Raw genomic sequence first — 72,089 nt, 5'->3', positions numbered from 1 at the left:
GCCACCAACGACGCCTTCATCAACCTTAAATATGCACTGACAACAGCGCTAGTGCTGGCACTACGGAATTTCTCGAAACCCTTTGTGTTGGAAACTAATACTTCGGGGACCGGAATTGGTGCTATCCTCAGCCAAGCCAACTACCCTATTGCATATTTCTCCCGAAAACTCCCTACTTCCAACCAAAACTGGTCAGCTTACGGTCGGGAGATGCATGCCATCATTTTGGCTGTGGCCAAGTTCCACCACTACCTTCTCGGCAATAGGTTTATTATTCGAACAGATCATAAAAGCTTGCGGGAGCTGCAACAACAGACCATTCAAACTCCAGAGCAACAACGGTGGATGTCAAAGCTATTGGGCTATAATTTTTCAATAGAATATAAGAAAGGGTCCAAGAATCAGGGTGCAGATGGTTTATCTCATGCCTTTATGTCTTTGACTACTATGGAGAGTGAGTTGATGGCTCAAATCCGACAGGGCCTAAGGGATTTTGACCCCAAATCAGAATTATCTGAGTCAGCGGTATCCTCAGACCGGCTGTGCAACAGGCAATGGCTCTGGTATTGGGACAACCGCATTATCATCCCAGCCAATTCTCCATTGGTGAAATACATTATGCGGCACTTCCACGATTCACCGTTAGGTGGACATGCGGGTATTCAGAAAACCTTGGCTAGAATTGCAAGTCAATTCTTTTGGAAACACATGGCAACTTCTATCAAGGAATACATCTCATCTTGTTCCATTTGCCAACAGGCAAAGTACTCCACCCGCCTAACCCCAGGCCTCTTAGTGCCTCTCCCCATTCCTTCCCATGTGTGGCAAGATATCTCCATGGACTTTATTACCGGTCTTCCCCCTTCTCATGGCTTTGCGACAATCATGGTGGTGGTCGATCGTCTCTCTAAATTTGCTTATTTTATTCTCCTTCCATCAGACTTCTTAGCTTCTAAGGTCGATGATGCTTTCATCAAGCACATCATTAGCATCCATGGGGTTCCTCAGTCCATCGTCTCCGACCGAGACAAGGTATTTACTTGCAAATTCTGGGAACACTTGTGCAATGCACATGGCATCAAGTTGGCTCAAAGCTCTGCTTGGCATCCGCAAACTGATGGTCAGACCGAGGTCCTCAATAAATGCCTCGAGATGTATCTACGCTGCTATACTCAGCAGAACCCAAAGGCTTGGTGCAATTTACTGCCTTGGGCGGCATTTAGTTATAATACCGCAGTCCACTCAGCTACAGGTATATCTCCATACAAGGCCCTATTCGGGAGAGATCTCCCTCCTCTTATTCATTACAATGTTGAGGCCACGGACCCACCAGCGGTAGAAGAACTCCTCCAGCAGCGTGACCATGTGCTGACAGCCCTTCGGAGCCATTTACAACGAGTACAAGCTCGCATGAAACTGAACGCTGATAAGAAGCGCAGCGAATTGGAGTTTCAAGTCGGTGATTTGGTTTATGTAAATCTCCAACCGTATCGACAACAATCGGTGGTGTTGCGCAGGAATAAAAAACTTAGCATGCGCTATTTTGGCCCATTTCCAATAACCACAAAAATCGGAAAAGTTGCATACAAGTTGCAGCTCCCGGCAACTGCTAAAATCCACCCAGTCTTCCATGTGTCATTGCTTAAGAAGTGTACCGGCAGACCCCCAGAATCCAGCATCCCTTCACCGTTGTTGCTGGATGGCCAGGGCCTCGAATTGCAGCCTCAACTAGTCTTAGGATACCGTATGGTCAAGAAGGATAACTGCTGGCATGAAAAGGTACTGATCAAGTGGCAAGCTTTGCCTGTGGAGGATGCCACTTGGAAATTTTATGAAGATATGAAGCAGATGCATCCCAACTTCGACCTTGAGGGCAAGGTCAATTTGAATGGGGAGACTGTTGATAGAAGGAAAGAGAAATGGGGCAGCTGGCATAACAACTCAACTAGCAAAATGGAAGCAATGAACGCCCCTGGAATGACAACAAATATATAGGAAGAAAGGCACCAAGGGAATGGCATGAAAGTTGTAAGCTCTGACCCTCTCTCCTTCTGAAATTACCCTTCTCTTGCTAATTCTTACTCTTGGCTATTCTGACCAATTCTCCCTTTTTCTCTGCTGCAGGAAGCTCTCCCTTTCTCAACTCTACCTCTCAATTCTGTTATCTGCCATGTGAATTGGTTCATTTCTCTAGTTGTTGAACCTTTATACTACCCTCATACTTTTTTCATTCAAATTAATTGTTGAATTGCCTGCATAGTTATATCATGCTTTTACAGGCATATGTGCAATTAGTTAGTTACTATCCACTTCTGAGAATAGTTCTTATTTCATTATATTATTTTATTCCTTTTCAATTTTCATGTATATAATTGTTATTTACTTTTTCATAGAATAATTATCATTAATTATATAAACAAGTAGTCAAATACAATTTACTTCAAATTAAAGAGTGTTATTGAATTAAAATAAGGAAAAGTCTCGGGGCCATCAATTTTTTAAAAAGTTGGCCAGCATTTAACCATAAAAAAAAATTGAATGATTCCACACCATTGGATTTAATCTCACATCATTAAAAACACTATTGATGGCCAATTGATGGTTACAAAACACAAAAGTTGCTGGCCTCCTAGCACTCCTCTTCCAATTTTCTGGACTTTAAAAAATATTTATGGTCATAGGTTTTGTAATCGTAAAAGGGCATAGATTCAGATCTTATTTTCATACCCTTTTTTATTTAGTATATTTTGATTTGCTAGTATTTATGATGTAGAATAAGTGTTTTATTTTCAACTCAAATCTTTCTTCGTTTTTTAAATTATTAAGACAGATTTTTTCTTCTTTTGGATTATGGAGGATATGTGATTTTTGATGCACTCTAATTTTAAAATGATTTACCAAAAAATATACCTTTTCTTAGTTGCTATAAAAGCCTAAGAGGTGTGCTAGAATTTACGTTTGCTCTTATTTTTTTACTAGAGAAAAAATGGTTAGGCAATATGATTTGTTGGAGATGATTGCACTGCCAAAAGAATGTTGGAAGATTCATGTCAGAGTAATCAGACTTCGGTCTTTACCGAGGTTTAAAGAGCCCAAATCCATTAGCTCCATTGAAATGATGTTGATGGATGAGCAGGTACTTCTAATTTTATTCATACACACAATTATTTCTCTGTTTTCATACACTTAGTCCCACGTTTGTATGATCTCACCCTCATAATTATCATAATTTCAACCTTAGCAGTTTCTGCTTTTCTTGGGATTATTCATTTAAAAATCGAACAAGAACAATTCCAGTTCTGTGTTTTCCTGCAAGAAAACATAAACTTTTCATCATAAAAAAAGATTTTGCAATAAAAAATAGATTTAATATATAGCTCATGTTGTATTCGGCCAATAAAGAGAGAGATTGGGGGGCTTTTAGCAAGATTTTTATAGACAGTTATATAAAATTATAAATTTTAGCTTGCAAAGACATGCACTAATGCCAAGATACATAATCACTAAATAATGCAGATTGGATATAAGAGTTTATGCCGACAAAAAATAACAAAGTTTGAGTCACTCTTGCTTTAACATTCTACAAAAAGCATAATGTATATCTTTGATAAGAAATAATAAGCACATCACAATAAAATTCAGAATCAGATTATTCCTTACTTCTTTGTTTATTATTCTCATCTTGAAGACTTAAATTTTCTCCTCCTGTATGGGTGACAACTAACAAGAGAAGTTTGTATTAGAAAAGTTTGTGCCAAGCATCCCCAGGTAGTATTGACTGTTGGGAACCAAGCAGTATAGCCTCCACTATTTTAACATTCAAAATTCTAGACTAAATCAATCACATTAAACAAAGATGCATATGGAAGGAAAAAAAGAAAAAAATAATAAGGGCATGACTAATGCATATGCATGATTCTCATTAATCTTAACCCTCTTCTACATCACACGTAATGTTCATGCATGATTGTCATCACATTTGTTCTTTTATAATTTTTATTGATTGTAGTTTTGAATGGTTATGATGATTCAATGTTGGATGTGGATATGGAAGATAATTTTATATCATCTTCAGAAATTTTAGACGGTATGTAAAAATTTTATCTGTATATATATTTGCATCTTTGTGTATATCATTGACTAAGTTGCATCGGTATGACAACTGAATATCTAAAGAGAGTTCATTCGGAAGATGTGTGGGATATAGGAAATCTTATTTATCAATGTCAACACTGTAAAGCATAGATGTGGTCTAAAGAAAGGCTTGCTAAATCCAAACAGTCGCCCCAACCAAAGTTTACATTATGTTTATGGAAGGAAAGATCAAGCTTCCTCTACTTTCTATGCCTCCTGATGAGCTCATTCAGCTTCATACTGGAAGAGATCAAAGAAGTATTCATTTTCTAAAAAATACAAGTACATTTAATTCAATATTTTGTTTTACATCAATGGTCAAAAAAATTGACCGTGGAGTGAACAATGGGACTGCTCCTCCAATTTTTAAGCTTGAAGGTCAAAACTACCATAGCATTGGTAGCTTACTTCCTCCAAATAGTCTGCGACCAATATTTGCCCAGCTATATATCTATGACACAGAAAATTAGATTGATAATCGGATAGGGGACACTTCAGTAATTTTTATGCAACCAGTCAAACATTTTAGTTATTTTTTATTTGTGAGAGAAAATAATATAAATTTTATTTTTTTTGTGCAGTTCCAATGAAGCTATAAATGAGCGGGATAGGAAAATTGTGGTAATATTAAGAAATATGCTAGACAAATATAATAGTTTGGCAAAGAGTTTTCGCTATGCAAGAGATAGGTACCAACAGGAAAATTGCACAAACATAAAGTTTAAGTTGATTAGTAAAAGGACTACAGATGGCAGGACCTACAACTTACCATCTGCATCTGAAGTGGCTGCATTAATGGTTGGCGATGTCGAACAACTAAGCAAAGATAGAGATATTATTATAGAGATTCAAACTAGAAAGCTCCAACAGATTGATGTTTTTCACCCATCTTATTTAGCCTTGCAATATCCATTGTTGTTTCTGTATGGGGAGGATGGATTTCGTTTGGGTATTGCAACATCAGATTCTATCTCTGCTAGGCCTGCAAAGAAAAACAAAACAATCACGTTGCGATAATTCTTTGCTTTTTGACTACAGAAAAAGACGGGTGAATCTCTGTTAATTCTGAGATCAAAGAGATTATTCCAACAGTTTCTGGTAGATGCCTACACAATAGTGAAATCAGAGAGGTTAAAATTCTTTAGGTGTAAACAACCATAGTTTAGGGTTGATAAATATAAATGTTTGGATGAAAGTCTTATAAACGGGGATGTAGATGCTGCAAGGCTTGGCAAAAAAAATCATTTTTCCCAGTACTTTTACCGGTGGACCTAGGTACATGATGAATAATTGTAAAGATGCATTTGTAATTTGTAATTTACAGATATGTAGGATATTCTAACTATTTTATCACTATGACCTGTAACCCTGAATGTGATGAGATAAAAAGAGAAGTGACTCCCATTGGATTGAAGGCAGAAGACCGTCCTGATATATTGTGTCGAATTTTCAAGATCAAGCTTGAAGGTTTGATTGATGATCTAAAAGAGGAAAAAATCATTGGCAAAATTTTGGGATGTAAGTCTGTGTTTATGCAACACCTTATTAAAATCTTGTGTTGTAATGTTTTGCTCATTTGTCTTTTTCAATTTTCAGATATTTGCACTATAGAGTTTCAAAAAAGAGGGCTTCCGGCCTTCCACATGAACATATTCTTTTATTCATGAGTAATGAGTTCAAGCCACAAACACCAGATGACATAGACAAACATATAATAGCTGAGATTCCTGATGAAAATGAAAGGCCAAATCTACATGGAGCTGTTCAAAATTACATGGTATATGGTCCATGTGGTCTGTACAACAAGAATTCACCTTGCATGAAGAATGGATCCTGTTCAAAGTTTTATCCCAAAGATTTTAGACAACGAACACTCATTGATGAAGCTGGATTTCCCAAATATAGGCGTACTGATAACGGTCGAACAGTGAAGAAAAAGGAATGTGTACTAGAAAGTAAGTTCATTGTTCCGTATAATCCAGAATTGTTGCTTAAGTTTGGATGCCACATAAATGTGGAATACACATGCCAAACAGGTTCTATTAAGCATCTATTTAAGTATATACACAAGGGTAATGACCGCGTAACAGCTACCCTATACAACGCTGGTGATCCGTCAGAAGCCACATAAGTTGTTGACGAAATTAGGAATTACTACGATTGTAGGTACATTTCGGCATGTGAGTCAGTCTGGCGTTTATTTGGATATGAAATTCAAGAGAAAAAATCATTTGTGATTAGACTTTCATTCCATTTGGAGGATGAGCAACCTGTGGTTTATAGTAAAACTTCTAATGTGAATGATATCGTCGAAAGAATAATATCTCATAAGTCCATGTTTTTGGGATGGATGGCGGCGAACATGTCATATCCCTATGGTCAAAGTCTGACTTATGCTGAGTTTCCAACCAAGTTTGTTTAGAAGGACGATACTTCAAAGTAGTTTCCTCAAAAGCAAGGCTTCACAATTGGAAGGTTGACTCATATACCTAAAGGTAATGACGAGTTTATATTCAATTTTGATCTTATATATTTGATGATTTAAATTTAAAATCTTAACAGCATGTACCCCACGTCCATTTTATTCGATTTATCTACACTAAAAAATAAATGTTCAAATAACTTTCAGCAGTTATAATCTGTAGATTATACAATTTTAGAATTGTTCTATATTTTTTAGAGAAATTAATCTTATGCGGATGTAGCTACATAATAATTGAAATCGCGTAGCCTAATCCATTTAGCAACTTAAAAGTGGGATTTTAACCAAGTTTTTTTGCAGTAAATACCGGAGAATATTACCAACGACTTCTCTTAAATACTCAAAGAGGATGAATGAATTTTCGAGATATAAGAGCAGTAGGAGGAACAATTTATGCTACGTATAGAGATGCATGCTTCGCCCTTGGACTCTTGCAAGATGACAGAGAATTCATGGATGCAATTAAGGAAGCAAGCTTGTGGGCCTCATGATCATATGTTAGGAGGTTATTTGTCATTCTATTAACATCTAACAATATCTCAAGACCAGAACATGTTTGGGATAGATGTTGGCATGAACTCTCAGATGATATTTTGTATCGATAGAGAGCCGTGATGAACATGAGGGGTGAGTTTTTATTAATTACAATTATAAAAGTTCATTATTGATCATTTTTAGTTTGATTAAATTTTTACAGTATCATATAATATGTAGAGTTAATCATATCAGATGATGAGATTAAGCAGTTGTGCTTAATGGATATAGACAAGATCTTACATTTCTTTGGGAAAACCTTGAAAGACTATCCTCCTATGCCTTTAGCAACTGAAGTTGATAGTTCTTTGTAACCGAAAGGGTTATCAGGGAAGAGCTAAACTTTAACAGGGATGATTTAAAGAAAAATGCCTCAAACATGTTAGCCATCGCAATACCTGAGCAAAAATATGCATTCGATAAAATTGTTACATCTATGTATTGTGATGAAGGAGGTTTTTTCTTTGTGTATGGTCATGGGAGTACTGAAAAAATATTTCTCTGAAACCTTATGTCTGCTAAGATTCGCTCAAGGGGTGATATTGTGTTAAACGTTGCTTCAAGTGGTATTGCATCTTTACTTCTTCCCAATGGAAGAACGGCACACTCAAGGTTCAAAATATCGCTCAATATAACTGAGGATTCTGTATGTAACATCAAACCTGGTTCCCTTCAAGCAATGCTGCTATTGAAAGCCAAACTTATAATTTGGGATGAGGCTCCAATGGGTAGTAGGTATTGCTATGAAGCGCTTGATAAATGCTTGGGTGAGATATCATGAGATTTTCTCCAACATATAACAAAGATTTTTTCTTTGGAGGAAAAGTGGTTGTACTAGGTGGAGACTTTAGACAAATTCTTCCTGTCATTCCACGAGGATCAAGACAAGATATCGTTCATTCAATCATGAATTCGTCTTACCTTTGAAAATTTTGTCAGGTGCTCTAACAAAAGACATGAAACTCTCTGTAGAGACGACTGCTTCAGATCAAGATGAGACAGAGCAATTTAATGAGTGATTATTGAAAGTTGGTGATGGTCTAATAGGTGACAATATGGATGGTGAATCTGATACATATCTTCCAAGAAATATTGTTATTCCTTCTTCGGACCAGGCATTTGATGAGTTGGTTCATTTTTCTTATCCAAATATTTTGGATAACATGTCCTCAAAGAACTTTTTCAAAGTAAGAACTATATTGGCTCCCACGCTGGACATCGTTAAAGAGGTCAACAAGACTATCATTCCTGGAGGAAAAAATTATATCTTAGTTCGGATTTGATTTGTATGGATGAAGGGAATATGGAGAGTCAACTAGACCTCTATGGTCCTGAATTACTGAATAGCATAAATTGCTCTGGTTTGCCTCCACATAAATTAATACTCAAGGTTGGTGTTCCGGTGATGTTACTGAGGAATATTGACCAATCCAGTGGTATTTGTAATAGTACAATGCTACAAGTTAGGAAACTTGGAAATCATGTCATAGAATGTGAAGTCTTAACGGGTAACAATATTGGTCATATTGCTTTGATTCCAAGAATGAATATGGTACCAACAAATGAAACCATCACAGTTAGATTCCAACGAAGACAATTTTCCAAAATAGTATCGTTTGCCATGACAATTAATAAGTCTCAAGAACAAACTTTATCTCATGTTGGATTGTATTTGTCCAAATCAGTTTTTACACATGGCCAACTATATGTGGCACTTTCAAGAGTTAAGAGTAAGAGAGGTTTAAAAATTTTACTTATGAATCACGTAAAAATGTCTGCAAATTTAATCATCAATGTTGTTTATAGAGAAATCTTTAAAAAAATAGGATTCTAATGTAAATATTTTAATTTTATTTTAAATTTTGTATCAATGTATAATTATTTTACTTAAAAAAAAGTATAAAATGATTATGACTCATTTTTTTTAAGTTAAACTTTAATTTTGATAATAATTTTATAAATTTTTTAAAATAATAATTATTTTATATTTTTTTTAAATATTTAAATATATAAATTTTTTTTTTTACTTTTATAAATTTTTTTGTATTGAGCACGGGTTCATATACTAATTAATGTAATTACCTACGTGTTTTTGTTTTACTTCATTTAAAGGAGGACTCTTATACAACATATATAGAAATAATAATATTAGAGATACGATAGTTTAAAATGATCTTATTTTAATTTAATAAAAATATTTAAAAAATAATAAAAAATAATTTAAATTAATTTAAAGTTATTTTATTTATTAATTATTATTATAATAATTATATAATATAAATATATAATTATAAATATTATATATATATATAATTGTAAATATTAAATTAAATATAATAACTGAGTTATTATCTCTCTTGCATTATTATAGTAATTTAGTTTCTATAATTTTATGTATATAACATCAAATTTATATGTTTATTATATTATTTATATATAATATTACTTAATTATTGAAGAAATACAAAATAAGATAAACTATAATTAAAGAATGAAAAATAAAGCAATTTGGACTTTCTGTTATTTTCCAAACATTTTTTTTTTATAGAAATGGTTTCATTAAAAAGTTGCTTCATAAACTGTTATACGTTGTTTTCATTGTTTCTCTTTCAATAATTTGCCGCCCAATTGCAACTAGTCTTGGCCCTCCAGCCTCCACACTCCACCCATTTGGTGGCTGCTCGAATTGCTACAAGAGATGACATCTAGCATGATGGCAGCCCCCCGTGATGGTGACGCCGGAAGGAGTTGGTGGTGGTGGAGGAGCCCGGCTAGCTAGGCAGCTATATTATCCATAAGAAGAAATAAATAAATAAGCAAATTAAGATAAATAGAGGATGGAAACTCAGGTGCAGTCGACTTTCACGTAAAGTCGACTGCACCTGAGTTTCTACCTAAATAGAGATGATGGCTCAATTCTTAGACGGTATTGACGAATTTTCAAAATGTTGAAAAGCTCCACGTGCCAAAAAAAGATTTTCATAATTCATAACAAAGCTCCTTTATTTATTTTTTTTTACACTTATTAGATTAGATAGATTTTAACTTCGGTTGTGTTGCAACCTGGATGTCCATCAATTAAACATTTATGACTTATCAAAATCATTTAGGTGATTCAAATTTTTAATGGTAGACGGTACAAAATTTTTAAAGTTGGACTCAACATTAGTAAAATTAAGAAAAGAAAACATTTCTACGTGTCTAAATAAAATAACATAACATGAGGCAAAGTACAAGAAAAATACAATAAAAGTCACGTACACTTTTACTTACATAATATATGAAAGAGTGAATGTAATATTAACTTGTGTATTATCTCAGTTATATAGAGATATTTATATTAAAAAATATTAATATTAGAATTTTTTACTTATAGTTCTCTCTTTTATATTTATTTTTTTTATTTATTTATTTTGTAATAGGTTATCACTTCTTCGACTTTCAATTCATTTGCATTAATAATTGGTGACATCACTTACTTTAAGAGAGATTGAAATTTTCAGTCCCAAAATTAAAATTTTACTTCTAGTCTTAGCTTAACAAACATAATATTGAATCCAAATCTAGTTCAAAACAAATACTACCTTATATTCAATGAAAAATTATAGGGTGTGGATTGGAATTCAAAAAAGAAATATCTACAGCTATGAATCATGTCTGAGCTATTTTTCTTAATGACATTTATTATTGTCATTTTTCTGCCTTTCTCAGAGCTGACTAACGCGGACAACAAACTTAAAATTAGAGTGTGAATTAAGTGTTAATGAAGAGTTTTTTTTTGTTCAGACCCGTTGAAATTGATCCAAGCAATAATTAACATTATAAATTGTTTCTTTTTTGTTTTTGTTTTTTTTCGTATTTTCTACATGCACGATCTTTTTTTTCTTTCTTTCTTTTATTGTTGTCATTGGGTTTCTTCATCAATGAGAATTTTTGTTTTACAAAATATCAATGGCAATCGTAGAATTAAAACATAATAACATCTTAAAAAGAAAAGCCCAGAACGTATAAGGGCCATTTCTGCTTAGACCAACTTCATTTGGCCCAACCTAAAAAGATAATACTCTTAGAAGTAACTTTTTTTTACTTTTGACTTATGAAAAGTAGTAGTATTAATGTCTGGTGCAATTTTCAATACCAAATTGTAATTTTTTAAGAAGCTATTTAGGAACTTATAGAGAAGTTAAAAAAAATAACTTCTCTCATAATACTTCTACTTTTCATCACATTTCTATAAAATAAGCACTTTTAGAGTTAAAAATTCAAACACAAAATGACTTATTTATAAGTTACTTTTAACAGAGTCATTTATTGTTTAAGTTATTTTATCAAAAGAAGCTTAATTAAGTTGGTTACCCAAACTGAGCCTTAATACACTTAAATCAAATTGGATTGTTCTAATAATTTGCTTACTAGTCAATGTAAGTAAATATCGAAAATTCAAATCCCATCTTATGCATGTAGTAATTCATTGACCAGCAACAAATTTTTAAATGAAACTCCGATCCACAACATCGCATCTAACTGTAGATGTTTATCTGATCCACACTTTATAATATTGTAAATTAACAACTTTATGTCTATTGATCCGTATATTTTTAATCAGTAAATTACAGATTTAATTACAGATTTGCGACGAATTAGTTTTTAGCCTTTCGTGGAAAACCAAAAAAAGAAAACAATGTTATCCATTTAATCATATATATGTGGTAAGTTACATGCATATTTATTTTCTATGTACATCAAATTAACCTACATTTCCATCCCCGTTAGATTAGTATTATTAAACTTTAAATAAGTGTTTGACAGTGGAATAATGGAAGGGCCACATTCTCTCACGGAGAATAGAATCAAGGGCCAAAGTGTCTTTTTGGAAGGAATCACGTTGTGTTTCCTAAAAATAATGAGCCGGGTTCAGTCTTCATTCAGATATAAAAATATGAATTATTGATCCAATGTCTAATTGCGAGTGAAGCAATTTTCATGCAATACACTCATTTTGCCCATGCCACACCAAAAGCCGAAAAACAAAGCCATTAAAGAAACTAGGGAATGAAAATTTCATGTAAAATTTTCAAGCCATTAAAATTTTCAAACTGATCTCATGGCTCCTCTAAACTGATGAGATTTATAAGGTGAGAAAGTGAAGAATTAATCATCTTTAGATTACTTTTTTTTTTGTGTTTCGGATTTAAATTCCTTTAATTTTCTCACTTTCTAAATCTCTTTACTTTAGAAGATCCAAATATACAACAGTACAACAGGATAAACTTTTTAAAAACAAAAAATATATGAAATGGCAAATAAATAATGTAATCCAAAATAAGCTCCAAAGGAAAGCAGAAATTTTCGATTTCGCAAACCTTAATTTGTTTGTGCCCTAATGTGAATAAGCAAAGACCATTTCAGCAAACACATGAAGCAAGCAGGTCAGAACAACCACAGATAATAATCAAAATATCAAATAATGAAAACAAAACTTTCAGCAAATAAATATCAATAATTGCTTATCTATACAAAATCACAAAAACATCACATCCATTTCGCTAAAAATATCAGCATTGTTAGAATATAATTATGATCAATTAAAATTATTTAGTATATCTGAATATTTATTATAAAATATTACGTTTTTATTATTATGATTCTCTTAGTACCTATAAATACCTTTTTATATTGTATCATTCTAGACAATTCGAATACACTCAATAATATACAATCCTTTCTCCAGTTTAGTCTCTTGTTTCTAACATGGTATCCTCCTTGAAGAGGATATGTTGTTTTTCTTGTTGTGAAATCACCGTAGTTTTTGCACCTTTTTTTTCTATGTCATTTTTCCTTACCTTTTGTCACTTTTTTTATACTTTTTCACCTCACCGACTAGTCTGTTATCTCTGTCTTGTGTTTTTTCGAGTTGAATGATCAAACACCATTGTCATTCGCTGCTTACCTATTCTCATGAAAAAATCATATAGCTTTCGCTCTCTTTCGGCAATTCTGTCTGCGTTCTCTCGTGGTAGTTCCATCCGCGTTCTCTCGTGGCAGTTCCGTCTGCGTTCTTTCGTGGCAGTTTTGTCTGCATTCTCTCGTGGCAGTTTCGTCTGCGTTTCGTCTGTGTTTTCTTGAGGCAGTTCCGTCCGCACCTGTTCTATTCGTTGTTTTCAATAAGTTTCAAACTCAAGTTGTCACTTGAGTTTGAAGGGGGATGTTAGAATATAATTAGGATCAATTAGGATCAATTAGAATTATTTAGTATATCTGAATATTTATTATAGAATATTACGTCTTTATTATTACGATTCTCTTAGCACCTATAAATATCCTTCTATATTATATCATTCTAAACAACTCGAATACACTCAATAATATACAAATCCTTTCTCTAGTTTAGTCTCTTGTTTCTAACAAGCATAAACTATATCAAATAAGTTGCTCAATTCATTGCTAAATTGAATACAATAAGACATATCAATTTGTTCTTTGTTCATAACATTAAGTATCTAAATAGAGTTAAAATCTTTATAGTACTACTACTTAAAAATACAAAATATACAAATTAATCATACAACTAAAATCACAATTATCAATCCAATGAACATAAAGGCCATTTGCATTCTTGCAAATCTGGCTTCTGCTTCCAAACTTTCCATTCTCCATGTAATGTTTACTTTCCATTCATCATGATTGCTCTCTATCATATTCATCTTCATCAACTCACTTGAAGAAGTTGCAATGACTTCCTTTATGCAGAAATTTAAGGAATATTATGATTAAAAATCTCCACAACTAGTAAGAATATTGAAGATAAAAGAATTCATGAGAACAACTCACTCAATATCTTAGATATGTGTGGAACAATTTAGCTGAATTTTCTGAAGTTTCAGATTTTTTAATCAATATCTTCAACCCACAATGACATATAAGGTCTTCATTCTTCCTCTTTCTTCGCATAAACGAACTAGACCCATAGCTATCAAGTGAGTGACAAAAGACCCATCTACGACGATTTCCGTTTTCACCACCCATCATGCCAGCGACCTCCAATATTGGTCTCTCAACCTCTGCAACTTAACTCCAACATAAAGGGATATATATACACTATCATGGGATTAGGATTTATTAGTTAGGAATTAATTTGATGAAATTTTGTAAAATAGTTGTGTTGGCAGACAACTGGGATGGATGGGGTGTGCTGATATGGATCCTAACATGCCACGTCAGCTTTTGTTAACGGCGTTAGCGAGAAAAGTAACGAAAGGACCAACGTAACTAACTGAAAATTTTTTAAAGATAAATTTGATTAAAAAAAAAATTCAGAGACCTAACTGAAAATTGCGTAATCTTTTAGAGACCTTTTTATCATTTACTTGATATAGGACAAAATATTTAGATATCCATAAATAAAAAGACAAAAGCTAAGACAATATGTAAATATTTAGGACATATATAAAGTTATAAATATTTAGAATTTTGCTGTGTTATGTTTTAAAGACATAAATTAAATATATTATAAAAAATTATTTTATAAAAATTAATTTTTTTTCTATTTTTAATATATTAAAAATATTAAAAAATTTATTATTATATTTTTAAAATGCATCTTTAAATTTAAGGCACAAATTAATTAAATCTAAATATTTAAATATCCTATCTCAACTTATTGCTACCTCAAGTAATAAATTTTAGTGGTAATAAATTTTGTGCTGTTAACTTTCTTGCTGGCAATACAAATCTAAGAAACTTAATTAAGAGGTACCACGTACACCACTTGGCAAGAATCATTGTATCAAAAATTTAAGAGTGCATTTAGTCTATATTTTTATTTTTTATATTTAATTTTTAATATTTTTATTTTTTAAATTTTATAAAAAAATAAAAATAATAAAAAATATTAAAAATAAAAATAAAAAATAAAAACACAAACCAAACCAAATATATCCTAATTATAAGATCGCATGTGATAAATCTAGAGATGGTGAAGTACCAAAATTTGTTGTATTTGGATAAAAGCCGACAAGTCTCTATAGTTATGATAGAGAGGTTTAGGTAGAAGGCATTTTATTATATATATAAAATTAGTTTTTAAGTAATATTTTTTTTATAAAATTATTTCTCTTAACTCTCATTTTTTTTTTAAAAATGAATTTAAAAATAAAAAATAAAAAATAATTTCAAAAGATTAGTTGATATAATTTTAAAAAATAAAATAAATTCTATGACATTAAAAATGTATCATAAAACAAAAATTGGATCATCCATGTGTAATTCAGACTATTGCGGGAGCAATGCTAACTTCTAGAAGAAATTATTAATGAAAAAGTTTAGGGTCAATATTTTTATTAAAATTTGACTAATATTTAACTAATAAAAAAAATGAGTAATCTCACATCATTAGATATAATTTTATACTATTAAAAATACGGTTTCGCTACGTTACCAACAGCATATCTGCCAACTTCTGCCAACTCTTATTTATAATTGTGTTTCATGGAAATGTGTTCGTAGATGTGTCTAATAAAAATGTCTTTTTTATAGCTGTGTTTAATAGAAGTGTCTTTATAGATATATTTTCTGGATGTGTCTCTTTATATATGTATTTAAAATATATTAATTATTAGACATATCCACGAACACACTTTCATGAAACACAATTATAAATAAGAGTTGGTAGAAGTTGGCAGATAATATATTGGTACCCTATACTTTTCCTTAAAAATATTAATAATATATAACTACAAATTACAAAATTTACTGGCTCCTCATAGTTAATAACATACAACTTTTGACAAGGCATATGATCCACATGCTTAAAAGTTAATAACATTCAACTTTTGACAAGGCATATGATCCACATGCTTAAAAGAAGATAAGACTTAAGAGTAGAAGTAAGTTTTAAATTGGTCTTTAAGACTGCCTGTGTGCATTAAAGCAGTTTTATAAGTCTTAATTACATCAATTATTTATTTGAAATTAACAAAATACATCACATTATAGTCTTTAGCAACATGATAAATCATTTGACTAAAAATTTGAGTCGCTTGATAAAAAGGAATGAAGGAACTAAAATAATACACTTTTTTTACTTAAAGATATAATTGGGATTTCACAAATTATTTTAACGTATATATATTGTGGTTCTAAATAATTATTTTGGAGCTTCACTCGATGAGAGTATTTGGAGCGATTTGTTTATTCCAATTTGACATTGAGCTTTTCTTGATTTCTTGTTTCTAATGTAGATTCATTTTATTAGTCTTGTGCTAATTTTCAGTGATTCATAGTAGATTATGATGGTGTCGCTCATGCTTGATTGCTTCAAAGCTCACAAGTCACAATAATACAATTAAAAAGAAGAAGAAAAGTAGTAGTTACTTACTACTCTTGTGTGAGTGGAGCCTTATCTTTTGTATAAAAACGACAAACAATCAATCATTGGGACGGGATTTGATGCTCCAAAGTTGTTTGGAGTTGTAGTGTCCTTTAATTAAAAGTAAGAGAGAAAATTTATATAGAATTTTAGTGCTTTTTAATTAAAATGAGAAAGAAGAATCATCATTTAATTACTAAGAAGAGAGAAAAGAATCAGCACTAAATTTTATTTGGGCTAAATTTTTTGTTTTAATTTAAATTTATTTTATTTTTAGATTGGTATTAAATTATTATAAAATTATGACAAAAATAAAAATTTAAAAGAATTAAAAAGACATAATACTCTTATTATTTTAAAATTAATACGAATAAATTTATTTAAAATTTATAAATTTTAAATAAATATATTCATCTTATTTTAAATAAATATTTTTTATTATTTTTTTAAAGCGGTTAGACATGGTCTTTAAATATCTCAACAAAAGAGATAGATATGTATAATCATTTAAATTAATAATATTAGAGTGTATATATAAATACATAATATCTGAAAAGATTAATAAATCTTATCTAAAAAAATATATTTAGAGATATTTTTTGCTTAAGATAATAAAAATAATACGGATACGTTTATTTTTATTAAATTAAATTATTAATTTAAATTATATCTATCTAAATTTAAATAAAAAATTTAAAAAAAAATTTAAGATTTAAATATGTGAATAAAATTAGATTAATAAAAAAATAAAAATATACGAATACGATTCAAATTGTATAGAAATAGGAATAAGTTTGTTTGTGGATGAACTCATTATTTTTAATAAACAAAAGAAGATAGTATATTAAATCAATTTTATGAAATAAATTATAATTTTAAATAAATAATTAAAATAAATGAAATATAAAATTATTAATTAATTAGGTTTTATTAACTAATTTAATAACTTATATACTAATAAAGCATATTAGATTTCTTATAGTAATTATAATTATCATTTATTTAAAATATATTTTATAAATTGTAATTAATATGTTTGCAGTTTTTCAAAAAAATGTATTCATTGTTTATTGATTTTATTAATATGCATTTAATGTTAACCTAAATTAACTGTAAGGTGAATTGAGTTTTAAATTTTAATAGTGGTTTTTTTTTTGTTAAAATTATATGGAGTTTTAAAATTCAAAATATCAAAGGATTGTAACATCCACCATGTATCTCACATTATTAAATGTAATTACTAAGTTTTTTTTTATTTTTTTTATGCGTAATTACTAGTTAGTAACTTAGTATCATTTTTCAACAAGTGTACTGTCGTACAATAATTATTAATTAATAATGGATCCCTTATTTTAAGTAACATGCATGCATTTACATATGAAAAAATATAAGGTACCAATATATTATCTGTCAACTTCTGCCAACTCTTATTTATAATTGTATTTTATGGAAGTGTGTTCGTGGATGTGTTTAATAATTAATATATTTTAAATACATATATAAAAAAACACATCAAAAAAATATATCTATAAAGACACTTTTATTAAACACAGCTATAAAAAAGACATTTTTATTAGACACATTCACGAAGACACTTCCATGAAACACAATTATAAATAAGAGTTGCAAAAGTTGACAAATATGCTGTTGGTAACGTAGTGGAACCGTTTACATATATACTAACTACTATTCAGAGGAAACCAACTAAAAGCAGTACATTTTGTAAAAACATCATGCCCATATAGAGTAGTAGTAAATCACTTCCGTAATTGATCTATCAACATTTTAACCAACGACAAAAAGAGTAAAAGAATGCAATGAGAGCCAACGTAAGGGTCACAGAAAGAAAGGGAATTTGGCTGATATCAGCAAGCTTGCGACATCGGAAAAAAACGACAACATGGGACCTATTGGCCCGCATTACATTATTATCTAATATTAAAAAAAAAGTGTTTGTTATGATGTCTAAAAAATATTGCTTAATTATTAAAATAGGTAAAATAATTAATTTTAAATTTAAAAGTATAAAAATTAAAAAATTTTAAATATTTTAAAGTTATTATAAAAAGTAATTTAGATAGAAGTTAGACACCAAACAAAAAGAACCATAAAATTAACTTTAAAAAAATACGGCCAAATTTCAAGAAAGAATAAATACTATCCTAAAAATTTTATAATTATTTTTATGTAAAAATATATTTTTTTATTATTAAATAATAAATTATAAAATTTAATTTTAATATATTATAAAAATATTATTATTTTTAAAATAACAAATAAAACATATTTTTAATTTAAGACTCTTTATAAAAAAATATTTTTAATATTTTTATTTAAATAGATGTCTTAGAAAATACCATATATGTGAGATATTTCATTATTTTTTCGCTTATGTGACAAGACAAACGGCTCAAAACATGCAATTAGAATTTCAGGAGTGACATTTATTTACAAAATTAAAATCACTACTGCAATTTAGGTATATGTTTTTGAGAAATTTTAATCTTATAATTTCGACAAAGAATTTAGGAGTGATAACCCTATTTAAATTTGTAGGTATTTAATTCACTTCTATTTAGTTGGAACACATAATTATTCGATTTGGTATAGGACGAGATTTTGAGTAGAGTCCGGTTACAGAATATCTGTTTTTATCCATTTTTATATTATATATAATAAATTAAAATGATTAATAAAATGTTTGATATCGTATCATTTTTATATTTTTAGTTTAATTTAAGTTATATACATAATTATAGTTATATAAATTTTAAAATTTAATTTAATTTGTTAAATTTTAATAATATAAAAATAGATAGAGGTGAAATGACTATTTGTGAAAACTAATTAAGATTTAATTTTTTTACTCTTGATAGATAAAAATAAGACAAATTAAATTTTATACACTACAAAAAAAACATTAAATACTGTCGGAATTAGTGTAACGCCCCATTACCCTAAACTTTACCTCTAGTCGTAAAGTAAAGGATAAAAAGTGCCACGACAGTTCTAAAGCTTATAATATACAATATATGTCTAAAAATATATATAACTAGAAGCCCGATGAAGGAATAGAGCTCAAAGTCGCGTAAAGCGGAAATACAAAACGCGACGCGTTCACGTATATATATATATACCAAAAAGAGAACTAGTCACAGCATGGAGTTTAGGCCGACTAGTCAAACTCAAATACAAAGAGTTTTTGAAGTTTAAATCAGCTTATACAACTTATCTCTCAAATCAAGCATCTAAGGCCATAAAGTCTAAAACAGAAAGGTGAGAGAAAGTACTACAGCAAAATAATCAAAAATACCGAAAAGATAACAAAAGGTCCTCCGCTTTATCACCATCCCGCAACTCATCGAGGTAAGTTACGACCTGTATTTGAAAAACAACAACAACATATGATATGAGAACCGGAGGTTCTCAATATGGTAACAGTGCACAATATGTAAGATGTAATAAGGTTCCTGGATGCCAAAGGCAATCCTAGAACTTCACATCGATAGAGATATTCAAGCTTAAAATAAAAGAAATAACTTAAACCATAAACCATAAAAAAGTTATCTAAACTTAGGAAATTTTTAACTAAAACTAGTTACCGCTGTTCCACAGCCTTCACCAACCTACCCTTCGTGCGATCCCATCGTCACCGCCTACCTAACCCCCTCAGCACCAGACAATCACATATAATGCAATCAAGTAAAACACAGGTAGTATTTATATATCACAAGTAATTCAAGAAGCAAGTAGACATATTATACAATTAGGCAAACTCAAGTAATCAAAGCAAACAAGCATATAAGAGATGCATATGATGAATGCCTGTCCTATTGGCTCGTGATATCACTTGTCAGTCTGTAAATGCCAACCCGACACATCATTTCGGATGTAGCCTTTTTGCCATGCCCAGAGATATAAGCTCTGCACACTCATGCAGCAGAAAACATCCTGCCACGTCCGGAGATATAGGCTCTGCACATTCATGCAGCAGGAAGTCTGCTACGCCAGAGATATAGGCTCTGCACACTCATGCAGCAAGGAAGGAAACAACAACAACTATCTCATCATAACTCATTCCAAATATATAGTGTTGGGCACACTCTTGCAGCAGAAAATTTGCCACGCCGGAGATATAGATTCCGCACACTCATGCAACAGAAAACATTCTGCCACGCTGGAGAAATAGGCTCCGCACATCCCATATAACTCAATAATTTCATCATTCCTTTCCAAGTCCTCAACTTGTCACAACCATGATCAACTTTTCATTTTCATCAAAATCATTCTCCTTTCCCAAATTTTCTCTAAGACATACTTTACAACTCAACATACACTAATTTGGTTCACAACAATCCAGAACCTAAGTCTTCGTCTTCTAAACTCATACAGAAAATTATCTATTTAAGTTTCTAACTCATCTTTAATATTATTAAGGCCTAATTACTAGTTAGCAATCTTAAACCATAGATAAGGAAGTTTAGAAAGTTAGAGAACCCTTGAAAAGTGAAGAAAAACTATTTTTCAGCAAAACAGGGTGTATGCGTACACATGCATTATATATGTGTACGCATGCATACAATTTGGCCCATTTCGCGTACACATACATGTGTATGCATACGCATAGGTGCCAAACAGAATGGCATGTATGCGTATGGGGGGTATGCGTGCGCATGCACTCCCAGACTTAGAAAATTTTGTAAAGTTGCAGAAATCAGTTTTAAACACCAAACTTTAAACGTTCATAACTTCTTCTACAAAACTCCATTTTCATTAAACTTTATATCAATTTAAAGATCTTTGACTGAAATTTAATTTAAAATAAATTTCAACAAATTTTAAAACTTGAGGCTCAAGTTATGATCTGTCAAAGTTCACCAAAAACTGATTTTTACAAAAAATTAACTAGGTTATCAAACTTCCAAAATTCACAATCAAACCAAACCAAAACATACCCGATCCATCATAAAACACTACCACCCACTATACTTTACCATTCCATCGTACTTCCATCACTTTCACACATAATTTACTCAGCCATTCCTCCATAAACCAACACAAATCTATAATTTCAAAATCAATATTTTATACCAACAATTTACACAATCTAATTCCTCGTATACACCCTTCCTCAATTACAACATCATCACATCACTCCCATAGTGTCACAATCATTATATCATAATTATCATTATTAAAACTCAATTTCAACAATCAACGCCATTCACCAACAACAATATTCGAAATTCAATATCATCATCATTGTTTATCACCACTTATCATAATCATGTTCAACATCAATATTCATCATATATTCATCATATTTCATATATCACACACTCTAACACTCTATATCATCCCCTTCAACATCAAACATAAGCACCGGTTTTTAATTATAAATTATTTTTATCTTTTCAAAACAATAAATTCAATTTTCAAAATCTTATTTTTCAAAATACGCGGTATCGGACAGACTAGAGCCAGTACTGCCAACTTAAGCACTGGTACGCATTTTTTTTGCAAAAGATACACTTTTCAACTCAGAAAAATTCATTGAACTAAAATTTCAACTTTAAATTTTCAAATTAAAACTTCTAAATTTTGAATCTACTTCGGGTACTTAAAAATTATTATTTTATTAAAACGATTTTGCCGGTTCTTACAATTAGTGTCTAACATTAGCAGTAGGTTGATCGGCGGATTTATCGACAAATATGGCAATAAATTCGTCGGGTAAAAAAGTTGCCATCAGATTAGATTTTTTTTTTACTGTAAATCCGCTGGTAATATTTGAAGGAAAAAAAAAGAAAAATTGACACAAAAATTACCGTCAAAATTACCGGCGGATCTAAAGCTCAATTAATGGAACGCTGCATTTTGATCATACGCAATGCATTGCCGTCGGATTTATTTGGCAAAAAAATCGACGGTAAACCTGATCTAAATTCAAAATGCGCGATTATCATCTCCCCTCACTTTTAAGAACACTCTTCTCTCTCCCCCATTATCCTCTCCCCTCATTCTCTGGTCTCTCTGGCTCATTTCTGCTCCTCTCTTCCCCTTCGCTACCAGTTCAAGTAAGGACCTCCTCTTTATCCTCTTCATTTTAATGTTTAATATCTTGTATTTGTACTATATTATTTTTTTGTTTTGTTCTGAATATGTTTGTGATGTATTATCCATGATTTTGCTAAGATTGATTTATAAATTCAATCTGTGATACTTATTTTGTATTAAATTTTTGTATGATTGAATATTTTTTGCTATATTAAACTGAATTTATTTATTAAATTTTTTAGTTGAATTTTGTTTATTTTGTATCTTATTTTGAATTGATTAAAATGAATGATAAAATTTTTATTGTTGTTGACATTTTTTGTTGTTGTTGAATATTCATTCGATTAAAAAGAAAAACAAGGAACTAAAAGAAAAAAAAAGGTTAGTGTATTTGCTGTTGGCCTGTTGCTGCTGTGCATGAGACGATAATTTTATTGTTTACATGAATATTGCTTTGACGAATGGTGATTATTGAAATTAATCCTTATATATTTTATTAATCATGAACTACAGTGATGAATTTTTATTATTGCATTGAGTTCAATTGTTGAATTTTTGTTCTTATACTTTGACAATTTCTTATCTTGATGATGATGATTTTGAAGAATTTTTTCAAGGACTTCCTCCTCCTGCTCTTCATAATGAAGATGGTAATACGAAATTTTGCAAAACTTGTGAAGATTTTATGATTGATAAAGAATAGAATGATTATTAAATAACTTGTTTAGACTTTAGTTAACTAGTTGTTCATTATAATAGTTTAGTTAGTTTATTTGCTACTTGAATTTATTTTAGTATCGTATAAATTTGTGACTTGTGAATTTGTATTTTAATTTGAGTTGAGTTGTGAATTTGTGTTATGAGTGGTGACTTTTGACTTGTTATGATATATATTATTTATAATCCTATAGATAATTTGGTTTACTTGAGATTCATTTCATTATTTGTGAAATTAATTTTTGCTATCTAAATTTTCATAATTTTTATATTTTACGAGTTACGTCTACATTCCGTCTTACGATTCAATGAATTATGCTTATGAACTAGTTTAGCGAGTCAAGGTAAAAATTACGAGTTTACTACTTTAAATATATCAATTAATTAAAAATAAAATAATTTAACAAATTATGTGTGTAATTTATATTAAAAAAATTGTTACAAAATAAATGTTGTTCTTTTGTAATTAAAGGAATGAAAAATATTACAAAATCAAGTTATATTTTGTAACAAAATTTTGTGATAGAAAAAATTATATTATTAAAAAAATATTTTAAAAATAAAAAATTATTACTACTTTTGTAATAAATTTTAGTTTTTTATAAAAAAATTTATTATAAAATTTTACTTTATATTGTAACAATTTTATTTTTTATTATAATTTTTTTTGTAATAAAACATACAGCAACATTTCTTTTTTATTATTATTACAAATTCCTTTCATTTTAAAATTTAGATTTTTTGTAATAATTTTTTTTATTATAAATACTGCTTTTTCATACCGTGGTAGTGCAAGTTCTATTTTAAGATGGTTTGTGGTGTGTGTGTGTTTTTTTTTTTTTGTGTTTCTTTTTTATTTATTTTATAGTGGATGAATTTTTTGAGTCCTCATACCTTGTGTAGAGTATGTGTGAATTATAAAGAAAAAATTCTCTCACAATAATTTATTTAGATGCTTCTATCTCTCACTGATGATGGATATGAAAAATTTAACAAAATTCTCGTGTTATTTATAGGCGGGATTTATTTTATTTTTCAAATATTGCACAATAACATTCACTGTATATTATTTAAAAAATCTTTATTCTTAATGTGTTTTCAACTTTTATACCGTAACTCAGTTACACTATGCACCAGCAAAAACACGTTTTGTATCTAATTTTCTAAAAAAAAAAAATCACTTTTCCGTTTTTCCACATAATAACGTTTCAACTTTTTTTTCCTTCGGTCAAACTTTCAATAATTGTAGAAATAAAGAAATATTCTCTCCAATTTTTTTAACACTTGAAAAAATAAAGTATGATTTTTTACCATTAATTTAAAAAATGAGACCAAAATTAAATATGAGAAAAAGAATAATAAAAGATGAAAAGTCACAATTAACACTATCCAATTTTTTTTTTATTAGAGAGGATCCACTCCTGAAGAAATAGTGATGCCTAGGCATATCAACTTTAATTAATCGTAGCAGATTATACCACGCAGAGGCGGAGCTATATACATAGAAAGGGGGGCGATGACCCCCCTAATTTTAATTTTTTACATGTAAATTATATGTAAATTTCAGTTTAGCCCCTCCCTTAAAATTTTATTTTAGTCTTATTTTATTGTGTAAATATTTTTGGCCTCTCTAATATTTTATCTGGCTCCGCCCCTGATACCACGCGGCTATAAAAGCCATTTACATGTTTCAAACCTTAGATACAATATTTCATAAACTTCCACCTTTCTTGTTAATCAAATAATTAACGAATCAAATGGGGAGTGTAGCAAGGAGTAGTGTGGCTGCGATCCTAGCCATTGGTACTGCAAATCCACCCAATATCATCCTCCAATCTGAATATCCCGATTTTTATTTCAGGATAACCAAAAGTGATCACATGCTAGACTTGAAACAAAAATTCGATCGCATATGTAAGTATACGTACCATTTGAGTTTGAGTCATTTTTCCTGTTTTCGTTAACGGAAATTTTGTAAATAAGTAGCTTTATATAAAATTACGTTTATTTGGTTGAAGGAAAAATGAAAAAGGAAGAAATTAAAGTGTAATGTAAGAAAATTATGTTATTTGATTGAAAACATACTTTTTTTTTTTTTTTATATATAATTATGTTATGAACTTCATTTTGATTAACTGATAGTCTTAAAGAGTTTTATAGCACACGGTCATCTAAGTTAGATAATTTGTAATAAGTTAATTTTTTTAAATATAATGGTCCAATTATATATCTGTGAAATGTAAGTATCTATTTGTAAATCAATCCCGCTACGTTACTAACAGCATTTCTGTCAATTTCTGACAACTCTTATTTATAATTGTGTTTAATGGAAGTGTCTTTACAGATATGTCTAATAAAAATATCTTTTTTATGGCTGTGCTTAATAGAAGTGTCTTTATAGATATATTTTTTGGATGTGTCTCTTTATATATTGTTTAAAATATAATGATTAATTATTATTGACAATAAGTTGACAGATAATATGTTGGTACCCTATACTTTTCCTTTGTAAATTTAAAAAAATTATGGGGCCTCTGAATTAAATAAACCTAAGAAATTTAATATTGTTAGTTTGTTAGTTTAATTAAACACTTATTGATATCAATTTAATAATGGCAAACCTTATGTTCTGTCTACATACATATTCTTGGATGACTTCATTTGAAGTTGTTGAATTTATATACGTTGGGTGATTTTAATTTGAATTTTAGTTAGATACAATAATTTTCTACTTATCGGCTTAAAATGTTTAAAATAAGTGTTCATATGAAATAAAAATTAACTACCAATTCAAACTAGAAAGATTTAGTCATTGACAAAAAATCCTTAAAAAATATTATCGATAAAACAGTCTCTTAATAATTTGAAAATACAAAAAAAACAATAAATATTTTATCCTTTATAAATAACAAAAAAAATTTGTATTTAATAAACAACTTATTTATTTGATCTAAATTTTTGTGAATAAATATTTAAAAAGTATAAAAAAATTCAAAACAAAATATAATTTTTAAATTATTTTTATTTAAAAAAATTTGATCATTTACAATAAATTTTTTTTCAGATATAATTTTGTTTTTATGCTCTTAATGATAGTTGTTGGTAAAATAAAAGAAAAAGAAGAGTATAAAATGATAAAAAAAAAAAGAATGACATAATCACACCATATTATTGCACCAATGCAAATTAAAATTGTCAACTTCTTTTCTCTTGTATACAATTATGAATGTTATTTTTAATCTTAGGTAGAAATGAATCTAGCAGATTTGGACATTAATCCAGTTCATTAATAACATCTTGATAAGCTGAATTTTAATGTATATATTATATAAGACGAATTTAAATTTGAAATTGGATAAATTCAAAAAGGAGTGGTAGGACAGCAAGTTTTGTAATATGTAGTTATTAATTAGTCATTATCAGTATTTTTAATGGTATAAGATTTTATCTAATAGTATGAAATTACTCATTTTTTTTTGTCGGTTAAGTGCTACGTTTTGTTTACTTATACTTTTTTATTAATTATTTGTGTTAAATTTAATGATAAAAAACATTGAATCTGTTTAAAATTTTTAAGATAAAAATAGAACGTTTAAAAGATTAGGGACCAAATTAGAATTCCATTGGCTCAAACATTCAAGATCAAAATAATACTTTATCCTAATATATATTTAAACAACTATATTATTTAATTTGTATATTAAAAATCAACTACTAAATTAATTATTAAAATAAAATACACATTAAAATATAAAATATATATTAAAAATAAATTAAATATGTTAAAATACAAAATAAACAAACACATATTGATTGATTTTTTATATACATATATTATTTTTATATTTTTTTATATATACTCATTTTATTTAGGCCAATTCTATAATGTATATAGTATCTATTATTTAGTGTCCAATTTTTATCTAACATAACTCTTATAATAAATTTTAAATATTAATTTTTATTTTTTTTAACAAATTAAACACCACTTTCTAAATTCCATAATAATCCTTTATATTTTATAGCTTTAATTTGTTTGTATGTATATATAGGTAAAAACTCAATGATTGAGAAAAGACACTTTGTCTATACTGAGAATTTTGTCAAGGAAAACCCTAACATCACTAATTATGGGGCTCCTTTTTTTGATAATAAATATCATTTGAAATGGAATAACCATCCACACACTTATTGAAATAAACATTCGATATATCTATTGTTTACATTGTTCAGTATTTTTATTATTTATCTATACTTGTCCATGTACAAATAGTGATGCACAGGCATGCCAACTTTAATTAATCTTACCAGAATATATCACACCGCTATAAAAGCCATTTACATGTTTCAAACTTTAGATACAATATGTCATAAACTTCCATCTTTCTTGTTAATCAAATAACTATCATCAACCATCATACTATAATGAATCAAATGGGGAGTGTAGCAAGGGGTGTGGCCACAATCCTAGCCATTGGTACTGCAAATCCACCCAATATCATCCTCCAAACTAAATACCAAAAGTGATCACATGCTAGACTTGTAACAAAAGTTCAATCGCATATGTAAGTGCCATTTGAGTTTGAGTCATTTTTTCTGTTTTTGTTCACGGAAATTTTGTAAATAAGTAGCTTTATATAAAAGTACGTTTATTTGGTTGAAGGAAAAATGAAAAAGGAATAAAAGTGCAAGATAAAAATAACTTATGAATTGGTTGACAAATTCTAGAATAATTTTGTTTTTATATTCTTAATAAAATGATAAAAATAAAAAAGAATGACACAACCACACCATATTATTGCACCAATGCAAATTAAAATTGTAAACTTTTTTTTTTTATAAAATTATGAATGTTATTTTTAATCTTAGATAGAAGTGAATCTAGCAGACTTGGACTCTAAACCAGTTCATTAATAACAACTTGATAAGCTGAATTTTAATTCATATATTATATAAGATGAATGTAAATTTGAAATGGGATAAATTCAGCTCAGGATCATAAACTAGTTTGTTTATAATTATATATATGAAAAAGTATTAGTTTAACTCCCAATATTTGGATTAAGTCCTAATTTAGTATTTAACGTTTCAAAAGTCTTATTTTAGTTTTAAAATTTTTTAAATTTTTTATTTTAGTCTCAAAAATTTTAAACGTGTTTAATGTTGTCCTATAATTAAATTTGACATGAATAATTAGTATATTGAAAAGTCAATAACGTTTGATTTCGGTATATAAGTAAAATTGTTTTACCAACGATCACCAACGTAAAATTGTTTATTTTTCTTTTAGAGAGTTGATGATTGATTGATAAGATTTGAGATTTCTTTATTACAAGAAGGAGACCAACAAAAAGAAGAGTTATAAGAAGTTTTTTTTTATTTTTTTTTTAACATAGGAAAGAAGATATAACTTAATAATAATATCCAAGTCAGATATTCTATTAATTATTTGTGTAAAATTTAATGATAAAAAAACATTAAATTCGTAGAAACTTTTAAGACAAAAATAGAATATTTGAAACGTTGGAAATTAAATTAGTATTTAACTTAAATATTAAGGATCAAAACGATACTTTATTCTGACATATATTTTAAATAATTATTAGTATAAAATATAAAATATATATTAAAAAAATTAAACATATTAAAATACAAAATACATAAATACATATTTACTGATTTTGTCTGTGTATATATTACTTTCATATCTTTTATTATATATACTCATTTAATTTTTGCCAATTTTATAGTGTATAATATCTATTATTTGGTGTCTAATTTTTATCTAACATAATTTTTATAGTAAATTTTAGATATTTAAAAATTAATTATTTTATATTTTTAAAATAAAATATTAATAGTTTAATTTTGTTTGTATGTATATATAGGTAAAAAATCAATGATTGAGAAAAGACACTTTCTCTATACTGAGAATTTTCTCATGGAAAACCCTAACATCACTACTTATGGAGCTCCTTCTTTGGATACACGACAAGACATGCTTATGGAGGAGATACCAAAACTTGGGAAAGAAGCAACACTGAATGCCATAAGAGAATGGGGGCAACCCTTATCAAGAATCACACACCTCATCTTCTACACAACTTCATGCTTATGCAACACTCCCGGTCCGGATTACCATCTTGCCAAACTTGTTGGCCTCAGCCCAACCGTCAACAGGTTCATGATTTTCAACACCGGTTGCCATGGCGGCGGGACCATCTTACGCGTTGCCAAGGACATCGCAGAGAACAACGCCGGATCGCGAGTGCTCGTCGTGTGGTCAGAGATTACACTGGCTTCTTTTCACGGTCCTAATTCTAATGACATGGATGTACTTGTAGGGCAGGGCTTATTTGGAGATGGTGCAGCTGCTATCATCATTGGTGCAGATCCTAATAATAATAATAACCCTAACTGCACTGAAGTTCCTCTTTTTGAACTTACCTTTGCTTCACAAACAACCATACCAAACACCGAGAGCGTACTCCGTGCACGTCCAGAAGAAATGGGTTTGGTTTATTATATAGGAAAAGAGGTTCCTTCGCTTGTGTCTGAAAACATAGGGAAGTGTATAATTGAAGCGTTTGATTCCATTGGCATGATGAGCAATGATGTAATGGATTGGAATAACTTGTTCTATGTTATTCATCCAGGTGGGCCGGCTATTTTAGATAGGATCGAAAATAAGCTTGGATTGAAGGAAGAGAAACTAAGGGCGTCAAGGAAGGTGTTGAGCCAATATGGAAACATGTTGAGTCTTAGCGTGATTTTCATATTGGATGAGATGAGGAAGAGGTCTAAGATTGAAGGGAAGAGCACAAGCGGTGAAGGGTTAGAGTGGGGTGTCTTGGCAGGTTTTGGTCCAGGGGTATCTTTGGAGGTAGTAGTGCTTCGTAGTATATCTGTCCAAAGCCCTAGTTAATTATTCAACTAGAATAATAATAGATTGGTGGAAACTCAGGTGCAGTTGACTTCACGTGAAGTTAATACCTGAGAGCCGTTAGATGATTTGACTGATTTGACTAAATTTTCATCTAACAGCTCTCAAATATCAACTTCACATAAAGTCGACTCCACCTGAGTTTTCACCTAATAGATTTGCTTGTAATTGCATGTGTCCATCCCTTGCATTTTATCTTTACGTCACTTTATTCTATGCATAAGTAATGTTTATGTATGTCTTCAGTTTGTAATAAGTATTTTAAGTGAATGAGCGTGTGCAAGCTAGAATAAATTATTTCTTAAAAATGATTATGCAACTGTTACGACTTACGACTTCTTCTGTTATTCTAAAGGTGTGTAAAGCCAATTGAAAAAAATCTAAAGAACTAATTATAACATAAACTAACTCAAGCTAATTTTTTATATTTTTTATTTTAAAATTTAAAAAATTAGAATAGTAGAAGGTTATTTTTTTTTATAATAGATCTTTTATTTTTCAACTAGTTAACTCTAGTTGACTACTTTTTTAGTTGGTTCTCTAGTGAAACTAAAGTCAATTATATGCGTTTTAAACTTAAAATTAGACTTTTTTTTTTATAGTAGTCGAACATGAATTTGTAGAATCAAAACATGAGATTTTGGTAAATTTTCTTGTTGATATCTCTACAAAGATAAAAGTATATCTGAAAAATATTCCAACACTCAAATTAGTATAGTCTAAAAGATATAGCAATAATTAGAAATAGATAATATATTTTAGATGTTTGTTAAGCCTTTTATGTATAGTGTTTAGAAAGAATATCTAAAAAGATTCGGATAGAGATCTGTGCGAAATATATAGGAATTTTGTGTGGATATATATAATCCAAATTATGTTCTCTATGAATCAATATACTTCTAGGAGAGACATTCTTAGATTAACTATAACGTTGGATCCAGTTTAAGAATTCGCCCGTAATAATATAATTCCAACATGTTAGAAACTTAGGTGCATTCGACTTCACGTGAAATTGATAGTTGAGAGCCGTTAGATGAAAATTTAATCAAATCAGTCAAATCATCTAACGACTCTCAGTTATCAACTTCACGTGAAGTCGACTGCACCTGAGTTTTCACCTTCCAACATTCAACATGTCCTTTTAACGTCTCTTATAAATTGCACATTTCTTATTTTCAATTAGGTTTATCAAACATTTTCTCCAATTATATATAATACTTAAATAATATTATTTGTTTAATCTATTTTTATTTTTGTCTTAAAATTCCCCAACAACCCTACCTAAAATCCAATTGTCCCACCCACTTCCAAACCCCACCATATCAACAAAGAACGAATGAGATTTTGGCAAATAGTCCAAAAATATTATAAATCACTACAAGGAACGGATGATGGCAGCAGTTTTTTTGAAAATTGCTGCAAAATAGAACGTCAGCGGATCAAGAACCGCTTTCTTCAAGGGCGCGGGGATGGTATTTTGCGGCGGTTTCCAGCAACCGCTTGCATAACCGCCGTAATTCATAAATTTTGTGTCGGTTGAAATAACGGCGATTTCAAACTGTCGCTATGTGACAAGCGTGATTTTCAGCATTTTGTGAAATTTATTTGCGGCGATTTTTTATCCGCCACAATTTGATAAAAACAACTTTAAAATATACATTCCTGGCGGTTTAGAACCGCCGCAATTTAGTACAGGGGTTAAAAAAATAAGCGATTTAAACCGTCGCAATCTACTGTAAAATTAAAAAATTAGTAAAATTACATGCTTTTGACCCATTTTCTTGTCATACTCCTATTTCCTTTTACATAATGATTGATCAAATTTAAGATATTTACATTAGAAAATACACTTAATATTATTAATATACATGCGATAAACTTAACTAATATAAGAAGATAAACATAATAATCAATAACTGATCATAAAATCTAGTTACAATGTTTGAGTACAAAATGATTCCATTTGAGGTCATAGTAATATTCACCTTTAAATTAACAATAAAATAATCTTGTATTGATGTATTAATCACTTCGACAAATCAATAAATAAGCTCCTTCTTCATATGCTCCAAACCAACACACTGCAATGAAAAGTACTTCATATTAGTCAATATATACAATGAGAAGATACATTACATAATGCACAAAGATAGCTCAACGCAACACAATAACAAGATTGCCATTACGATAAGCCTTGATCCAACTCCTATCCTCTATTTTATGTTATCATTTTTCTCATCTTAATGAAATTCTTCTTTTATTAAATAATAATATAATAATTCAAATTGTTTAGGTTCATGATAAATATGAGAGTATAAGACTAATGCTAGAAGTTAAACTATGTAACAAGGAGATGGAGGTATGTCATCCTTAAAAGAAAAAAAATAAACAAATAAATATTTCTAAATTTGCTCTAACAACCACCTAGTAATACTTATACCATGTCAAGGACAAAGTATTTCCTTTTTTATATTTTTGGTCCTGAGAATAAAATTTTCTAATTAAACTCATAATCTTATATGCATAATTATTTAGACTTCAGCCAGCATATGTGGATTGCTGAATCGACAAGAGTGAAATTAGGATAAGAAGGATAAAGATAGAACAAGAAGATTATCTGATGATGTGTCCTAAGCAACACTTTGCAGTTAGCGTGAATTCTTAGATATGAGAAAGGGCCTTGAAAAAAGTTCTCATTCAGCTCTTCATCTCTAATTATATTTATCTATAGATAATAATAAGTATTGATAAGCAATATCATTGTATGATTATCTTGAAATTCATTCATGAAGCCACAGTCCAACAATAAAAAAGACATCAAGTCAGTAACTTAAAACCTTTTTAGGGGCGAGCTAATAATAAAGAAAGGCATTAGTGTTAAAATTTTGGAACTTATTGATGTAATCAATTAAGTTTCAGATTTTCCATCCAAAACCCTTCAGGAAATAAAAATTAACAACATATTGCACATAAAAGTCATAATCTTAAAGTTAACCATTCCCCATCTGTTATATGATTATGAAAGTGATGTAACGTCACCACAGATGGTTAACCAACTACATGGACAAATTGATACTTTTAACAAGTACAATGCAAATTCAAAAAGTTACATTAAAGCATGCCAGCAGCTAGCTTGAATAATTATCTAATAGAAAACAATCATATTTGAGACTGGTTGGCAGGTGACATTAGACCAGGACCTGGACTTGTTTCTGCTAGTATAAGGGAAGACTATTCAAACCATGAAGATCAACAGAGCTGTCTGGATTCTTAAGTTAAGAGCAATATCTTAAGCCACCACCTTTCATAATCATAGTATTCTAAATTCAAAACCTAGTATTCACATGTTACTTTCATTACATGGTACATAATTTCATATTACATCATGTTATTAGTGCTTGGTTGGTTAAACAATTTTCTTATGATTTCACATAACTTCATGAATACACACCTGTACCATAGAAAGAGAATTGCTGCATTTGCAGGAGTAATAGAAAGGCCTATCATTCCTCCATACAATTCATTAGGCACATACCTACAGACAAGATTATTAGAACCGTTAGATCCACGATTAAGCAGATTTATAGTACAAGCCTTGTTGATGAGTTTACATGGTAAATACTGTCACCAGAAATCCAATTTCCTGCACATGATTAAACCCGACACAAGCATAAAACATGATAAATATTGTCACCAGAAATCCAATTTCCTGCATATGATAAAGTATGAGAGTCAGAATCCAGACTTCCAGTCCAAAAATTTTAACAAAATCATGTCATATAATAAAGATAAAAGTATTGTACCTGATAGTCATAAGCCACAATAGATAAGAGAAAAGCCAATACAACATATGCATATACTAGGCAGTCATCAGTACTAAGTGACAATGGACCACTTGTAAGACAAGGAAATATGGTGCTTCTTAGCATCCTTGAAGCTAAAAAAGAAGGATATATCAATCCTAATTTCACCTCTCTACCATCAGTAGAAGTGGCTAGTTGCAAGCTCGACAACACAAAAGCATGTCTAATTTCACAAATAAACTTTAGTTATACATTGCCAATTACCACCAGTTATTTGGTAACTTTCGCGTTTCACCATATAATAATTGTGTAGTAGGAAGACTTAGTGTAACTGCATTGGTTATAAGAAATTTCAAATAAATTATCAATTAGCAGGTTGATGATCAAAGAAACACCAAAAATCAAAGTAACAATTAGACATTAGCTCCAATAAAACAAATTCTTGGTACACTACATATATACTTCACACGAAAAATCCAGAGCTTTAAAAAATTTGTTCCACTCTAATAAAATATCAACTAATGCATACCGGTGAATCACAAACTAAGTCAGTTTAATTACTTTCATAGATGAAATAGGATGGTTAAAATACCCATCCACTCTAGCACACTGTGTTTCTATGTTTAAAAATAGCATGGTTTTTCAGCAAGCAGTTCTGATAGTATGATCTTTCATTTTAATTTTCAATACACAACTCATATCATTATAAAAACAAAACAAAATTCCACATAAAATAATAATAACAACAAAACCAAATTCCTAAAATCCTAGAATGAAACGAGAGATTTTTTAGGGTCCTAGAATATATTAAGGATCCAAAGCTCATGTGTTTCCTAGCTACATTAGGCAGTGGATGAGAATAATCAGAAATCAAAAACAAGGTTTCAAATAAATTTATTTGCTTTTATTTAACATTTTTTTTAGGTTTTTTCTTAACCCAATTAAACATGAGGCATACTCTAAATCAATATTAATCAAATATATAGGCAAAATATGAATCAAAATTCTTAACTCTAAACAGCCACGATTAAACTGAATTAATCAAATATATAGACAAAATCTGAATGAAAATAACCTGAAAGAATAATCTGAACCAAGAACATATTTACAAATTTTGAGGAAAATAGGATTCGAATTTTGTAAGTGATCAAGAATGAAAACAAGAAAGAGCAATGTGAAAATACGAACCATGACAAGGGAGAGGGTGCAATAATTCAGATTCGCGCACGGTGGAGGAGAGGGGAACAGTTGTCGACGATGAGAGGAGGACGTCTGGCAGCCATGCAACTCAGAGACGGCACAGACTCGCACGGTGGATGCGAGAACAGGGGTGGGTTACGCACACCAAGGATGAGGGATTAGGGGTTTCACGTACTGTAGAGTAGAAGGGAATGGTCGAGGATGGTGAAAGGAGGTTGGGTCAGCAGCCACCAACTCCATAGTGACACAGCGGAGCATGGTGTGTTTGAGCACAGGGGTTCGCACGCTTCCACTCTCCTTTCGCAGGTTTCTCTTCTTTCTGATTTTGGGTAATCTAAACTGATTTAGGGTGAAATCACTATATTGGGTTGGGGTTAGCGCAGCACTTCATGGAATCGATGCTAATCCAAGTTGATTCTACGTCACAATGAAAAGATCGAATGCCAATCGCAGCTATCATAAAAAATTGCAGCAGATGAAGAAACAGCTGGCAATTTGTTGCCGCTATCTTCAACCTCTCTTGTAGTGAATAGTATTTATTAAATTTTTTTTAAATAAGTGATATGACGTTATTTTTGAGTTATTTAAACACCAAAATTTAATTGTATTATTTTACAAATTTCAACATAATATTTAATTGTTAATATTAACACTTCATTAATATTTGTGTGCTAAAAATTATATTAAAAACTAATATAAATTACGTTTATAAAATTTAAAGACTAAATAAAGATAATTAAAATTTAAAAAATTAAATTAACACTCGTATACAAATTTCTGATTAAATTGAATATTAACTTGCTCAAAAAATGTGTTTGCTGTACCATTTATATAGTGCCAAACTTTAATTAATTCAACAGCAGGTATACCCACTTTAATTAATGCTAGCGGTATACCACGCAGCTATAAAATCCATTTACATGTTTCAAACCTTATTTACAACATTTCGTAAACTTTCACTTTTCTTATCAATCAAATAACTATCATTAACCCTCATACAATAGACTGAATCAAATGGGAAGTGTAACAACGGGTGTAGCCACAATCCTAGCCATTGGTACTGCAAATCCACCCAATATCATCCTCCAATCTGAACATCCTGATTTTTACTTCAGGGCAACCAAAAGTGACCACATGCTAGACTTGAAACAAAAGTTCAATCGCATATGTAAGTGCCATAATTTGGGTTTGAGACATTTTTACTGTTTTCGTTGAAGTAAATTTTGTCGATATGATAAGAATGTGTTTAGAAACAACTTTAATAAGAAAAATTGAAATCAGTAGAATTTATTATTTTTTATTAATATTTTTAATTATAATTTAATTTTTTTAATTTAATATCTAATAATATATTTTTAATTCATATTTTTAAATATTATTGATTAATTGCGGATTAAAAACAATAAATTTTACTGGCTTCAATTTTAATTTTAAGCAAAAATCTTATTTAAGACTAAATCAGTATTTCATTCGTTCTTACATGATATAATTTCAGATTTTTTATAATTAGAAAATCTAAAGTTCAATTCTTATATCAAAAACATATTAAATATAATAATTTATGTACTTTTATCTATTAATTATACTTTTTAGAACAAATAATTTTGTCATACTTTTATATATATGAATTTGCTAATATAACACTTGTAAATGAAAGGTTTTTATACAAAATATAATATTTTGAAATTTTGAAAATGATATTAATTTTTAAAACACTTTATTCTAGAATAATTTTGTTTTTATATTCTTAGGATACTTGTTGTAAAGTAAAAAAGGTATAAAATGATTAAAAAAAGAGTGAAATAATTAAGCACGCCATATTATTGCACCAAATTAAAATTGTAGAAGTCACCCCAAAAAAAAAGTTAAGATTGTAGACTTCTTTTGCATGTACAAAATTATAAAAGTTATTATTATTAATAATGTCAAGTTAGAAATTAAATAAGCCTAGCCGACTTGGATTCGAATACAATTCATTAACAATTTAGTTTGAGTTCGAATATTACATGAGACGAGTTTAATTTGAGTTTAGATAAACTCAATTTAGGCTTGTAAAATAACTAGTTTGTTTATAATTATATATTATTTATTATAAATAAAATATGAATTTAATTTTTATATACAGTTAGTGTAAAAGAGTTTTATATAAATAATTATTAATTATATATTACTATATTAATAAAATATTTAATTTTTAAAAGAGAAAGTTTATGAAAGTAATTCTATATATAGTCAAGTATAACTTTTCAAAAGATCCTAGTTTTAAAATTTAAAAAAACTTGCCTTTATGTTTAAAAAACACGCGCTTTTTCACTCTCTTCACTTCTCCTTCCGCGTTTTTTTCGTGTGTACTTCTCTTTACATTTCTTCTCCTTTTTTTCAGATCACTTTTATTAGATTTCAGAATTTTTTTTAACAAATTTGAACGTTCTTTTATAAAGTTTTGGATATTTTTTTATGAATTTAGATGTTTTTCTATTAAGTTTTAGATATTATTTTTTAAAATATAAAATTTTTTTTTCAAAAATTAAAAAAAGAAACATCTACAATTATTAAAAAAAATCGTCCAAAGCCTAAAAGAAAAATATCTAAAACATAAAAAAAAAAACGGAAAAAGAGAAAAGAGGTTTGTGTGACGACACGCGCGGCTGCAGGTGACGGAAGGTGATGCATTGTGATGGTGGAGGACCCGCGGTTGAAAGAGGACACGCGACCGATTGTTGGTGGCGGAAGAAGATGTGCCGTGCCGCTCCTGGTGATTGGAGGTGATGTTGTTGATGGTGGAGAAGACGCGGATGCTCGTTAACGATGGGAACTGACGTTAGTGATATACATACATAAGGAGGAGGAATAATTTTGTGGTTGTCTTTTTTTACTGTAATTGAGAGTTAAAATGGGATTAGAATTACTTTTGATTTAGAATTTTTTTTGTTAGATTTTTTTTTATAGTCTATACATTAGTTGGCTGCCTTTGACTGATATTTTAATTAGTATTTTAACAGAATTATTTTCAAAAATATTGCTTAAAAAGTCATCTAATTACATGAATATAAATTTTATTAAAATTAAACTCATTGAATATTTATATTAATCTATACTCATTTTATTTGATACTTTTAATTTATTTGTATATATATATATATATATATATATATATATATATATATATATATAGGTAAAAACTCAATGATTGAGAAACGACACTTTGTGTATACTGAGAATTTTCTCAAGGAAAACCCTAACATCACTACTTATGGGACTCCTTCTTTGGATGCACGACAAGACATGCTTATGGAGGAGATACCAAAACTTGGCAAAGAAGCAACATTGAATGCCATAAGAGAATGGGGCCAACCCTTATCAAGAATCACACACCTCACCTTCTACACAACTTCATGTTTATGCAACGCTCCCGGTCCGGATTACCATCTTGCCAAACTTGTTGGCCTCACCCCAACCGTCAACAGGCTCATGATTTTCAACACCGGTTGCCATGGCGGCGGGACCATCTTACGCGTTGCCAAGGACATCGCGGAGAACAACGCCGGATCGCGAGTGCTCGTCGTGTGGGCAGAGGTTGCTCTGGCTTATTTTCACGGTCCTAATTCCAATGACATGGATGTACTTGTAGGGCAGGGCTTATTTGGAGATGGTGCAGCTGCTATCATCATTGGTGCAGATCCTAATAATAATAATAATAACCCTAACTGCATTGAAGTTCCTCTCTTTGAACTTATCTTTGCTTCACAAACAACCATACCAAACACCGAGAGTGTACTCCGTTTGCGTCCACAAAAAATGGGTTTGGTTTATCATTTAGGGAAAGAGATTCCTTCCGTTGTGTCTGAAAATATAGGGAAGTGTATAATTGAAGCGTTTGATTCCAGTGGCATGATGAGAAATGATAGAATGGATTGGAATAACTTGTTTCATGTTATTCATCCAGGTGGGCCGGCTGTTTTAGATAGGATCGAAAAGAAGCTTGGATTGAAGGAGGAGAAATTAAGGGCGTCAAGGAAGGTGTTGAGGCAATATGGAAACATGATGAGTCTTAGCGTGATTTTCGTATTGGATGAGATGAGGAAGAGGTCTAAGATTGAAGGGAAGAGTACAACCGGTGAAGGGTTAGAGTGGGGTGTCTTGGCAGGTTTTGGTCCGGGGATATCATTGGAGATAATAGTGCTTCGTAGTATATCGATCTGAAAATAAGTTATTTATATGCCAAAATTATTTACTAAAGAGAAAGTCTACGGAGTCAGCAGATTTTGTGGTTTTTAACTATCAATTAGTCATCAATGATATTTTTAATGGTGTGAAATTGTATCTAATGGTGTAGAATCATTCAATTTCCTTTTGATGGTTAAGTGCTGGCCAAAATTTAACAAAAGTGCTGGTCCCCTAACACTCCTCTTTACTAAAATCAATTATTAATGTGTTTACTTATAAATATAATGTGATTTAATTTATATTTTAATATATACATAGTATAATCAATATTTCAGATAGCCCTAATTTATTATTCAACTAGAATAATAGATTTGTATTTGCATATATCCATCCCTTCTATTTTACCTTTTGCTCACCTTATTTAAACATGAGTAATAATATTTTTAAAAATGCTACTTCTTTAAATTTTAGTTTTTGGTTAATTTTTAAATTTAATAATATATTATTTTAATTTTTTATATTTATTTTTACGATATTGATTTTTTAAAAAATTTGAAAAATTACTTATTTTTTTTAGAGGTCTGCTACACATACAAACCTTTTTGGCTTACAAGTTATACAAGTTGCTCCAAGTCCAAGAAAAAAACACGCGCTCCTTCAACAACACGTTCACTCTTCGTCTTCTTCCTCAATCAAAACGCAAACCATCAAGAAAAAAATACGCGCCCCTTTCACAACACGTTCACTCTTCCTCTTCTTCCTCAATCAAAACGCAAACCATCAAGATTCAAGGGACATTCAAAACAAACTACTACGATTATGCAGAAACGTTCCAATTCCTCACGAAGAGTAGAAGAAATCAAGAAGAAAAGATACAAATCTCCATAAAAAATCACCAGAAAAAAGGAAGAAACATTATTCAAGGTACTGTTTTACTGTTCTTCTAGGTTTTTCTTTTAGATTGTCTTTGCCATGTGCCTCATCCTTAACCAGCAAAATATTAAAAGATTTCAAGAAGAAATATACTGTCTCCCCCTGTTTTGAGTGTATTTCTTAAATCGTTTGGGTGTATTTCTGTAATCCTTTGGGTGTATTTCTATAACCGTTTGGGTGTATTTCTGTAATCCTTTCTGTAACCGTTTGGGTGTATTTCTGTAACTGTTTGGGTGTATTTCTGTAATCGTTTGGGTGTATTTCTGAAGTTCTATTATCTTCAAAATGATTTCAAAGCTTGATTTCAGAAACTATAAAAGTCGAAAAAAACAAAGCAAAGAGAGAACGCATGAAGGAGATCCAACAAATTTGACAAGAAACTCGAAAAAAGAAACGAAATCTTTTGAAAAATGGAAGTTATATATTTGTGCGTTAATTGATTTAAATTGATTTAAAATTCTGTTAGAAAGGCACGTAACAAACAGCGCGTTTAATGAATAAATTTCGTCCAGACTTGTAAAGTTTGTAAATACAAAATACTTGTATGTAGAGATTAATCTTTTTTTTTATTTTAAAAACTGAATAAAAAATAATTTTTAAAAAATATCTAGTTGTATTGTAATGTTTTATATATGTGTTCTGATTGGATGAGACGTGTGCATCGTGTAAACTAAGTATAAATTATTTCTTAAAAATGAATATGCAACTGATTTGGCACCGAATTCGAAGGTTTGGACCATTAAATGGTTCTATAACAAAACATGTAATTTTAAAGTCTTTTTAACAACTGTTACATAGTCTTTTAACTAATTTTAATTACAAATTAATTCCATATATTTTATTATCGATTATATTAAAAAAGTAAAAAAATAGTTAAAATTTATTTTATTTAATATTCATTAATTATTACAATAATAAATAAACACTAAATAAAATAAATTTTATTTTTTTTACTAATATTTTTTTTATCAAACATTTTCATTTCATTATTATCTATTTTGTACGTGGTGTGTATATGGTCCATCGAACAAGATGTTTATTGAAAGGTTGCATATAATATACACCTAACAATAATATACACATAGATAGGGTGGTTTAATTTACTGGTTTCTTTCCCTACCTATGTCAATTACAAAAATAAAAAAAAAATGTTAATTGTATTAAAAATGAGAAGTATAAATTTCATTGATTGGGTAAGATTAAAATACTCTTTAATTAATTTAAAAAGTTATATTTATGATTAATTTAAAAAATCCTTAAATATTTTTCATATTAATTTTGTTTAATTATATTAGAAATTTAATATGTTTTTAAAAAGATTAAAACAAAATAACCTTTTGGTTAATTTTAAAATTTAAAAAGACTAAAATATTCAAGTTAAATAACCATGATCTACCACAAATTCATTCCAAGAAAATCTCTATACTCTATGAGTGGTGTGATATTATAATATTAAATATATATTTTAGTATCTTAAAATATAATGAACTCTGTTAGACTTTTCGAAATTAAATTTTAATTTTAATTTCTAATACAATAAAACAATTAATCTTTTCATAATTAACTAAAAAGACATTTTAGTATAAGACAATATATGATATAAGTTTAAATCAAATTAATACTTGGAGCCGGTGAAAGACAATTTAATTTAGGTGAAAACTCAAGTAGAGTTGACTTTACGTGAAGTTGATAGTTGAGAGTCGTTAGATGAAAATTTAGTCAAATCAGTCAAATCCTTTAACGGCTCTCAATTATCAACTTCATGTGAAGTCGACTGCACCTGAGTTTTCACTTTTAATTTATTAATATGACATTTAGTAGACAAATGCTAAAATTAAGAGTAACAACAATCATCTCTTATTTGTTATTTCAATTGCATAATATATATAAATACTGAGAGATACTCACTCTTCAACACTCAACACACAACACCGAATTCAACTTAATCTTAGAACTTATTTGATGAATATGGAAGTTAATTAAGTTTAACTAGCCATCAAAACAAATACTTCGTAGAACCACAAGCTCCAAAGATAAACCTGGACCAAACCCTACCAACACACCCCATTCTTTTCCTTCACCACATGTGCTCTTTCCTTCAATCTTAGACCAGTTCCTCAACTCATCCAACACAAAAATCACACTAAGGCTCCACATATTCCCATATTGGCTTAACACTTTCCTACTTGCTCTTAATTTCTCTTTCTTCAATCCAAGCTTCTCTTCAATCCTATTCAGAATAGATGGTCCACCCGGATGAATAGCATAGAACAAGGAATTCCAATCAACACTACTCTCTCTATTCACACCAACCAAACTAAACGCATTTATCAAACACTTGTCAATGTTTTCGGATATAGCAATGGGAATCTCTTTTCCTAAATAATAAACCAACCCCATTTCTTGTAACCTTCCATCGATTGAACTCTCAGTGTTAGGTATAGTTGTCTGTGAGGCCAAGACAAGTTCAAATAATGGGTATTCAATACAAGGTTTAGGGTCTGTCCCAATAATAAGGGCAGCTGCACCATCTCCAAATAGGGCTTGTCCTACAAGAACATCCATGTGATTAGGGTTAGGGCCATGAAATGAAACTACCATGGTTTCTACCCACACTACAAGCACACGTGACTCAGCATTGTTCTCAACGATGTCCTTCGCGACACGTAGGACTGCGCCGCCAGCGTGGCAACCGTTATTGAAGATCATGTGCCTGTTAACCGTTGGTTTGAGGCCAAGAAGCTTGGCAAGGTGGTAATCCGGACCAGGCATGTTTCCAAAGCATGAAGTTGTGTAAAAAATGAGGTGTGTGATTTCTGACAATGGTTGACCCCATTCGTTTATGGCCTTCATTGCTGCTTCCTTGCCAAGTTTTGGGACCTCTTTGATTAGTATGTTTTGTCGAGTATTTAGTGAGGAAGCTCCATAAGTACCAATGTTTGGATTCTCCATGAGTAAATCTTCATTGTATAGGAAATGTCGTTTCTCAATCATTGAGTTTTTACCTGCCATGTGAACGTATAATTTATGTATGTTAAAATCATATATAGGTTAAATTATGATGGATTACTAGTACAAAATTTACAATGAAGTTGTCTTATTTGCATTGCATAACTATTGTTAAAAGTGAAAACTCAGGTGCAGTCGTAAAGTTGATAATTGAGAGAAATTAGATGATTTGACTGATTTAATTAAATTTTTATCTAACGATTCTCAGCTATCAACTTCTTCACATGAAAAATGGACTGGATCTGAGTTTTTACCAATGTTAAATAAGTAATTAATCACGTAAAAATATTTTTATACGAAGATAATAACTTAAAATTGTTAAATATATGATTTAATATATTTTACTAAGTTACTTAATTAATATGTATTAATATTTAAACTGTGAACTTCATATTAACGTATATCCAGATAAATAGGCACCTTAATTAAATATATAAACTTACATAAACGCTGGAACTTTTGTTTAAGGTGGAGCAAGTGATTGCTTTTGGTGGCCCTGAAATAAAAGTCAGGGTAATCATCTTGGCGAATGATATTGGGTGGATTTGCAGTACCAATTGCTAGGATTGTGGCCACACCCTTTGCTCCATTTCCTTCTTGAGTTGCTCCTAAACTCCCCATTTCACTTGGGTTTGATTGGACTGAAATTTTTTCCTGTACCACCAGGGATAATTTGAAACTAGAAAAATAATTAACACGATTTATTATATTTATTTTCTTGTACAAATTTAACTCTTTTAACCGCTTTTAATTTTCTCCATAAAAACTACTGCATCTACACTTCACGTATTTGATATTTCGATTGTCGCATTTTTCAGATGCAATGTCAGTATTGTCAAATAAATCATGGGCAACACCAAATTTTTTAAGCTAAAAAATTTTAGGTTTAATTACTTTGTTGGTCCTATAGTTTTGCAAAATTTTCAATTAGATTCTTATACTTTTTTTTCTTTTTAATTGAGTCCTTGCACCAATTTTTTTTTAATTGGGTCCCTACACTTTTTTTTCCTTTTATTTAGGTCCTTATACCAATTTTTTTTTATTTTAGTTGGGTTCCTATAGAATTAAGCCAATTACTATTAAGAAAAACTTAATTGAAAAAAAATTAGTGTAGGGACTCAATTAAAAAGAAAAAAAAGTATAAGGATCTAATTGAAAATTTCACGAAACTATAGGAACCAACAAAATAATTAAACCAAAATTTTAATATGGCATTAGAATGCATTATCTCAAATATATTGGTATTATTTTGTGTTTTTTTTTAGGATACGGAGAGTAATTTTTTTTAAATTTAAAATTCAACAAATTGAAAGATCCAACAATTTTAATTTATGAGAATTTTTAATGAGTTTGAAAAAGAAAATGCCAGGTTTGATTTACTGTTTTTAAAATTTTTTTAATTCGTAAAAAATAGAAATCAAAGAGACAAATTTAAATTTATAATTTTTTAAAATTTTTATTTATGAGAATAAAAATCTAAGGATCTGATTTTAATATTATATATTTTTTATTTTTATAAATTGAACTAAATGAGTACAGTTTGTACATTATGATTTTTAAAATTTTTTGCAAAATGAATTTCTAGTCATCACCATAAATTTATACTCTATTTCCTTCTTTATTTGGCCAATTTTTTCTTCTTCGTTTTACGCTGTCTCCACAAAAACTTCTTATGCTAAGGTAAAGAATGGTAGTCAATACATATAGTCTAACCGAATACAAAATACTCAATAAAAAGAGACTAAAAATATATATTTATACATAAATATATAATAGCTGATTTTTTAATGTATCTAGCATTTTTGATAATCTTATTGTGAATTGATCATCATATTATTATTGTTCAAAACATAAAGACATACTGAAAATATAAGTGTTTCTGAAAATATATGACTCAAAGCATAAAACCTTACTTGCCTGTGACAGTGAAGAATGTGATTTACAAGATCTGAAATTTGTCCTTAGTCTTTCTCTTTTGCTGGAAAAAAAAAAATCAAAGGATGTTGTTAGGAATTAATTAGAGTCGAATCATAAGCGAACTAAAAGATTTATCTGAAATTAATATACCAATAAAATAGGTTAATGAAAAGAGAGAATAATACTAATATTTTAACGTAGAAAAATCTTTAAATTAACGAGAACAAAAAAACTACGGGCTAATATTTTTAAAAATATTTACTGCATTATAATATAATATATCATAATAAGACACTCTCCTATTATAATTTCTAGTACTGAAGATATAATCAAATTGTAATGTATATTACCCACGATACTCAAAATTATAAAAGAAATCTCACTTGCAAATTACAACAACTTTTGGAGTTTGGAATGCTTAATTTGGTGCCTCTTAAACTGATTTGTGTTTGTGTTTTGCTGTGGCCTTCGACAACTGAGCTTAAGCTATTTATAATAGCTTAAAGAATAGTTTAGAGCAACAATAATTAATTAAGGGATGCTCCATGTAGAAAACATTTTTTTTTAAGATATTTTTTAATAATTAAAATTTAACATATATAATCACTTAAATTATATTATTTTTGTCAAAATTAGGTCAAACAAATTAATTTTATCGAAAAATAGTGAATCAAATTTTGAATTCGTCTAAATTAATATTATTTTTTATAAAAAATGACTACAATATCTCTATTATATAAAATGATTAAAATACTCTTATTATATATATTAATTTTGAGAATCCTAAATTCTAGCCCTTTTCTTTTTCTATCGTTATAGGGTTAAAATTTAAAGTTTTCAAAATGAATATATATATATATATATATATATATATATATATATAATAGGAATATTTTAGTTGTGTTTTATAATAGGAATATTGTAGTAATTTTTTTATAAAAAATATTAATTTATACCAGTTCAAAATTTAATTTATTAATTTTTTGCTAAATTGATTTGTCCGGTCTAATTTTAATAAAAACAATACAATTTAATTTATTTTATGTGTTAAATTTTAATTTTTAAAAAATATCTTTAAAAAAAGACGTTTTTAACATCTTTATTTATGTGGCTCCTATTAATTAATAGGGAATACTCACATAATGACATGATGACATCTTTATATGAAAATGACATTGTAAATCTTTAAATGGTTAATTAAATATATTTAGTCAAACATATTAAATTAGGTCCATAATATATTATCTTAATGTGAAGATGTCATCATGAGTGTATCCACCTTAATAAATTATTAACGCTTATTTTGCTCCAGCTATATGATGCCTACATAAACCGGTTTGTTGTTGCTCCAGCTATATTAGTCCTACCAGTATAACTAATATATCAACAAAAAAGGTTAATAAATAAAAAGAAAAACACCAATATTTTAACATGAAGAAGTTCTAAAAAAAAGTTACAAGCTAATATATATCACTCACATGACGCTCAAAATTTTAGTCAAATTCTAATTAAATCACTCACGAGAGAAATGTCACTTACAAATTACAAGAAGCTTTGGATTACTTACTTGGTTGCCTCTTATACAGATTTGAGTTTGTGTTTTGCTGTGCCCTCCTGCAACGAGTGAGCTTAAGCTATTATAAATAGCTTAAAGCAACTACAGTTACTTCACGTACCACTATATCGGATCTGCACCCAACATGCATAACGATTTATTTATTATTATTCCACCTAAATGGACAAAATACATGTGAGAATGAACCAATTACTCACACATGCATGCATGTGAGGTTTCAACAAATTAAAGGACGCTCTTCTTTGTAAGTATGATACCCACACTATATTGGTTTCAAATCACTCGCCCATATAAATAATATTATTATATATTTTTATCTTTCAGATTTACTAGCACTCATAGAATAAAAAACCAATGAACACCTTTCAATTTTCATAACACATTTTTCATTGTTTGAAACACAAAAAATATGCCTTTATATACACAATGCTTTATACTAATAATTCATGATTCTACTAGTTTTTTAATAGACATTTATCTAATTTAACTTTTAACTTTGACTATTCAAAGAAGTAACTTTTGCATATCTTTATTAGTTGACATCTTGTAATTTCTAGCACAACTATTATAAACATCTTAAAAATTCTTCAAGCTTAGTCATCAACTTGAAGCTTCCAATGCAATTCATGATTCTTCTAGTATGGAGGTGATTAGTACAACTTGTTATATATATAGATGTTTTATGATTCTTCTAACTTGATTTATAGCCTCTAATTTTGACTAGAAGATAAAGTGTGACTTGTGATTCTTTTAACTTCTAGTTTCTTCACTTATAATTCTTGTAACTTCTAATTTCATGATAGCTCTAGTATGGTGTAAGTTGATTTAGTTTTTACTAACATTGCCTCTCTTAAATCAAACTTGCAAAATTAATCATTCCAAACATCTTTTTCAACTACTTCAATACCAAGAAAGTAAGACATCTAGCCCATATCTATCATTTCAAAGTGCTTTATCATATCCTCCCTAAATTCTGCAATTATCTTCAAATTGTTGCCAATAAAAATTGAATCATTAACATAAAGACACACGATCAAGATATCTCCAGGTTCAATGAACTTGATATAAAGTGTATGCTAAAATAGACATCTTTTGAAACCATTCTGAGTGAAATAAGAATCAATCTTCTTGTACCACGCTCTTGGTTCTTATTTTAACCTTTACAAATATTTCTTCAACTTGTAAACTTTATCTTCTTCTCCAGGAACTTCATATCCTGCAGAGAGTGAAATAATCATACGAATAGTGTCTAATCTAGCAACAGGAGCAAATACTTCAAAATAATCGATACCTGATTTTTTTTTTGTATCCCTTAGCAACTAATCTTGCTTTGAAACGATCAACTTCACCGTTGGGTCTGTACTTAGTTTTGTAAACCCATTTTACTCCAATCGGCTTTTTATCTGCTGGTAAATCTGTCAGCTCCCATGTGTCATTCTTTTTAATGGCATGAATCTCCTCTTCCATTGCTTTCTTCCAATTGTTATCTCTAGAGGCTTCTTCAAAGTTCAACGGCTCATAATTTGAAAATAGAACAAAATTTATGATTTCTTCATCGGACGGATCGTTGTCATTGCTAACTTCATAATCCGCTAATCTAACAGGTAGTCTCCGCTCTCTTTGAGGTCTTCTAGATGATTCTGGTTGTTCGGTTGTATCTGGTTGTCTTTCTTCTTCATCATCACATGTATTTGACCCAGTCCCACATGCCTTTCTCATCAAATGTCATGTCTCTGCTGATGATTACCTTCTTTGATTCTAGATTATACAGCTTGTATGCTTTTGAGTTTGTGCTATAGCCGATAAAGATACACTTCTTGCCTTTGTCATCTAACTTCTTCCTTAATTGATCTGGTACATGGGCATAAGTCAAAGACTCTAAAATGATGAATGGAAGGCTGCTTTCCACTCCAAGCTTCCTCAGTAGTTTTATCACGAACACTTTTTGTTGGACACCAGTTTAAAATATGAACTGATGTTGTGACTGCTTCTGCCCAAAACCCTTTAGGCATTTGTTTTTAATGGTAATTAGTGGCTAAGAGAAGGAGAGTTAAATCTTGGCCTCCTTTTAGTTTTGCTTGTAACTTTGCTTTCTGTTGAGAGATCACAGAAGATACTTTGATTTTGTCTCCTGAAATGGTACGAGCCAGAACAAAGTTACTTGTAAGTATTATAGAGAAACATTATTGAGTAGAAAATCAGGAGATATTTTATTTTTGTCTTCTATGTTGCAGAACCAAAAATAGAGAAGAGAGTAGAAAATGATACACAGATGTATCTTGGTTCGACTACCTAGTGCAATGTAGCCTACATCTAGTCTCCATCACAACAGTGACAAAATTTCACTATCTTTTCAACATATTATAATCACCAACTTTTCCTAGGATATACCCCAATCCTATCTGGGACAAGTCCAGATTTTAACCCAACCTAAACTTGACTAGGACTCACCCTAGCTTTTAACTGCAAAGTGCTAACCCAACTTGCAAGAAAATCCACTCAGGATCATGACACAAAACAAAAATGCTAACAAAGGATTTTTGAAATTTTTTTCCAAGTCTAGTTCTTTGCCTTTTTTCACTCGTTGACTTTTTCTTACAAACCTTACCATGTTTGTCTTTTTCTAATAAAACTCAGACAAACTAAACTGGAAAAAAAAATACAACATGAAACCCATGAAGGAGAAGAACAAGAACAGCCCAGGGAGCTATGAGGACTGAAACTAGTGCTCTTTTTCTCTTGCTCAATCATTGGCCATTCACCCTTATTATAGAGGAGTGAAGCTTCCAAGACTTAAACCATCTTCAGCACTTGGTTTGTCTTCTTCTCCAACAATCAGAATCAGCAACGACGTTCACAGAGGTGAGAGAGAGCAGAAGCAATGACATGCAACCTTACCTTTCTCTCTCATCCTTTTTCTTCAAGAATCTTGAACTGGGCCGTTGAGTTTTGCTTTGGCCCCAAGTATGTTTCTTGGCCGTTGATGAACCACTGAGCATCCTTGACTTCACTCTCTTCATAGTTTCTTAAACGGTACTTGAGACTCAGGATTTCTTCACAATTTCTTGGTGAAGCACAAATGGAGAAATCACCTTTTTGTGATCTTCTGCTCAAATGAGATCTTCCCGCTTGTTGTAGTCCATTTACTTTCTCTTCTTGCTTAAATTTGGAAACAACCTTTTTGTTTTTGACCGTGCCCTAACTCTAGAACTTTTCTCTTTCTTTCTTCTTATTACAGAGATTGATGTGGTAAGAAAGAAAAAGAAGAGAGAAAAGAGAGAATTCTTTTTTATTTGGTGGATGTGAGAATGGATTAAAATGAATGGAAGTTTAATGAGATGGTACCAAGTTAGTGAGATGAATGGATTTGGGTGCTGGTCCACTGATTGGGCTTATTATAGATATTGGGTCAATAAGTTTTCCTTTCTTTCTCAAGGTTCAGCTGTTCAAACTTTGGATTGAGTTTGGAGTGAATTTGATATGGTTGAGCTTGGTATCGGGCTTGAATATGTGTGCGCGCGCGCGTGTGTGTGCGCGCGCGTGTGTGCGCGTGCGCGCGTGTGCGTGTGTCGGCTTGTTTTTCATGCTTAATGGGCCAATGTGATTTCATTAACTCTGCACCCTAAACCAAATAGATCACACAAACAATTTAACATTGATCCAATAATATTTAGTCATCATCATAGTTTAATTCACTAAACTCAATAGTTTTGACTTAAGCATGCATCTAACCATATCCATGATGGTTCGATTTTTTCTTTCAGCAATTTCATTTTGTTTAGAAGTATATCTAGTTGTTAGTTGGTATTGAATTTCGTGTTGCTTAAAGTATTCCGAACATGTAAGATATTATGTTCCTCTGTCTGTTCTGAGGATTTTGATTTTACAGCCACTTTGTTTTCCGACAAACGCCTCAATGTCTTAAAGACATCACATGCTTGTGATTTTTACCTCAGAAAGTATACCCATGTATATCTACTAAAATCATCAATAAAAGTAATAAAGTAGCTGCTACCATTGTTGCTTGGAATTTCTACAGAACAGAGATCTGAATGCATAATTTCAAGTTATCTTCTGGCTCTCTATGACTTTCCTGTAGGGAATAAATCTCTGTGCTTCTTTCCTAGTTAACAAATCTCACAAACACAATTGGAAATATGAACCCATGGTAGACTAAAAACAAGTTCTTTTCTTGACAGGTAGTTTAGGCCAGAAAAATGAAAATTCTCAAACCGTATATGCCACAACCAATTATCATCAAGTATCATAGAACTCATGCAAGAGGGATTGACATGTTGAATTTTTAATGGAAACATTCTATTTAAAGTCATCTTTAATTTATCTATGAAGCTTCCGTTGTTGTCAAACACAGTGCAATATCCACGATAAGTTATCATCTTATATCCCTTCTCAGATATCTATCCCATACTCAATAAATTGTAATAAAGTTCAGGAGTACAGAAAATATCAGAAATATAACTCAGAGAACCGTCCTTCAATCTAATTAGTATGTGCCATTTTTCTTTGATAGGAATCTTTGTACTATTACCAAATTTCAATAATAGTTTAACCGAATCATCTAATGAAGAAAATAACTCATTTCTACCAGACATATGATTACTACAGGCATTATCCAAGTACCATATATTTTCATCTTCAGCACATGAATTACTTGTAAAAAATAAAGTTTGAGTATCCGGATTATCATCAGTACTTAGATGTTAATTTTCTGCAATGTGTGCTTGATTGTTATTCACCATTTTGAATCTGCAATTTGTTGCTTTGTGTCCATACTTTCCACAATAAAAACAGTTGAATTTGAAGTTGGTTCTTTCTTGATAAAAATTGTCTCGACCTCTTCCTCAATTGGCATGTCTGAAATTTGTTCCACCTCTTCGTTGATTACATTAGGTGGTGTAAAATTATTATAACTTCCTTGGTTGTAATTTTTGCGACCTCTTCCTCTGAAACTTTATCTGGCTCTACTTTGAAAATTGAAACTACGACCTCGTCCTTCTTATATACGGCTTGATTCTGTAACATTGTTTAAATTCACCCGGCTCTTCAGAGCTTCTTCGGTTGATTTTCCTGACTTCTTCAATATTCTTCTGATGTGGCATTTCATGATTCCTTGCAACTCTGCAATTGTCATGGTATCCATATCGTGGGACTCTAGTATTGTAGTCACCACATGGTCATACTTCATCGACATGGTGCGAAGAATTTTCTCCACCACTTTACTATCAAGCATATTTTTTCCATAGACTCTCATCTTAACAAGATCTGTAACACGAGTAAAATATTTCTCAACAGTTTCTGAACTAGACATCTCGTACCTTTCATAATCTCTTCGCAAGGATTGCAACTTTGCTTTCTGGAATTTATCTATACCATTGTACGACGGTTTCAACGTGTTCCATGTTTGTTTTGCACTTTTGGCATTTGCTATTTTGGCAAACATCGTATAATCTACACCTTGATGAATTTGAGATAGTGCAAATTAATCTCTCCTTTAGGCAGCAGCTGCTCCATCTTGCAAACCCAGCTCAATGAAATTTCACAGGTTCTGGGCCTTCAAATGGGTAGACATCAAAGTCTTCCAATAACTATAATCAAGTTTTTCATCTAACTTGGGACCGGACTACACAATATTAAAAGTATTTGTCATACTGACTCTATGAACAAACAACTATGTGAGAACTCTCCCACACCTCACAAACTCTCAAACACCAGGAGCTGGATTAAGCAGCTCTGATACTAAATGTAAGTATGTTACCCACACTATATTGGCCCCACAATCACTCACTCACATAAATAACGCTATTATATTTTTTATCTCTCAGACTCACTAACACTCATAAAATAAAAAACCAATGAACACCTCTCAATTCTCATAACACATTTTTCATTGTTTGAAACACAAAATATATAAGGCATAGATGCCTTTATATAGGCAATGCTTCATACTAATAATTCATGACTCTACTAGCTTCCTGATACACATAATTATCCAACTTTGCTTTTAACTTTTACTATTTAAATAAGTAACTTTTACATCTTTATTAATTGACATCTTGTAATTTCTAGTACAACTACTATAACCATCTTAAAAATTCTTCAAGCATAGTCATCAACTTGAAGCTTCCAATGCAATTCATGATTCTTCTTGTATGGAGGTGATGAGTGAAACTTGTTATATATATAAATGCTTCATGATTCTTTCAACTTGATTTGTAGCCTCCAATTTTGACTAGGAGATAAAGTTTGACTTGTGATTCTTGTAGCTTTTAGTTTCATCACTTGTAATTCTTGAAGTTTTTAATTTCATGATAATTTTAGTATGGTGCAAGTTGATTTAATTTTTACTAACATTCTTGCTCTTGCTATATAAGGTATTGAGGCCTACGTAAATCGGTATGCATAGAACTGAATATTGTATGTGCATGCGAAGAATGGTGAAGACTTACATAATTATATGTACAACTCCGCTAGGAAGACAATGAGAAATCTTGATAATGTGTATAATAGGCTGATTATTTAGTCAAATAGGAGTAAAAAATTAAAACTACCCCACAAATTATCCTAATTTTAAAAACCCCCCATTCTGATATTTTACCAAAACAACAATCCAAATCCTAATTGAAAATAGTTTTCCCCCTGGTACATTCTTCACTAAGCATCCTACATCAGCAGCGCCGAAGATACCCTAACCGTCCACCAGCTTCAACCGCAGTGCACCCCCTCTCGCGCGCGCGTCTATCCTGTCATCAGCAGCCAACAGCTCAAACGGTGCCTGCTTTGCGTCGTGGGTCTCTCGTGACATCCGCCAGATGCCTCTTTGTCGTTCCAGTCGCACGTCGCTGGGGCCTGGGTCACCGCTCTCTTCCGTGCCGGTACCTAGCCTAGGGGTCGCGTACTGCCTCCGCTGCCCTAGCCTCCCATCCCATTGAAGCCATGACAGCTGAACAGGTCACCTCCTTGCTGTTACGGCACCACCACCAGCTGTTGTTGACCTGCTACCATAGGTTAGTTGAATAATATGGTTAGTTGATAATAACGATTTTACTTGCAACTAGATGTTTATGCAATGAATCTTGCTGTGTTATTTGAATGTATTGAAACGTATCGAACAAGTTGTTGTTGTTGATGGCTGCATTGGATTTTATTTTAGCACAGAAAATTTTGCACAATTTTATTCAAAAGACTATTAGAAAAGAAACTAGTGAATGCATAGTGATTACTGTAGCACATAGAATCCCTACATTTATTGATAATGACTTGGTTTTGGTTCTTCATGTATGTATATGAACATTCATTATGCACCTCAATATATGAGATCATAATATCAATGATAATCAAACTTAGGAAAGCATATATCTCATAACAGTAATGATGTTTACAAGGACAATCACGGAGTATGATGAACCAGATCAGTTGCTGTAGAATAATACTTCATCTTTCTCAATACTTCATCTTTCTCAAAGTTGGTTTTAGAATTTCTGAGGAGATCATCCCACAAATAGTTTCCAAGAGAGGATACAGAAATCAGACACTTATACATATTTAAAAGCTTAAACAACAATTGACAAGGAGCTCAAGAAATGTTGGTTGATTACTTTGCCAACTTTATAAAAGTTATTAAAGATTCCAGATTCCACAAGTTTAGACAATACTTTCTACCTAGTGTGTTTTTCATGTTCATGATCCTAATCCCATACTTGTTCATTAATTCAATGAGACAAGTGCATTTTAGTTTGTCAGTGAATAATTTTGGTCAATGACGAATTAACTACACATTTGTTACTTATTGCAATGTCTCTTCTATTCGTGATTGTTCTTAAAATGGGAATGCTCCTGTTTACAGAGAAAACATATGGCACTATTATTCTGAGTCTCTGAATGAGAAATTTAATGTACATATTAGAAATTGTGATCAATCAATAATATGCTGGATGTTTATTTTACTAGGTATACGGATGCTTATTTTCATTTTTAAGTGGATGTTTAGTTGATTGGATTGAATTTTAAGTAGATACAATTAAAATATGCCGGATGTTCAATTCAGTAGGTATGCGAATGGTTATTTCTATTCTTAAGTGGATGTTTATTTGACTGGATTGGATTTAAGTAAATACAATTAAAACACGCCAGATGTTCAATGTCAGAAAATAAGTGCACAGCTCAATGTACATTCTTTACGACAATAAAATAGCCTTGAAACAAAAGCGGCATATAACGAGCAGTAATGAATCGTTCTCATTCTATTGCAGCTAATTTTCAACCATTGAATTTGGTTAATTTCGATATATTCCATAGTTGCTATTGGCTAGTGTAGTTTAGTTCAATGAAAGAATATGGTAGTTAAAAATATTTTTCTGATGATAGCACTAGTTTAGAATAGAAGGCAAGAACTTTATCATTAGGTGATACAACTATACAAGAATTGCCATAAAAAACTCAACCGACCATATTTTTATATAAAACATCAATTCTTGTCTAGTTTGCAATAGGTATTTTTAGATTAGTTAATCACTTCGTCAATGAATATTCATCCACAAAATAAGCAAACAATCCTGATTCGATACCTGTTGGAGACCAAGAGGACCCAAAGACCTTGGCTCTTCTTCAATATCATCCCAAAGCTTTGGTCTTCTGAAAGCCACAAAATAATAGTTTTTGTAAGTCTCATCCATGAAAAAAAATTCAATATGAGTAAACTAAACATCCAACCTCATAAAAAAGAAACTCCAAAACATAGAAAAAAAAAACACAAAATATCCAACACACTTTTATTCAAACATAAAAAATTAATGACACGAGAAACATAAAAATTGAAACAGCACTACAAAGAGGGGATTACCATGTTGGTGGGCGTCAGTCGGGGAGAGCAGGATCGCAACAAGCCCGGTGGCGAGCAGGGGGAGGCCATCGGGCAGCATGGGGTGGCGAGTTTCAACGGCCGCGCTCGTAGCAGCATGGTGGAGGGCGACATGAGAGAGGACGCGCCCGTTGAGGCACTATTAAGGAGGGCTACGCGAGGGGGGGGGGGGCTTGGTGCAGTGGAGGATGGCAACGCGAGGGAGGAAGAGGGGACGCCGCCGCTGAGAGGAAAGAAGAAGGAGAACGGTGTTGAGAGAGAATTAGAATTAGAGTTAATGTTAAAAAAACTAATCCTAATATTCGAATTCAAAATGGATAATTATTAAAAATTAATTAAATTAATTATCATATCATCTTAATTTCTTTTTTATTTGAACAATGCTAGGGAACCAAAAGGGTATTAGCCAAAAACCAGCCAAATATTTTTGGGTGAATTCAAAATCTCTACGAGTTAATATATATGGATGTTTCTTCTGCTAAGTATCAGAATGTTTCTTTTTCATACTAAATGGATGTTCTTTTATATACTTTTTTGAATTTTTTTGTATTGCAAATATGAATGTCTCTATTTCTTTAAGAATTTCATATTTTTTTTAAATTTTATAGATATTTAATTATTTTTACTAAAATATAACTGGATATTTCTTTTGTTAAGTATTAAGATATTTTTTTCATATTAAATGAATATTTTTTTTTATATTTCTGTAATTGTGTAGTTTGGAGTCTCTTTAATCCTCATTCAAACCATATCCAAGAGGGTCAGCATATAAATAATGATTCGGGTGTGGGTAGGGCATCAAGCCATTTGTAGGAGCTGCCGGCCATGAAACTGGATTTTGATGGAAGTAACTCATTGTTATAGGACCTTGGAACATTGGAAATTGCATATTCTAGTTTGACATGAGTAGAAGGATATTTTGAGGCTGAGAACACACATTAATGGTAGAAAAACCATTTTCAAAATTGTGGCCAGTTTCCACCGAAAGATTCTCCAATTTATCACTTCCTGTGCCATCCAATGACCGACTATACAGTGAACATGACCTTGCCAAACCCTCACCATTTGCAAGGGAGAGCCTCCAGTCGTGCATATTCCAGACTATTCAGAAGCAACTTCTGTAGATCTACAAGAACCTTCAGCTTCCACTTGAAAACCATTGTTACACCCTTCATCTGCACTTAATCTCTTCGAATTACAATCCTCATAATAACGATCACCAGTATTGTCAGATGTCGGTGATAGAAGAGGAGTGGGTCGCGGTGGGGAGGTGGAGAGGGACTGACAGTGAGAGAGAGGTATGTGTATGTGATTGTTGGAGGTGGGTAGGTTAATATGAGAGAGAAGATGAAGGTTTTTATAGGTTTTAATTAGGTTTACTTAATTAAATTTAAATTTTTTAAATTTTAAATTTAAAAAATTTAAAATTAATATAGTTTTATTTATTTTTTGCTGATAACCTTTTGGTTTCATATACTTTTTTTTTTATTTTTATTGTACACATTATACATTAAAATTATTGTCTCTTTATATTTTTTTATATATAATTATTTTCACGTAAAATTAATAGTTAAAAATTATTAAATAATCTAATAAATTTAATTAAATTATTATTTAACAATTCTCAACTGTCAACTCTCTGTAATCACATACATTATTTGAGTTTTCATGGTAAAGAATATTGAGGAGTTGCATGAAGCATTATTTATCTTGGATTGATATTGATCTCCGTTCCATCACTTCGGTGCATGATTATTGATTAACATGAAAAACCTGCAACCCACAGTGTTTTCGGGGTCTTGGACTCATGACAAGACCAGAGGAGTTTTTTTTTCGGTACACAAGACCAGAGGATTTTCTTCCATTATTGGATCAATTTCAAGCTGACTGTAATAAATGGCCCACGTAAGTTTTTGGGCTGGAGGCCCATAGTTTAATTTCGGAACAATGCAATGACCGGATAAATGACGTCAGCATATGGATGTAGAAGACCATATGTTGGAGCTTGGAGCATGCGTCAGGTGCTTCCGGCATACTGCAAAACTTTTAACTTTTAATTTTCTAAACTTTGAATTTTTATTTGAGAGAATAAAATATAATATTTTATTTTTAATATTTTTTAATATTTTTTAATTTTATCTATAAAATAAATAATAAAAAATTTTATTTTATTTTTTAAAATAAAATTTAAAATCTAGAAAATCAAAATCCAAAGTTTATTCTTTATTTAATTTATTTGTTTACTTCCTTAGTTATTTTCTCTTCATATGGATTCGGCTAGAATATGCTTCTCTTGGTCTTGGGTATGATGAGCTCTAATTTAAGATGATATTCATGAATAGATTGATATTCTTTCATGGTAATAAAACGACAATTGTTGCCTTCTTAGATTTCAGTCAAAGTTTTAGTGATGAAAAAAATGGAAAGATTTCATTCTCCTTCCTTCAATTTAACGGAACCAACCTTGTTTGTGTTAACTTTGGAAATAAATACATTACTATTTCGAGGGTTCAAATATTCAATTCAGAGGTCATGACAAAATGGTTCAAAAAATCATTAATTATATATATATATATATATATATTTGGTTTACACCAGAGTATCCATCAGGCCGGTAGCCCAATGACTAATTCCTCGGGTACTGCAGAGACAAAGTGGGCGACCCTCCCAAGCAAACAAACTCTATTCCCATCCTCCAGTGAGTATCGAACCCACAGGAGAGATGGTTAAGGGACACAGACCCTCGTCCATCTGTGCCAACTTGCGTTGGTACCATACTCATATATATATATACACACACCCCAATTTCTGAATTTCATTTAATAATAGCATCATTCGGTTTTTTTTTTTTTTGGTCGAAAGTTAGCATTATTCGTTGTTCTTTATGTAATGAATGTGGCATGAGGTGTAGTAATAATCAATGCATTGAAGTCAATGGTCAAGATTTTATTTTTAACCTTTGGTGTGAACACTGAAATCTGAATGGAAAGATTGAAAGTTACTTAAGCAGTTAAGCTCTTTAATTTCCCCCTTCTCCTCTTTCCTCCTCCACCTCCTATACACACCCCACCCTATTCACTGAAACCTTTATCTAGTCACTGATTAAAACCCAAATATATATATATACTGAACTTGTTGTAAAGAGTGATTTTCATAAGCAATCCATACTTCATAATTTTATAATTTTTAAAATTTAGACTGATTTTTTAAATTTTATCACTAATATTTAAAATATTTATTTTTGTTTCAAATATTTTATTTCATCATATTTTAATCATCTAATTAAAATATAACTATTTTAGACTTAGAAAAACATTCATTTATTTTGTAATTTTAGTTACCATAATATAATTCAAATGTATTGTGATCCTTATAGAGTGCATTAATTTCATCTACATAGAAGGTTGTTCATTCTATTTCTTTATTAACATCGAATTAACATTTTTTCTAATTTAAAAATTTGATTTATATACTATTAAATAATTAAATAATTTTACGACAAATTTGAGAGAAATTTAGATCAAAATATAGTTCTCAAACAAAAATATTTTTTTATTATTATTTTATGACGAAAACCAAGGCTTCAAGCATTAAGAGTGAATAAACTACATATTAAGATAATGGTCAACTAAGCATTATAAGTGGCTTTTGGTAAATCGAGACTCAACTTTCTAACATTATCAAGTATGTGGTTCTTACTTCTTCCTATACTCTCTGCCTTTCCTATTGATATAGTATGATTAAGACAGCAACAATTTCCTTATTTTCCTCGCCCCTTTCTGTGTACGTTCATATCTTGATTAAGCAGTGATAAAATTTTATGAAAATAAATAATCATAAGCTGCCTTGTGGCACAAATACACTATCATAAGTTTATTGGCACCTATTTTTTAATTTTCATATTATTTTTTCACTTTGACTGATTTGACTAATTTTTTATCTAACGGCTCTCAACTATTAACTTCACGTGAAGTCGACTGCACCTGAATTTTTACCTCAAATATATCATGGGCAACACCAAATTTTTTAAGCTAAAAAATTTTAATATGGGATTAGAATGCATTATTTCAAATATATTGGTATTATTTTTGTTTTTTTTTTTTAGAATACGGAGAGTAATTTTTTTTAATTCAAAATTTAACAAATTGAAGGATCCAATTTTAATTTATGAGAATTTTTAATGTTTTGAAAGAGAAAATGCCAGGTTTGATTTATTGTTTTAACATTATTTTTTTAATTCGTAAAAAATAAAAATCAAAGAGACAAATTTAAATTTATAATTTTTAAAAAGTTTTAAAGTAGAAAAATCTTTAAATTAATGAGAACAAAAAACTACGGGCTAATATTTTTAAAAATATTTACTCCATTATAATATAATATATCATAATAAGACACTCTCCTATTATAATTTCTAGTACTGAAGATATAATCAAATTGTAATGTATGTTACCCACGATACTCAAAATTATAAAAGAAATCTCACTTGCAAATTACAACAACTTTTGGAGTTTGGAATGCTTAATTGGTTGCCTCTTAAACTGATTTGTGTTTGGGTTTTGCTCTGGCCTTCGACAAGTGAGCTTAAGCTATTTATAATAGCTTAAAGAATAGCTTAGAGCAACAATAATTAATTAATAGGGAATACTCACATAATGACATCTTTATATGAAGATGACATTATAAATTTTTAAATAGTTAATTAAATATATTTAGTCAAACATATTAAATTATTTAATGATCCATATTAAACTATTCTTCTACCTTAACCCATGACAACAATAAAAAAGTTTTGTACCTCACAAATTCAACCCAACAGAATACACAAATTCAGTTACAATTTTAGTGTTTATTATCTTATCTTATCTTTATATTATCTTCTTATTTTATCTTATCTTTACTTTTATCTTTCGTAGGCTTTATATATATTTAGTTTTACCTTCACAATTCAATTCAATTCAATCAATCAACAATTAATAAAAGTTCTTCCTCTGTTTTTTAGGGAGTAATTCAATTAGGTATTCTTCAAACCCTAGAAATTTTTGAAAAACATGAGGACGATCAAAGAGTTTTTCTTGAGGCACTACTACTCTCTTTAGCTGTCACTATCACTATCACCACCCTCACACATGAATTCTAACGACGTAAAGAATCACAGAAACAGCGACATCGCCACAAAACAAAGGAAGATCAACAAAGAGGAGGGAAGAGGCGAGTCATCCTCGATTTCCTCGTTCGTATGCGAAATCTGCATTGACACTAAAACCGAAGCAGAAAATTTCTCTATAACCGATTGCAGCCACTCATATTGTACGGATTGCGTAGTGAAGTATGTTGGTTCTAAGCTTGATGACAACGTGATTAATATCCGGTATCCGATTTCCCGGTGTGGTGGTTTCTTGGAACTCGACGGTTGCCGCAAGGTTCTGCCAAAGATGGTGATGAGTTTGGAAAACTCTAAGCTAATATTTGTGATGACTAAACATTATTAATTTGATTAATTACAAAAATATTAATTCATATATGTTGATTAATTAATTTTTGCTATGCAGGTATATTTGGGCCGAAAATAAAAGAAAAATGGTGCAAGTCCAATTCTATTGAAAACATATTCAGCATTGATACAAAAATTAAATTGATTCTATGGCTGAATATTTGTTGTGGTATCTGGGTCAGAATTTGTGATACAGGCCCAATTTAAATACTTGTTACTAGACCATTGAAGTTGGTCCGAAATCAAAAGGAAATTGGGCCAGATTGAATTGTGTTACTACAAGCCCAATTATAATCCTTGCTAAGTGATCCTATGCTTGGTCCGAATCTAATTGAGAAAGAAAGCAAATTGTTTTGCTTCCAACGGATCCCACCTTTCACTAAGTGATGGATCTCAAATTCAATTAATTTGAATTTGACTTACATTGGGAACCATGAGAGAGAAAGTGTGATTGACATGATTGATTGCATTAATGCTACACGCTACTCAGCATAGAGGGAAGTAAAAAGTAACTCATTTTAATTAATTTGTTTTATTTCATTTAATTGCTTTTCTTTCAAACTCTATCTTCTCTCTCAACTCTCTTATCTTTTCGGTCATTACACAGCAAATCATGGAAGCTAAAGCTAGCCACCGAAGAGAAGGAGATGCACGCTACAAGACCATCACAATGATGGCAAGAAAAAAAAAACTAAAAGTATGCTGTGGCTAAGATTCTCATTCACTTGTGGTAAGATTTTGTGAAAAGATCTTGGCCTCTCCATACCAAAAATGGAAGAGAAGATCTCGGTCAGAGAAAAAGATCCTTGGAGGGATGGCTTGTCTCTGATTCTGCTCAACCACCACAGGAGGTAGCTACAGTGGCTACATGATGAAAGAGACAGAGATTGGAGCAGATGAAGCTATCATCATCATGAAGCATCAAGGGTCAGGAGTTCATCTTGGAGAGTAAGGCAAGGATGGAGAGCTCGGATTGATGAAGATTGGTGACCAGGGAAGGACTAGAGGTAATTGCATGTTGGATTTTGCATGGGTTATCTCTTCTCTCTCTCTGGCCGAACCGGTTCTGACTTGAAGAAGAAGAAGATTAGCTTGGTCTATTTGGTTTCAATCTTGGAGGCTTCTCCCTATAAGTAAGGATGAACAGTCAGGGTTTGATTCAAGGAGAAAGAGTGAGATTGCAAAGCACAGGATTCTCAGAGCTACCTAAGCTAACAGAATTTTTTCTCCTTCAATGTTTTTATTTTGTAATTTTTCTGTTTAATTTTGTCTGTCTTGAGTCTCATGAAAAAAGACAAATAGTGAGGTTTGTAAGAAAAAGTCATAGAGCGGAAAAAGGCAGAGAGTGAAAAATTAAAAGAAAAAGTCATAGATGTCCTTAGAAGTCCTTTGTACATCTGTGTTGTGTTTCATGATTTTGTGGGAATCCCCTTGCAAGTTGGGTTAGCACTTTGCAGTGATTAGCTTGGCAGTAACCAAGTCAAGTTCAGGATTGGGATTTAGATTCTGGACTTGTCCCGGATAGGAAGGGTAGTTCCTAGGGAGAATTGGTGTTTGTAATCAAAGATGATTATAGTGAAATTCCAACATTGTTGTGATGGAGACTGGATGTAGGCTGCACTGCACTTAGTAGCTGAACCAGGATATATCTGGGTGTAATTTTCTCTCTCTTCTACTCCATTTCTGTTTCTGCTGCACAGGAGATAAAATTGAAAAATATCTCGTGCTGATCGACGAGACAAAAAGAAAAGTCTCGTGGCTGGGTACGAGACAAAAGAAAAAGTCTCGTGGCTGGGTACGAGACAAAAAGACAAAAAGTCTCCAGAAGTTGTTTCAAAGACCAGCAAGTGTTGTCTAGTGAAAAGGGGGCTAAGATTCAACTCCCCCTTCTCTTAGCCACTAAAATCCATCAATTGGTATCAGAGCTTGGTCTCAAAGAGATCAAGCTTTGGAGCTTGGAGAAAAGATCCTGATGGCAGAAAACAGTGGCTCAAATCTGGTGTCCTACAACCTGACTGAAGGACAATCAAGCAACAGACCTCCTCTTTTCAATGGAAAAAACTATACCTATTGGAAGGAGAGAATGAAGATCTTTGTGCAAGTAGTGGATTACAGACTTTGAAAGATTATCCTGAAAGGTCCTCAATATCCAACCGTCACAAGTGCCGAAGGAGTTGTCTCTCCTAAACCAGAAGCAAGCTGGACCGAAGAAGACAGAAAGAAGGTTGAGCTCAACGCCAAGGCCATCAATTTACTCAACTGTGCTATCAGCTTCGAGGAATATCGACGGGTATCACGATGCACAACAGCAAAGAAAATCTGGGACAAACTTCTAGTGACTCATGAAGGAACCACCATTGTAAAGAAGACCAGGATAGATATGTTAAACAGAGAGTATGAAATGTTTGCAATGAAGGAAGGAGAATCTATTGATGAATTGTTTGAACGCTTTAACATCATCATTGTCGGCTTGGATGCTATGGGAATCAAGTATCCTGAATCTGTGCTAGTGAGAAGAGTGTTGAGATGTCTCACAAAAGAGTGGAAAACAAAAGCATTAATTATTTCTGAGAGTAGTGGTCTTGACTCCATGACATATGATGATTTGAGAGGAAATTTACTTGCTTTTGAAAATACTTATTTGAAAAAGGATTCAAAAAGGAAATGAATTGCTTTTACATCTGTGACTAACCCCCTGGATGATGAATCCAGTGATTCTGAAAATGAATTTGTGTTGTTTGCCAAAAATTCAGGAAAATGGTGAAGCTCAAGGAGAGAGGCAAAGGAGGCAGCTCAAGAAAATAGAAGAAAGATCTCAGCAAGGTTACATGCTACAACTATAAAGAAACGGGGCATTTCAAATCTGACTGCCCTAAGTTGAAAACGGAAGAAAAGCCGAAGAAAGGAAAGAAAAAGGGACTGATGGCATCATGGGAGGATCTGGAAAATGACTCAGAAGACGATGAAGAATCTGAAACAAAGTCTCAACCATGTTTTATGGTTGACCACATTGAACAGGTAGTCATTCCTAACCCTGATACTGAATCTCTTCATCTTATGATAGATTATCTTTCTGAAAAAAATAAGATGCTTCTTGTTGGATAACCAAGATCTTGAACAACAAATCACCATCCTTAAAGCAGAAAATAGTTTTCTCAAAGAAAAAGTAAGGGAGGCCGAAACTGCTTGTGATCTTGTTGAAGAAAATAAACAGTTAAAAGCCCAACTTAGAAGCTGTGAAAGTGACCATTCAGTTGTTGCATATGTAAACTGTTTTAAAGAAAATGAAGAGTTGTTTAAAGAGGTCAAAAGACTTAAAGATGACTTAGCCAAGTTCACTCAAAGTTCTAAAAATCTAAATCAAATCTTGGCTAGTCAAAAACCTCTTTATAATAAAGCTGGCTTGGGGTTCTATAAATCTATTGAGAAACCTTATTTTGAAAACATTGCTTCATCTTCCAATGATACAAGGTTTCAAAACCCAACAAGCTTTAACAAAACAGCAACTCCAAAATTTTGTAGGCTATGTAACCGAAATGGACACTTTCACATTCAATGCTTTTTTGGTGAGAGGATGATTGGTGATAAAGTTTGTAAAGTTGTTTTTGATTATAATGGTTTAGGACATAAGAGATGGTTTAACGTGAAAGGATCCAAGAAAATTTGGATGCCTAAGGTCACTTAAGCTTATTTTATAGATATGCCTAGCATCCAAACGGAAGGAGAATATGTGGTATATGGACAGCGAATGCTCTAGGCATATGACCGAAAAGACAACCGTCTTCATAAAGCTTGATGAATATGATGGAGGATTTGTCACTTTTGGTGATGATGCTAAAGGAAAGATAGTGGTTGTTGAGAAAGTTGGTAAAAGCTTTTCATCTTGTATAAATGATGTTCTTCTTGTAAATGGTTTGAAACATAATTTACTTAGTGTAAGCCAATTGTGTGATCTAGGTTTTGAAGTTATTTTTAGAAAGTTTATGTGTTTGGTTGTTTGTGAAAAATTTGGGGATATTTTGTTTGAGGCAAAAAGGTGCAATAATGTGTATGGATTGACTCTTGAGGACTTGAAAGAATAAAATGTAACATGTTTTACTTCTATTGAATCTGAAAAATGGCTATGGCATAGAAAGTTGGGTCATGCTAGCATGTACCAAATCTCTAAGCTAGTTAAGAAAAATCTGGTTAGAGGAATTCTGAATATAAAATTTGATAAGGATCTTACTTGTGATGCTTGCCAATTGGGCAAACAAGTAAAATTCTTTTTTAAACCAAAAGATGGAATCTCAACCAAAAGGCCATTAGAGATGTTACACATTGATCTTTTTGGTCCAACAAGAACTCAAAGTTTAGGAGGTAAATACTATAGTCTTGTGGTGGTAGATGATTACTCTAGATTTGGTTGGGTACTTTTTCTTGCTCATAAAAATGATGCTTTTCATGCTTTTTCAATCCTTTGCAAGAAAATTCAAAATGAAAAAGATTTAAAAATTGCCCATTTGAGAAGTGATCACAGAAGAGAATTTGAAAACCAAGACTTTGAAAAATTCTGTGATGACTTTGGAATTACTCATAACTTTTCATGCCCTAGAATCCCTCAACAAAATGGGGTGGTTGAGAGAAGGAATAGAAGCCTTCAAGAGATGACTAGGGCCATGCTTTGTGAGAATAAGATTTCTAAATTTTTATGGGCTGAAGCTGTAAATACAGCTTGTTACATTTTGAATAGGACAATTATTAGAAAAAGGTTGAAGAAAACCCCCTATGAGCTATGGAAAAGAACCCCTCCAAATCTTAAATATTTTCATGTTTTTGGATGCAAATGTTTTGTACTTAACAATAAAGAAAACCTTGGCAAATTTGATCCAAAATCCTATGAAGGGATGTTTGTTGGATACTCCACTACTAGCAAGGCCTGTAGGATTTATCTCAAAGAACATAGGACCATAGAGGAATCCATACATGTTACTTTTTGTGATTCTAATTTAATTTCCAGTACTGTGATAGATAATGATTCAGATTATGAAGAAGCTGGAACAAGTAAAAAAATTCCAAGTCTGCTCAAAATGAAGAATCTGCCAGTCCAATTTTGTCTCGTCAGATTGAAGGAGACATTTCCATTTTGTCTCCTGAACCAGCAAGAGAAACTGAAACAGTGAGATCCACAGAAGCTCATCAAAGTTCAACACCAATCCCGAAGCCTAGAGAATGGAAGTCCATGAGGGGTTATCCTTATGACTTTATCATTGGTGATCCCTCTCAAGATGTATCAACAAGATCCTCAACCAAAAGACACTCCGAACCAAGCAATTTTGCCTTCTTGTCACAAATGGAGCCCAAAAATATAAAACAATCTATTGAAGATCCATCATGGGTCAAAGCAATGCAAGAAGAGCTTGCTCAATTCGACAAGAATGAAGTTTGGACACTAGTACCTCATCCGGATGGTAAGAAAGTGACGGGTACTAAGTGGGTCTTTAAAAATAAACTTGGTGAGCATGGACAAGTTGTTCGTATAACAAAGCTAGATTAGTGGCCCAAGGTTACGATCAAGAAGAGGGTATAGATTTTGATGGGTCTTTTGCTCCGGTAGCTAGAATGGAAGCAATAAGGTTGCTTCTTGCCTATGCTGCCCATAAGGGTTTCAAAATGTTTCAAATGGATGTTAAATGTGCTTTCCTTAATGGCTTTATTGATAGAGAAGTGTATGTGGTACAACCCCCCGGTTTTGAAGATAAAGAACTTTCAAATCATGTTTTCAAACTATCTAAGGCTCTTTATGGTCTTAGACAAGCTCCAAGAGCTTGGTATGAAAGGTTTAGTGCCTTCTTGTTGGAAAATCAATTTTAAAGGGGTACCACTGACACTACTTTATTTATTAAAGCATCTAATGATGACATCCTCCTAGTTCAAGTTTATGTTGATGACATTGTGTTTGGATCGGCCAATGTGTCCTTGTGTGAAGAGTTTGGAAAACTCATGACTAGTGAGTTTGAGATGAGTTTAATGAGAGAGTTAACTTTCTTTCTTGGCCTTCAAATTAAACAAACTCCTAGTGGTACCTTTATTCACCAAGGAAAGTATGCAAAAGAACTTATCAAAAAGTTTGGCCTAGAGAGTTCCAAACCAATGGGAACTCCAATGCATCCTAACACAAAACTTGAAAAGGATGATGATGGCAAAGATGTGGATGAAACAAGGTATAGAGGAATGATAGGATCACTCATGTACCTTACCTCCTCTAGACCGGATATTGTTCAAAGTGTGGGTGTATGCTCAATATTTTAATCTCACCCAAAAGAATCCCATATTTCAGCCGTTAAGCGCATCATTAGATACATTAAGGGAACTTGTGAGTATGGCTTGTGGTATCCTAAATCTGATGACTTTTGTGCAGTAGAGTTTTGTGATGCAGATTATGTGGGAGATAGGGTGGATAGAAGGAGCACCTCCGGCATGTGTTGCTTCTTTGGAAGCTCACTCAACATGTGGTCAAGCAAAAAGCAAGCCACAGTGGCTCTATCCACAGCTGAAGCTGAATATATTTCTGCATCTGCATGTTGTTCACAACTAATTTGGTTAAAAACGCAGTTGGAAGATTATAAATTAAAGATCAATAGTATACCCTTATTTTGTGATAATATGAGTGCTATAAACATTTCAAAAAATCATGTTCTGCACTCAAGAACCAAGCACATTGAAATTAAATATCATTTTATTAGAGAACATATGCAAAAGGGTACTATTGATATTCAATTTGTAAAATCTGAAGACTAACTTGCTGACATTTTTTACAAAACCCCTCTGTGAAGACAGATTCTCCACTTTGAGAAAAAGTTTGGGAATGATTGATTTAAGTTCTATTAATAACTTATGAATTTTTTTATTCTGCTCAGTTTTGTCTCGTAGAAAAGTAGGAGATAAAAATCAGGGTGTATTGGAAGGGCTGTGATCAAAGGGGAGACTGCGCCGAAATTAATTCTTATGGGCCCCACCAAATTTTCTTGACCCCACTCTGACCGTTTTGTTAGTTTCTCTTTGTGTAAATCACAATATTCTTTTGTTGTCTCATCAAATCTTGTTGGAAGAGGATGTTGTCAAATCAAATCTTTTTCTTCATCTAATCCCTTGATTCTAGGAAACCACTTTTCAGTTTATTTCAAATAAAAGAGAAACTTCCTTGGGTATTAACCGCTCCTTAATGGTCATTAAACTCCCTCCAATTCTCTCTCCACTCCACATTTAATGCTTCCCTAACCTCCCTCCTCCCTCACTCAATTCGGTTTCTATTCAACCACCCACCTTCCACTTCTCTATTTTTATTACCATGAAAAAGAAAACCGCGCCCTAGAAAAAGTGAAAGGATTCTATTCTCTCAAAAACCGTCCACACCACAAACTCACACCCACATCCATATCCATTCTACATCCTCATCTTCTCCCTCACCACCCTCGAAACAAACAGGCACCATGAGAAGGAAAGTCATAGCCACGAAAACCTCTTCAAGGAAAAAGAAGGAAAAGGTTCCTGTGGCAGAAGAGGAAGAATCACATACCTCACCCATTCACCACCACCATCTCCACCAAAGAAGGCCACACCCGGAAGGAGTACCCAGAAAACAAAAGGGTTCGTGCTGTACAACACCAAGGAACCATCAAACCTGGAGTCCTTGGATTTCAAGAACAAATTCAGCAAACTACACTCTCACTATGATCCTGTCAGGTTCAACTCATGTGCTTCATATGAATTCCATAAGGAGGTTCTGGAAAAACGCCATTTCTATGCCACCTATCTCGTCAATCTCGACTCACTCACCAATAAAGGGATAAATGTTTCTTCTCTTTTTGAACTTCTCCAATGGACACCACTGCTCCACATCCAGAAACCGGTTTACCCCGGTTTGGTACGTGAGTTTTATGCCAATATGCGACTGATTGATGGCACCATTCACTCTTATGTGAAGAGGGTTCACATAACTCTTGACACTGAAACTATTGGGATGGCTCTAGGCTACAAAGAGGAGGGGCCGAGAGCATATATGGCCGAGAAATGGGACTCCCAGGTCAGAGTCACCTATAAGATTGTCCTCCAACATATCTGTGAAAACCTATCTGGCTTGGATGGCACTACTCCTATCCACAAAGCCCTCGGTCCTACCAACTCTCTGCTTCACAGGATCATCACCCACATCCTGACCCCTAAAAGCGGCTCCCATAATAGAGTAACATTCTCTGACTCTCTCATCATTTTTGCTCTTGTTACATCTACTCTTATATCTTTTGGTTACCTTATGATCAGACACATGTGGGGATCAGTTAAAAGCACCAAAAAGGCGAATCTGCCTTATGGGATGTTCTTAACAAGTATTTTTGAATATTTTAAAATTGATCTTCTAAATGAGGCTGTAGAAAACAAGGTATCTATGATCAAAGGAGGAGGAGCTGTTAAAGGAACCAAGGGGAAGAAATCTGTAGCTTCGGATAGTGAATATTAAAGTCGGCCTGAGTCCTCCAAGGCAACCGAATCTATCAAAAAAATTCTCACTGAATTTTCAAACATGTCGGAGCTCATGGTACAATCCCATAAGGCGGCACGCAAGCTAGCCTATGAAAATGAGAAGGCTTGGATGAGATGCAAGGACAGGGTAAGTCTGATGCTGGAGAGCCTTGAGGAGCTGCTAGTGAAGAAGGGGCTGAGGAATCCGAGCTTCATTTATCTGATGATTAATCTTTTTTTTAGTATTTGATATTGGCATGTTTAGGCTCAATTTGATACTCTATTTTGTCTGTTTGGACACTGTTGGACCTATGACTTGGTAACATACTTTTAACATTTTGGGTATATTTTGCATATTTTATGTCATTTTTGCAGGTGCCCCTTGATGCCAAAAGGAGGAGAAATGGTGCAGGAAAATTGAAATTAACAACAAAACAGGGATGAAATTCTTTTGAGGATTCATGATCTCCCTTGTTTCAAGTTTCAATATCTTGTTGTGATGATATGTTTAATGCTGATAATGCACATGTTCCACCTTGATTGCTGTCTGAAATTTATTTTGACTTATCTTGGTAAAATGAGGATTATTGTGATTGTGATACATTTGCCTTACCTTGATAAAAGTCTGCTGTTTTAGATTTATTTTTGGCAGTTCCTTTAAGCTGTGATGTAAACATGAAGTTTGATAGTTGCTATGGTTTGAGATGATCATGCTTGACTAGAAATATTTTTTGCTAAAATTAATTTGCTCTGATTTGCTCATTGAAAAATATTTTCAAAAGGGCTTGAAAAGCTACTTCAGGAAACATCAATTTTGTCGGTACCAAAATTTTTTTATATCAGATTGAGCAGAAAATCAAATTATTGATAACAAATGAGTTTTGATTATCATTCAATTCTGCTCATAAATCAAGCCATTCAACATTACATAATGAATATGTTGAATAACATTGTTGCCTTAGACTTGATCAAAATTGTTACAGGTATAAACCTTCCCTTGGTAAAATAGCATACATTAAGGGGGAGCCATGTGACAATTAGAAAGGGAGAAAAATTCAAATATTCAAAGAGAGTATTCTATACTTTAATCTTTAATTTCTTTCCATTTCAATTTCAATAATGTTTATCATCAAGGGGGAGATTGATGAGTTTGGAAAACTCTAAGCTAATATTTGTGATGACTAAATATTATTAATTTGATTAATTATAAAAATATTAATTCATATATGTTGATTAATTAATTTTTGCTATGCAGGTATGTTTGGGCCGAAAATAAAAGAAAAATGGTGTAAGCCCAATTCTATTGAAACACATTCAGCATTGATACAAAAATTAAATTGATTCTATGGCTGAATATTTGTTGTAGTATTTGGGTCAGAATTAGTGATACAGGCCCAATTTAAATACTTGTTACTAGACCATTGAAGTTGGTCCGAAATCAAAAGGAAATTGGGCCAGATTGAATTGTGTTACTACAAGCCCAATTATAATCCTTGCTAAGTGATCCTATGCTTGGTCCGAATCTAATTGAGAAAGAAAGCAAGTTGTTTTGCTTCCAACGGATCCCACCTTTCACTAAGTGATGGATCTCAAATTCAATTAATTTGAATTTAACTTACATTGGGAACCATGAGAGAGAAAGTGTGAATGACATTATTGATTGCATTAATGCTACACGCTACTCAGCATAGAGGGAAGTAAAAAGCAACTCATTTTAATTAATTTGTTCTATTTCATTTAATTGCTTTTCTTTCAAACTCTATCTTCTCTCTCAACTCTCTTCTCTTTTTGGTCATTACACAGCAAACCATGGAAGCTAAAGCTAGCCACCGAAGAAAAGGAGATGCACGCTACAAGACAATCACAATGATGGCAAGAAAAAGAAAACTAAAAGTATGCTGTGGCTAAGATTCTCATTCACTTGTGGTAAGATTTTGTGAAAAGATCTTGGCCTCTCCATACCAAAAATGGAAGAGAAGATCTCGGTCAGAGAAGATCCTTGGAGGGATGGCTTGTCTCTGATTCTGCTCAACTACCACAAGAGGTAGCTACAGTGGCTACATGATGGAAGAGGCAGAGATTGGAGCAGATGAAGCTATCATCATCATGAAGCATCAAGGGTCAGGAGTTCATCTTGGAGAGCAAGGCAAGGATGGAGGGCTCGGATTGATGAAGATTGGTGACCAAGGAAGGACTAGAGGTAATTGCATGTTGGATTTTGCATGGGTTATCTCTTCTCTCTCTCTGTCCGAACCGGTTCTGACTTGAAGAAGAAGAAGAAGATTAGCTTGGTCTGTTTGGTTTCAACCTTGGAGGCTTCTCCCTATAAGTAAGGGTGAACAGTCAGGGTTTGATTCAAGGAGAAAAAGTGAGAGTGCAAAG

The 72,089-nt window shown here is 31.4% G+C and overlaps 5 protein-coding genes across 5 annotated transcripts; 3 read left to right on the top strand and 2 right to left on the bottom strand.

Annotated features, from left to right (window-relative positions):
• Positions 1–7,661: 7,661 nt before the first annotated feature.
• Positions 7,662–8,433, top strand: LOC148554236 (uncharacterized). Its single transcript, XM_088495049.1, has 2 exons — positions 7,662–7,917; positions 8,198–8,433. The coding sequence occupies exons 1-2, from the start codon at positions 7,662–7,664 to the stop codon at positions 8,431–8,433; spliced, it is 492 nt and encodes a 163-aa protein (XP_088351175.1).
• Positions 8,434–25,015: 16,582 nt separating this feature from the next.
• On the top strand, positions 25,016–30,326 carry LOC107607790 (chalcone synthase-like). The gene is made up of 2 exons (XM_016309693.3): positions 25,016–25,205; positions 29,180–30,326. The coding sequence occupies exons 1-2, from the start codon at positions 25,049–25,051 to the stop codon at positions 30,214–30,216; spliced, it is 1,194 nt and encodes a 397-aa protein (XP_016165179.1). The 5' UTR covers positions 25,016–25,048; the 3' UTR covers positions 30,217–30,326.
• A 5,925-nt stretch (positions 30,327–36,251) lies between these two features.
• LOC107607788 (chalcone synthase-like) lies at positions 36,252–39,440 on the top strand. The gene is made up of 2 exons (XM_088494078.1): positions 36,252–36,405; positions 38,413–39,440. Exons 1-2 carry the CDS (start codon positions 36,252–36,254, stop codon positions 39,438–39,440), a joined length of 1,182 nt encoding a protein of 393 aa, XP_088350204.1.
• A 2,886-nt stretch (positions 39,441–42,326) lies between these two features.
• Positions 42,327–43,967, bottom strand: LOC107607787 (chalcone synthase-like). Its single transcript, XM_021106350.2, has 2 exons — positions 43,790–43,967; positions 42,327–43,342 (listed from the first exon to the last, which is right to left on the bottom strand). The coding sequence occupies exons 1-2, from the start codon at positions 43,965–43,967 to the stop codon at positions 42,327–42,329; spliced, it is 1,194 nt and encodes a 397-aa protein (XP_020962009.1).
• A 7,889-nt stretch (positions 43,968–51,856) lies between these two features.
• Positions 51,857–52,300, bottom strand: LOC107607786 (uncharacterized). The gene has a single exon (XM_016309689.1). The coding sequence runs from the start codon at positions 52,298–52,300 to the stop codon at positions 51,857–51,859; it is 444 nt and encodes a 147-aa protein (XP_016165175.1).
• Between the last annotated feature and the right edge of the window lie 19,789 nt (positions 52,301–72,089).

This window comes from Arachis ipaensis, chromosome B7 (assembly GCF_059453495.1).
Source record: "Arachis ipaensis isolate K30076 ecotype BB chromosome B7, ASM5945349v1, whole genome shotgun sequence".
NCBI lineage: Eukaryota > Viridiplantae > Streptophyta > Magnoliopsida > Fabales > Fabaceae > Arachis > Arachis ipaensis.
This window is presented reverse-complemented; position numbering and strand designations above follow the sequence as displayed.

Coding starts and splice junctions, on each gene's coding strand:
- LOC107607786 (XM_016309689.1), bottom strand. CDS start 52,300: ATGTTTGCCAAAATAGCAAATGCCAAAAGTGCAAAACAAACATGGAAC.
- LOC107607790 (XM_016309693.3), top strand. CDS start 25,049: ATGGGGAGTGTAGCAAGGAGTAGTGTGGCTGCGATCCTAGCCATTGGT. Junction 25,206..29,179: donor ACAAAAATTCGATCGCATAT/GTAAGTATACGT, acceptor ATGTATATATAG/GTAAAAAATCAATGATTGAG.
- LOC148554236 (XM_088495049.1), top strand. CDS start 7,662: ATGTCTGCTAAGATTCGCTCAAGGGGTGATATTGTGTTAAACGTTGCT. Junction 7,918..8,197: donor AGCGCTTGATAAATGCTTGG/GTGAGATATCAT, acceptor ATGGTCTAATAG/GTGACAATATGGATGGTGAA.
- LOC107607788 (XM_088494078.1), top strand. CDS start 36,252: ATGGGAAGTGTAACAACGGGTGTAGCCACAATCCTAGCCATTGGTACT. Junction 36,406..38,412: donor ACAAAAGTTCAATCGCATAT/GTAAGTGCCATA, acceptor ATATATATATAG/GTAAAAACTCAATGATTGAG.
- LOC107607787 (XM_021106350.2), bottom strand. CDS start 43,967: ATGGGGAGTTTAGGAGCAACTCAAGAAGGAAATGGAGCAAAGGGTGTG. Junction 43,343..43,789: donor ACAAAAGTTCCAGCGTTTAT/GTAAGTTTATAT, acceptor TTCACATGGCAG/GTAAAAACTCAATGATTGAG.